The sequence below is a fragment of the Zingiber officinale genome, chromosome 8A (genome assembly GCF_018446385.1).
Source record: "Zingiber officinale cultivar Zhangliang chromosome 8A, Zo_v1.1, whole genome shotgun sequence".
In the NCBI taxonomy this organism is placed as follows: Eukaryota; Viridiplantae; Streptophyta; class Magnoliopsida; order Zingiberales; family Zingiberaceae; genus Zingiber; species Zingiber officinale.
In genome coordinates, this window is record NC_056000.1 from 45,585,815 (window position 1) to 45,657,903 (window position 72,089).

At 38.8% G+C, this 72,089-nt stretch overlaps 3 protein-coding genes, 1 long non-coding RNA gene and 1 pseudogene across 6 annotated transcripts; 3 read left to right on the forward strand and 2 right to left on the reverse strand.

The window, feature by feature from the left end:
- Positions 1–9,077: 9,077 nt before the first annotated feature.
- On the reverse strand, positions 9,078–16,029 carry LOC122008774. Of its 2 annotated transcripts, XR_006119371.1 has the most exons (3): positions 15,638–16,029; positions 15,032–15,134; positions 9,078–13,892 (listed from the first exon to the last, which is right to left on the reverse strand). It is a non-coding gene; the product is annotated as an uncharacterized LOC122008774 (long non-coding RNA). The 2 variants fall into 2 exon arrangements; XR_006119370.1 differs by lacking the exon at positions 9,078–13,892 and having other exon boundaries at positions 14,876–15,134.
- Positions 16,030–18,585: 2,556 nt separating this feature from the next.
- LOC122008775 (peter Pan-like protein) lies at positions 18,586–23,046 on the reverse strand. Its single transcript, XM_042564615.1, has 8 exons — positions 22,901–23,046; positions 22,267–22,307; positions 22,008–22,190; positions 20,999–21,229; positions 20,764–20,856; positions 20,426–20,613; positions 19,514–19,707; positions 18,586–19,050 (listed from the first exon to the last, which is right to left on the reverse strand). The coding sequence occupies exons 2-8, from the start codon at positions 22,282–22,284 to the stop codon at positions 19,007–19,009; spliced, it is 951 nt and encodes a 316-aa protein (XP_042420549.1). The 5' UTR covers positions 22,285–22,307; positions 22,901–23,046; the 3' UTR covers positions 18,586–19,006.
- Positions 23,047–28,244: 5,198 nt separating this feature from the next.
- LOC122008776 (dynein light chain 1, cytoplasmic-like) lies at positions 28,245–31,095 on the forward strand. Its single transcript, XM_042564616.1, has 3 exons — positions 28,245–28,489; positions 28,598–28,703; positions 30,701–31,095. The coding sequence occupies exons 1-3, from the start codon at positions 28,349–28,351 to the stop codon at positions 30,781–30,783; spliced, it is 330 nt and encodes a 109-aa protein (XP_042420550.1). The 5' UTR covers positions 28,245–28,348; the 3' UTR covers positions 30,784–31,095.
- Positions 31,096–31,230: 135 nt separating this feature from the next.
- LOC122008777 lies at positions 31,231–34,094 on the forward strand (annotated as a pseudogene).
- Positions 34,095–37,111: 3,017 nt separating this feature from the next.
- Positions 37,112–50,758, forward strand: LOC122008778 (metal tolerance protein 2-like). 2 transcript variants are annotated; one of them, XM_042564617.1, is made up of 12 exons: positions 37,112–37,488; positions 37,610–37,679; positions 41,521–41,618; positions 41,931–42,082; positions 42,549–42,664; positions 44,333–44,429; positions 46,597–46,681; positions 47,437–47,499; positions 48,107–48,212; positions 48,686–48,825; positions 50,129–50,220; positions 50,346–50,758. In XM_042564617.1, exons 1-12 carry the CDS (start codon positions 37,159–37,161, stop codon positions 50,533–50,535), a joined length of 1,539 nt encoding a protein of 512 aa, XP_042420551.1. In that variant the 5' UTR covers positions 37,112–37,158; the 3' UTR covers positions 50,536–50,758. The 2 variants fall into 2 exon arrangements, with proteins under 2 accessions (XP_042420551.1, XP_042420552.1); XM_042564618.1 differs by having other exon boundaries at positions 48,716–48,825.
- The last annotated feature ends 21,331 nt before the right edge of the window (positions 50,759–72,089 follow it).

Sequence of the window (72,089 nt, forward strand, 5' to 3'; positions counted from 1 at the left end):
CTCACTAGGTCTTTCACCTGTCTTCACTCACCAGGATTTTCTTTCTGCCTAACATCCCAGTTAGGACTTCCCAGTCAAGTATCTGGTCAACCTTGACCTACTTGACTCTTCTTCAACCAACCTGATCAGACCCTGATCAAAGGGGAATTGCACCAAGCAATCTCCCCAAATGAACAACTGCAACTGCACTTGTCCATATCATCGAAGTCTTGTTTTGTCAAACATTGAAACTCAAACCAAGATTCAAGCTTGGTCAACCAAGTCAACCTTGACCCTGAGGGATATAAACACTTCTGACGAGGCACTCGTGCGAGGCGCGAGGAAAGGAAAAGCGCCCCGGAGCGCCGCATCCCCTGAACGGATCAACAGACAGTTCTCAAAAGAGATATTACAAGACCCTCTGCCTCGGCACTACACCCCGTTGGCGATCGGGGCGTACAACAAGGCAACCGACCTAGATGATCATCTGGATCAGTTCGACAACGAGGCTACGCTGCACCAGTACACAGACGGAGTAAAGTGCAGAGTCTTTCTCACTACTCTCTCTGTATCTGCGCAGCGATAGTTCAGAAGGTTGTCAGACAGCTCAATACGAAGTTTCAAAGACTTCCAAGCCGTCTTCCAACACCACTTCGCCAGCAGTTGACGCTACCAGAAGACAAGCGTCAGCCTCTTCGCCCTAAAACAAGGGACCAAGGAAGCGCTCCGAGCGTACATCCAGGGCTTCAACCCAGTGGCCATGGATATCCCCTCGGTCTCGTCCGAGACCATGATGAATGCCTTCACCTAGGAACTCGCCGAAGGGAACTTCTTTCGCTCACTCATTCGGAAGCCGCCCCGGGACTTCGACCACATGTCGAAAAAAGTCAACGAATACATCAACATAGAAGAAGCCCAAGCAGTTAGAAGAAAGGAGGCGACGACCGAGCATTCGACGCCGACCGAGCATCGACCGACTAGCAGTCATATGCCGCCCAAAGGACCGAGGGCTGAGGGAGCACGGCTGCACCATGAGGCCAGGACACACGCTGTACAACATGCACATAGTGTCTGGTCAGCCTAAGGCACTCAAGGGCAAGGTATAGACGCCGATGTTTTGTCTGTTCCACCAGTTGGTGACGCACAACACGTGGGATTGTCGAGGATTTACGCCAATCGTCAGTCGACCAGCCCCCAGGGGATATCGTCGTCGCTCTCCATCTCCTGATCGATGAGATCGTCGCTGCTCGACCAAACGACGAGAAGAGAGATGGGAGCCCGAGCGCCATCACCATCGGCGGAGGGAGGAAACTGATTCCTCTAGGATCCTGGCCGAACAGAATAGGTCACCCGCCCGGGAAGAGGAAAATAGAAACAACGCTTCCCGAGGAGAGATAGGCATGATTGTCGGAGGGCCGACCGACGGAGATTCCAACCGAGCTCGGAAATCATACGCTCGGCAGTTGGAGATCCACGTCGTCGGGTGCAACAAGAAGAAGGTCGAAAAGCCTCAAATCAGCTTCTGCCCCGGCGATCTGGAAGGAGTCGAAATCCCTCATGATGATGTCTTGATCATCCGAGCGGTGATCGCCAACTACACCATTCACTGGACCTTCGTCGACACGAGAAGTTTGATGAACATCATTTTTAAGAAAGCATTCGACCAGCTGCAGATCGATCGCAGCGAGTTGCTGCTCATGGCAACCCCGCTTTACGGATTCACGGACAATGAAGTCCTGCCGATCGACCAGGTAAAATTGGTCATCTCACTGGGAGAAGAGCCGTTGAGGAGGACCCAAGCAACCAACTTCATAGTTGTAGATGCACCATCGGCCTACAACGTCATTTTGGGCCGACCGGCCCTCAACGAATTTCTGGTGATAGTATCCACTTACTGCCAAAAGATAAAATTCCCAGTAGACGACCAGGTGGGCGAGGTCAAGGGTGACCAGCTGGCCGCTCGACGATGCTACGTGAAGCTGGTCAGGGCAGAGGACAAAGAAGCACGGAAGGCTCCACGGCTAGAGGTGAACGCTATTACCGAGAAACCTCCCACCTTGGTATATGAAGAAAAGGAAGAGGTGCAGATCCACCCAAGCCGGTCGGAAGCCATGACTTTTGTGGCTGCCGGCCTAGAGGACGAACAGAAGGCGGAGCTGATCGCCTACCTCAAGGAAAACCACGATGTGTTCGCCTGGTCGACACATGAGTTACCCGGCATCTCCCCGAGTGTGGCCCAGCACGAGCTCCACGTCCGACCGGACGCTCGGCCGATCAAATAAAGAAAAAAGAACTTCAGCACCGAACAGAACGTGATCATCCAGGAAGAGGTAGAAAAGCTATTGGAGGTCGGTCACATTAGGAAAGTCTAGTTCCCGAGTTGACTCGCCAATGTGGTACTAGTCTCCAAGCCAGACAACAAATGGCAGGTCTGCATCGACTTTCGCAACATAAACAAAGTATGCCCAAAGGACTTCTATCCGCTGCCCCGAATAGATCAACTGGTGGACTCAACGACAGGCTGCGAGCTGATCTGCATGCTCAACGCATATCAAGGATACCATCAAGTGTCGCTCGCCCGAGAGGATCAAGAGAAGGTCAGCTTAATCACGGCCGACGGAACGTACTGCTACAACGTCATGTCGTTCAGGCTGAAAAACGCTGGAGCCATCTACCAAAGGCTAATGAACAAAGTATTCTGATGACAGATCGGTCGTAATATGGAGGTATACGTCGATGACATACTCATCAAATCCCTCCGAGCGGCTGACCTATGCGTAGATATCGACGAAACTTGCCGGGCGTTAAGAGCATACGGGGTAAAGCTGAACCCGGATAAGTGTATGTTCAGCCCAAAGAGTGGTCGCTTCCCATGTTACATTATCACTGAGCGGGGCATGGAAGCCAACCCCAATAAGGTCCACGCTTTGCAGAACATGCCTCCGCCTCGAAACTTAAAGGAAGCTCAGAGGCTGACCGGTCTGATCACGGCATTGTCCCGGTTCATGTCCAAGTCATCCGATCGGAGCCTGCCATTTTTCAAGATACTGCGTCGAGCAACAAAATTCCAATGGGACACCGAGTGCGACCGATCGCTGGAGGAGCTGAAGGCATATCTTAACTCACTACATGTTTTAGCCAAGCCAGTCGTGGGTGAGTCGCTCTGGATATATTTGTCATCCAACAAACATGTCGTTGGATCAGCTTTAGTTAGGCAGAGCGGCCAGGATCAGCAACCTGTATATTTTCTGAGTCATATATTGAAGGACGCTGAATCTAGCTACACCGATCTCAAAAAATTGACTTATGCACTATACTCGCCGCACAGAGGCTTCACCTGTATTTCCTAGCGCACTCGATAATAGTGATGACTAACAACGCTCTGGGAAGAGTCCTCCTTAATCCAGAAGCGTCCGGACGGCTAATCAAATGGATAACTGAGCTTAGCGAATTCGACATCCAATATCAACCCCGAGCGGCGATTAAGGCTCAGACCCTGGTGGATTTTATTATAGCAGTCTAGAGTAACAAACCACCAGCAATATGGAAGATATATGTGGATAGCTCGTCCGGTCAGGAGAGCAGCGGGATCGGCTTAATCCTCATCTCACCTCGGGAAGACCGGATGTAGCTGTCTGTCTGGCTGGACTATCGAGCTACCAACAATGAAGCAAAGTGTAAGGCATTGATAGCTGGCATGCAAGCAGCTTGGCACGTGGGAGATGATAAAGTCCTCATCCACTCGGACTCCCAGCTCGCTGCCCAGCAATCATCTGGAACCTTTGAAATATGTAGCACCCGACTAAGGCTCTATGCAGAGGCCTTCAAAAAGTTGAAGGTCAACTTCCAAAAAGTGGTTATACAGAAGATCCCCCGATTGGAGAACCAGACGACGGATGAGCTAGCAAAGCTGGCTAGCTCATTAACGTCAATCGTCATAGATCAACCGATCGAGCAAGTATCGTTGGTGACCCACATCGACCGTATGGAGGAAATCACCTTTCCAAATGACTAGAGGATGGGTCTAACAGAGTTCTTGCGCTCGGGGATTGTACCTACCGATCCAGAGGATGCTCGCCTGATAAAGAAGAAGGTCGGTCGATTCACGTTGATCGACGACCGGCTATATAAGAAAGCTTTCTCTCGACTCATACTCAAGTGTGTCGGCCAAGAAGACGTCGATTACATCCTGAATGAGGTGCACCAAGGCGCTTGTGGAGGTCATCCGGGCGGTCATGCATTAGCCCGAAAAATACTTCTGGCTAGATACTTCTGGCCAACCCTCCAATAGGATGCCGCTCAAACGGTAGTCACTTGTCTGTTCTGCCAGAAGTACCACAACTTGCTGCATCAACCGACCGAGGAGATGAAAGCGTCAATATCGTGCCTGTTCGACCAATGGGGCATGGACATTGTGGAGTCGTTCCCTATAATAACCGATCAGCGCAAGTTCCTGCTAGTGGCGGTAGACTACTTCTCAAAGTGGGTCGAGGTCGAGCTACTGGCTAGAATAACCGAACGGATGGTCATCAAATTTATCTGGCAGAACATCATCTGCCGATTCAGAATCCTGCGCCAACTCATGTCTAACAATGGGAGGCAGTTCACCGATCAAGAGCTTAGAGAATGGTGCAACGGCTATGGCATCCAACAATCCTTCACCTCGGTGGCCTACTCCCAAGGCAACAGGGCAAGCGAAAGTCACCAATCGAGAGATCCTTAGAGTATTGCGTGTTCGACTCAACCACATGAGTGCCAGCAGGGTCGATGAGCTCCCCAACGAGCTAAGGGCTCTCCGCACGACTCCGAAAGAGGCAACCGGTGAAACCTCATTTCAGTTGGTGTACGGCGACAAAGCAGTCGTCATAATAGAGGTTAGAGTAGAATCCGATCGAGTACAGCTCTACGATGAAGGGAACGTTGAATGGAGGCATATGGAGCTCAACTTGGTGGACGAAACGCGGGCAAAAGTCGTCATTCGGTTGACGGCCTACCGGCAACGTATAAAGCAGAATTATAATCGGTGGGTGATCCCGAGATCCTTCCAGGTCAGCGATCTCATCTAGAAGAAAGTGAAGCCGGTCGACGATGTTGCCAAGCTCGAGGCACCGTGGGCGGGGCCATTCAAGGTCGTGCAGAAGCTCCGTTCAGGCGTCTATTATTTGGAGGACGAAGAGGGGGGCAACTCGAGAGATCCTGGAGCACGAACCATCTACAACCCTACAGGGTTGGATGAGAGGTGCGCAAGTGAATCTTGTATTTTGTGGCTATTGTATGTTTGCCGAGTGCAGGGAAAAGTTTAAATAAAAAAGCAAAGGCATCTTTTAAAATGTGTCTCCACCAACGGTCGAGCGGCGACCTTAAACCCGGATGCAAATATATATAAATGGTTGAGCGGCGACCTTAAACCCTCGTCTCCACCAACGATCGAGCGGCGACCTTAAACCCTCGTCTCCACCAACAGCCGAGCGACGACCTTAAACTCTCGTCTTCACCAACAGTCGAGCGGCGACCTTAAACCCTCGTCTCCACCAATCATCGAGCGACGACGCTAAACTCGAGTCTTCACCAAATCGTCGAGCAGCGACGTTAAACGTAGGTCTGTTTCAAATCATCAAGCGGCGCCGATAAACTCGGGTCTTCGCCAAATCGTCGTGCGACGACTTAAGCGCAAGCATGCTTCGAATCGTCGAGCGGCGACGTCATGTCCAAAGCTTCGTCAATTAGGCAAGCGGCAACGACAGGCCCAAGAATACACAGGCAGTCGAACGGCTGACTGCAGATGAGGGTTGCACAAAAGCCCCCAAAAGGGCAAATTAAGGGCTCATTCGAGAGAACGCCCTAGCGACTTGAAAAGAAGGGTGAGTCAGGCAGACGCGCATATAAACCACGGCCGAACGGAAGAATTATGGGACTACAATACAACTAAAGGACCGAAATGCAAACGAGATAAGAAAAAGTCCCACTGAGCGACTGGGCATGCATTAATACTTCAAAAGCTTACAAAAGGGATTACAAGAGATCAAGCTCTCAGCCTCACTCTAAGTAGTCTAACACATCGACGGGGCAGAGCGGCTATAAGCTTATCCCGACTTATGACTTTGCTCGTCACAGCGGTCGGCAAGTGGCCCCCCTATTGAAGTTGGTCGATCGTCCCTTCCATCGCCAAGTCAAATAGGCGAAGGGCCCGATCGATGAATCTGTCGCAGAACGTATCCGAACGAAGGTAGGCTTACTTCATGGTTTCAAACCTACTCCCTTTGGCGTCCTGGTAGATACGTAGCGCCGCGCAGGAGCCCTCCAGCTCATCCTTAGCAGTAGCTATCTAATCCCGGAGGGACTTTTCTTCGGCTGAGCGACTGCTCCGCTCAGTCACCATAAAATCTTCAGCCTCCTTGAGCTTCTGGGCGAGCTTCCTGGCCTCCTGGTTCTTCAACTCGAGATCATTGATGGCCCGTTGCTACCAGGCAATGGCCGACTCTATCTTCTTATCGAAGGTGGTGATTTATTTTTTTACTGAGCCAGCATCACCTCCTGGTCGGCAAACTTTTTTCGTTCGGCCTCCAAAAACTTGTTACTTTTCTCCAGGTCGGCCTTCAGCTTCTCGACCTCGGAGATGGATGGCCCCTGGGAGTAAGAGGCGCCACTCAAGACCTTAAGTTTCCTGAACTCATCCTCCAAATGAGCCAACCTGTGGCACATGGCCAGGCTCTCCACCCAGTACTGCAGATAAACAAAAGGTCAGGGTCGAACAGAGGTAAGCCATGAATTTATAATAAAGAACTTACCCCGGTGGTCATTTGGGTATGACTGTTGGTCAAGGCACCTGGAGGGAGCATCGCCGCACGGGCTCGGGCGTCCTCCCAAACTTCGACGAGCTGCCCCGGATGAGGATATGGTGCTCGAGGGTCCGGGACTGGGCGCTCGGCTCGCTGTAGTCCTCCGTTGGTAGATGGAGGATCGTCGTGACAGATTGTCGGCTGCTCAGAGTCGAGTGGGAGGAGGTCGCTGGACCAGAAGCCGATAAGATCCCGAACTGTTGGACTGCTACAGGCTTTGGTGGTGGCGGCATGAAGAACACGAGTGATGCGGCCACGACCCCTGGCGGCAGCTCGTCCAAGGAGGGCGTCCGATCGGACGATGAGGCCTCCACAGTTTCTGGGAGCAGGGCCGAAGTCGAAGTTTTGACCCTCTCGACCGGTTGCGCACCCGAGGTAGCGGAGCGCAAAGACGGTTCCGCTCGGCGCCTCTTGCGCCTGGTCAAGGGCACATTGGAGGAGGTTGATCCCGAGGGTTCTTCGACAGGAATAAGAGGGTGTTGCTCCACCCGAGGCTGGGAGCTCGGGGTGGCCCCTCCGCTCGGCGCATGGTTGGTCGCGCCTTCGCCCACTCCTACGGGTGTCTCCTCGCTCGCCCCAAGTGGACCTTCGTGAGTGTCGACCGGCGGCAGACCGCGGCTCGCCAGTTCCTCAGTAGCAGTCACCTCGATGGCGCTATCTGAGAGCTTTGCCTTACCGGACATCCGCGCACGTATCATGATGTTGGCTGCAGAATAAAAGGAAAAATTAGTTAACATCAAAGGAGAACGTAAAGAAGTATCTTACCTAGGTTGGTAGGCAGTCGGGTGCGGATCGGACTCAGGCCGAAGATGTAAAGAACACCCTCAAGCAGCAACTTGTGGATGTTGTACTTCTGACCGGCCAACATTGTCGCAGTATCCAGGTAGTCTGATCGACTCTTGTAACTCTTCAGTGGGGGTTGAGACGCCACTTCGAGCTACCAACGGGTCAAGAATTCTAGCCGTTCGGGAAGGCAGAGGAAGAAAAAGTACTCCTTCCAATGTTTATTGGAGGTTGACATTTTTGTCAAAAAATACTAAGCCGACCCTAAATTGGAAAAAGAAGGTCCCTGGCTCGGATAGCTTTGGGTAATAGAAATAGTAGAAAATGCGAGAAATGAGAGGAATGTCGTGCAACCGAAATAATACGACTACGTCGCACAGAAGAAGGAAATAGTTCGGCACGAGTTGAGGGAGGGATATGCGGAAGTATTTACAGACAACAATGATGAATGGATGAATAGAGAACCGCAAACCGACAGTAAAATGATCCCTGAACAGACAAATACATCCGATCGACGGGTTGTTTGGCCGATCGGACAAGGAGGGCAAAATAATCTCGTGGTCGGGCGAAATTTCGAAGGCATTCCTAAGGCCCTCCGTGTCGCCCTCATCAAACTTGGACTCCATGGTGGTATACCAAGGTCCAGGGATGGCGATCAACGGCTGGGAGGAGCTGGTCATCGATAAAGTAGACGCAGAAAGGGAAAGGCAGCCAAAAAATGTACGAAAGGGTCGCCAGAAGATCACCGGCCCAGCGAAAAATAGAAGACTGAAAGAAAAGAGTCGTCGGAAGGTCACCGGACCAGCAAAAAACAGAACCAGAAGAAAAGAGGACGATGGGGAGAACTTACTGGGGAGAAGGGGGCGGAGGACCACCGGAGGACAAAACGCAAGGACAGGGAGTCGCCGGAGAGCACAACACGCAGGGATGGGTCGTCGGAGGCAGCAACGAGAGTGTGAAGAAGGCGGCGACACAGCGGACTCATATACCCCAGGCTCGGTCGACCGGAATCGTCCGATCTAGGTCACGGAAACCTAGGGCAAGATCTCGCCCAGGGGCATATTTACGTTAAGGCCCGAGGGGACCACGCCCATTTTTAAATAATATTATTTTTATATAGATTTTTTATTTTATTAATATATATATTATTTGACCTCACTAGATGTAGTTGTATATGATTGGTCTAATGGTAAGATTATGATTTCTTCAACATGCTTCTCAAGTTGAAATCCTTGTTGAATTGAATTTTAATTTTATTTTTCTCCTTTATATTCTACATTCTAACTAAATATATTTTTTTCCTTTATATTTCACATTCTAACTAAATATATAGTAAATTTGGAAAGAACATTATAATATAATATATTTAACTAAATATATAATATTCGTGGAAATTTGAAGAGATCATTATAATATAATATGTTCAATAATTATTTTAGTTATTTAATATTCGGCCTCGTCATTTAATATGCGGCCTCCCCAGATCTAAAATCCTGGATCCGCCCCTGATCTCACCGTTGAATTTAAACCACCAAACATCGTCATCAATGTCCATCACGTCAGGCGTGCGGCGACTACGAGCATGACACATGGCGTGCTACCACGGATCAGCAATTAAGGCTAGCATGGGAACCTGTTCTGCCTTAATGAAAAGGAATTTGCACGCTTTCCAAGAAATTGGGGTGACATCAGCCCAATCCGCGCTTGCCCGAGGAAAAAATTCTAGAATGTGTAAACCTTTGTCCGCCCGATCGGACCAAGGGAATATGTTTATGACCGAGCGGCAAACTTCAAAAGGACGATCGGCAAGGATCGGACCTATCCTACGGTCCACACAATGAGGAAAGCCGATCAAGATGGAAGTTATCCATACAATGGTCCAGTCAGTCGGACTATAACCTCCTTCGACTAGACTTGAAGGGGAAGCGTGTGATGCGATAATAAAAAGGAACCCACCTTGGGAAAGGTCTTCGCCACAGTGAAGGTCAAAGTCAAGGCAGTCAACGCCCCACTATCACTGGCCAGACGGACGAGTAGTTTGTCCGACCAAGATATGAAAGGTCCGACCCGACATCACTACTAGCTCAGCCACCAGCTAAGCTAAGACGCTCAAGACAGGAATGACTGCCAAGTGTTTGCAGAAGCGGGCCAAGCAGCTACCCCGCTCGACCTTACATTGATGCTCAGATCAGCGGAGTAGAGGCATGGCCGAGCGAACCACACGCGGGCAACACAACTACAGCCGAGCGGCTATTCCACTCGGTCAAGATACACGTGCGGCAACCAGACAGTGTAAGTATCGGCCGAGCGACTGCTCCGCTCGACAAGTAGTTGACTCATCAGCCAGATAACAAACTCTGGGCGAGCGGCCATCTCACTCGGCCCACAACAGGGGACACTACAAGGGACTCTTCGCCAAGCGGCCATCCCACTCGACCCACAACAGGCGACACTACAGGAGACTTTCAATCGAGCGGCCATGTCATTCGACTGAGCAACAGATATCACAGGATATCCTTCAACATCCTTTTAGGAGTTAGTACCGCCGACGGACGACATGGTCAGGCAGAAGATCGTACGACGGAAGCTTCCACTGTTACTTCAGAGATATGTTCGGCTCGTTAAGGTACTGTGTCAAGGACACTTTACTGACATGTCTCTTCAGGGAAAGCTTGAGATATTGTGCCCGCTTTAAGAAACGTGCACACACGCTGCAGGAGCCTTATATAAAGGGGGTCCAAGCATCGGCAGAGGTATGCTTTTTCTCACAATCTCTACAGTTGCGCTACAGCTCCCTTTGCTTCTTACTTCGCCGGAAACTGACTTGAACGTCGGAGAACCATCGCTGGGGATCCCTTCATTGGCTCCGCACTGACGTTGCTTGTGTTGTAGACGAGAGTGAAGTCCCTCGGAGGTCAGCAGGAGCGTCACGTCCCCAACATCAACCTACTCAACTTTCGGACAGGATCAATATCATTATACCAAGGGCATAATTTATTAAACTTATACCTTGTTGTTTGTGATTTATTGTTGCTTTTCTAGTGTTCTAACTCCCCTCACATCTTCTTGTACCTCAGCAGCAACTAGAGGTAGCAATAATAGACAGAATTGGGGGTGATGACGACGACAGAGTCTAGCTCGGGAAAGTCTAGGATGGTAGAGGAGTGTGATCTTCTCATACGAAGTATGAGAAAAACTTCAAGATATGTGGAGTCGCGACAAAACAAGGTATGCATGGGAGTTCTTTGTGAATAGAGAAAGAAGAGTTTGTGAATGCACTAATCCAGTTCTCCTATCTGAAGAACAAGTTGATGACCCTATGAAAACTTATGCTGGGAACTTTTTCATTAGTCGATAATGGCTCTGAATTCTTCGTAGTGAAGATGCATGTGACTTGTTTAAGGATGACAAAGGGTATTCGAGAAACTAAAACAAATGAATGATGGACTCACTTTGCGACCCATGTTGAGAACCATCTCATCTTTACACTTTAGTAGACGATATTTCACAAATTCAATAGGAGTGAACAGTTCAATAAGTTTAATTGCAAAATTAAAGAAAAATAGTCTGATCAAAATAAACAGAAATCTAATGGCAATGGCCACTCCCGCAATTTGATTTCCAAAATATCAAGTGGCAACAATATACGAACCCACAGGGAGCTTACAAAAGACAAAAATCCTTATTCTAATTTTGTGGAGAATAATTAAAATAAGAAATATAGTACCGGAATAAAAGAATATTTTTTTGGTAAGGTATACACTTCGAACTAGAGAGTTCCACCTGGTCAATATACAATAAACAAGGATGCTCTGTTCACAAATAAAAAGGAATGAGAATATTTCATCTTTAGATTTAACTTACCTGAAATATGTTTTTTTAAAACGAAAATTATTGAACTAAAAGAATACAGAAAAAATGAATCAAATTGGGGGATAAAACAGCTCTAAACAAGGATGAATATATTGTAGGTTATGTTCACTCACCAATGAATCGATTTGAAATTCTGATTGTGTTGCACATGTAGTTCATCATCTATATCCAACATATTCAAGGCACTTGCCAACAAGTTAGGCCCAATAAAGTTACAGAATAATGCATGATTGCCGCATCTAATTCCAAACTCAAATAAACAAACTTTTGTTCCAATCAATACTTCTACCATAATACTTATCCCAATAATTCTCTTTACCAACATCAGATGTATCATCATATGCTTTTCTTCTCTCTTATCTACCATAACCTCAATCAATTCAAATCATCACCTTAAATATTCCTTTCACACAATAATTTCAGGAAATTGGAAGAGCATCAATGCCAACAACTGATCAAAGAGGAATCCCAAGACCACCGAAAGGCAAAAAAAAAGCTGGACCTTGACTCCTAGTCAACTAAAGTGAATTCTCGATCGGATTGAATCGGTTCAAGACTAATTTAGTCTTCCATTATTGTTTTAGTTGGTTGGGCCAGGCAGGCCGGGGTTGGATCTCAAACATTGATCTAAACCTCGCTTATAAAAAGGATACCCGTACAGTTGTTTGGTGTTCAGCAAGAAAAAGCTAGTGGTCACCTTTAGTTCCATCTTCTCAAAGACCCATCCACTTATGGCACCACCTCAGAGAGACCTTGGTAAGGTGGGAAGAGAGGCTTTTGATATGTTAGAGGAGCACTTTGGGAGGAGGAGGTCAACAGCTGCACCCCCTCCTCCTAATGGGTACTTCCACTACAACACTCCTCCAAAGATAGAGGTGACGATTGATAGCACCCAAGTTGCTAGGGAATTCGGAGGACTTCTATTTGTGACCACCCGGCCCAGGTTTTACAGGACAAATTATGGTAGATTTGGTTGAGTTTAACAGTAGCTCGTCCTCTGTATCTTTGTCTTAATGACTAGTTGAGATCGGGGAGATGTACTAGTTGTTACCAGGTTAGTGTTCTATAAGTGTCCCAATGGTACTTCTATCATGGATATGTATCATATATATGTATAATAAAGTTACCATGAAATAAAATGTTTGTATGCAATAAAAATCTAAGGTATCCCATATTAGTGTCATTCTTATTCACGACATGCTCCTCATGTGGATCTTTGTTTATTACTTGTATTACTTTTCTTTGTTTCGTTTCCATCTCCTTTTTTTTACTTTTGAGGAAGCATGGTCATCTCATTCAAGAGGCTCAAAACACTAAGAACCATCATGAATCAACCTTAAAAATTTGTTCTTTGACAAATCGGTTGATCAAAGTGCCAGCTATTGCTCTGTCAATGGATCACCCTAAGGCCGGTTCAACCCAATTAAACACATGAATGATTTGCTAAATTTCAAATAAGAAATAAGCACAATGCCAAAGAAACAAAAACAACATGAAATGAAAACCCACCAAATTCTTCTTTGTATATTACATGTTTAAATTTGTTCAATTGTGTGCTTGGCTCATACTCTTATTTAGTTGTTTGATTGCATTAACAAAGAATATCGTCCCCTAGCCAGAGAGTTCACTGATAGGTCAACATCTGTTCTTGTAAGTATTTGTAGCTTTAGATAAAAGAAACTATATCAATATTGTGCCATACGTTTCACATTATTTTATCCAATTGTTCATTATGAAAATTGTATTAGGACATTGTCTTAAAGATATCTCCCATATCTAAGGTTATAAACTTTTATCTAGGGAACACAATAGATAGAGTACCTAAGAATTTTCAACTATCCATATTCATACTGACTTGGTATATTTTCCATACCTATCTCATTTGTACGATGAGTACTTAATAATCTACTCGTACTTGTTCTATCACCTTCTAAGGTAGTTGATCAAATTCAAATCCAACCACGTTTTATCCTTTCTTGATACCCCCAATAATCTCTATCCCCGTATTACACCCTGTCCGTCACATGCTTGCTCGGATGCTTCGATTTACCTCCCTCGTGATGGCCTTAGGTCGGGTACGACGGGGGCGCTGGGGGCGAGCGTTTCGCCTTTTTTTTGCCACAATTGATACCCCCAATAATAAAAGAAGAACAAATTGAACCTATAAAATAGATTAACTAAACTTTTGATAAATAAAAGGTGTTGAAGTTCAAAGTTTACTCTCAGTAGATTTGCTATGATATACCAATATATGGAATGTGCGATCTAAATGGATAACACATTATTCGAAGGTCAGTGTAATCTTTTCATCTTCCTCGGGGTGTGAAGTCATTCTTGATGTTGAATGGTTTGAGGGTTTTTTGGTGATCTTCCCCTTGCAAGTTCAACCCAGAAGCCCTTTCATGTTCAGATTGCAACCTAAAAAGAGACCATAGACCACTTCGACAAAGCAACCAAAGAGAAAATAGTCATAGGTATACATTCATTTCAAAGAACATACTAAGCTTGAAGAAATTCAAGGCTTGCTTGGGAACTGAATTGTTTTTCTTCTAATTTTCAGTTTATTATTTTTTGGAAAACAAAAATTAGTATGAAAATATGTTTAGCATAGCTGTGACTATTTTAAATTTTTCTATAATTTTTTTTGCAAAATTCTCTAATTTTTAAAAAGTGTTTATAAGCGTTTATAAAAAGAAAATTCCATTTTTTATAAAATACTAATGGGAAAGTAGTAATTATTATAAAGTGTATATCAGAATTAGATCTATTTTTTAAGTTATTGTTTTTCATCAATATTTTATAATTTTGTATTCATCTCTAAAATTTAATGATAAAATCAATTATTTTATCTAATTAATATAATTTATTAGGTTGATAATCAGGATAATTGGTTATATTTTATACATATATCTTCATAATACTAAATTAGTTAACATTCTCTATTACTAAGATCAATTTTACTATAAAAATATTTTATATCAAACAAATTTTTATTTTTTTGTTAGGTTATACCAATCAGATTTTCTTTTGGTTGAAAACTAAAATTTTTCATTCCAAAATTTTTTTATTTCATTGAAAAAGATTTTTTTAAATTTAAACTCTCAAACACAGTCTTATCCTTTGAAATGGGAGAAAAAATCACTTCAGTACTTCAAATTTTGTCTTAGGGTGTGGTTAAAAAATAAATTTTATGACTGATTACTTGGGAGTTGGGTGCATCAATAGGAGAGATGAGGATGACATGATCTTTTTGTTCTTTCCCTCCTCCCCTCCTTATTCTCCTATTTATCTATCCAATTAAACAAGCCATAAAACTCCAAACAGTAAGACGAGTGTGGATACACATGGATCCAGGAACTACATGAAGCAAGGGGTAGAACATAAATAAACATACAACAGAGTAACATACTGAGACATTTCATCTCATAATTCCATCTGGGGGAACTCTAATAGCAATTGCAAATAAGAGTTGACTGGTAGCAATGATTTAAACAAGTGCATATTTTCTTATCATTCAAATATTTTTTTTAAATCAAGTATAGCTAGCTAAATCTAACCTTGATTCGATTCTGTTCCATTTCATTCTAGAGCCAGCCTAACAATGATACCAAATGTCACCTTAAAGAGTTACCCATTGCTTCACGATTCACCAGTGAGCTTCTGTAAAGATTAAATCAGTTGAATGTTATATGCAGCTGCACCATTGGAACAGCAGAAGAGTGATGATATTGTGGAGATAAATGAAGTATATGTAGGGGAAATTAACAATCTGCTACAAGCCAACTATAGCAGACATATTTAATAGTTCTTTTAAAATCGAAAACAAGTTCACTAACTTACAATTCATAGAGTTAATTAGTGTCCTTCATACAATATTTCGATTCGATCAAAAGATTTTGGATTGCTCTGATCCTACCTTAATATTCTCTTTCACACGATTTAGCTAATACAGCAGTTACACCGATGGATAAGCATAACTAATCATGAGAAAGGTCAGGTATTTTGGACATAATTCATAGGATCAATAATATGCAAAGATGAAACGGATCTTAAATCTAATTTTGCGAAGTGAAAAACAACTAACAACAGATCAAACAAGTTATTTTCACTAGCCAATGAGAACTTAAACTAGAAAGGCTCAAAAGAAACTGGTAAGCAACTACCGGAACAAAACTTGGCGAAAACATGTCTCGGCAAATTGTAATCCTGAAAGAAACCCACCGCCTCGGCGCCATTGATATTCCTCCCATCCCGATCCAAAACCAGGACCAGATCCGGCAGCGCCGCCATTTTAACATGAAAAGGAAACGGAGAAGAAAACGAGTCTCGAATCGACCACCAGACAAGGCCAGAGCCGAGGCAAGCTTCAAAAATCGGAAGCGAAGTTACAACTCAGAGTCGCCTTCTCCCTCAAGATCGAGGAGGAGGAACCTGAGAGGAAGAAGATGGATCTACGTTCGTCTTCGCGGGATTCAGCTCCTCCGATCAAGGGGAAGAACCAAGCGTCGGGAGCGCGGAGCTCGGGTCGATCATCGATGCAGCGAGAACAAGACCGTCAAATATATTCTGTTATAAAATTAAATTAAATCCAATTTATGCAAAATTAGCCATATATATTGGTATGAAAATTAGCGCTGTGCAATTTTTATAACAATTTTTTCTATAAAAATTCAAAAAGTTGATAAACAATAAAAATTCACAGGACACCTAATATCATCCCTATCAATTTTATTATAATATTTTTAAAATTAAAATAAATCATTCTATATTAAATTTAGATAATTATTATTCACTTTATATTAGATAAATTTTATATTTAAGGAAGCTATATAGATGCTGTAATACACTTACCTTGTTTTAATCCCTGGAATTTTTAATCCCTGAAAATTGTTACGAAACCGGGCGATGGTTCATCCGGACAGTCAAAAGCAAAAGGAAGATTGATTTGATAGTTGGGCGAAATTTCATATGCAGCCCTCATACTCTCCGCATCGCCTGCATCGAACCTAGACTCAATGGAGGTGTACCAGAGTCCAGGGATGACGGTGGGAGGTTGAGATGAGCTTGCCATCGAAAGAACGAACGAACAAGATCGAAGATGAACAATCAACAAACACTAGACCGAATCGATCGAAAACCTACAAGGAAGGTCACGCAGAATCGATTAAAGAAGCGGGAGATTACCAAAGTTTAGAAGGATCATCAGCGAATAAGCGAAATCCCACAGCGGTGAAGGTCGAAGACGAAGGCATGAAGTGGAGAAGACGACGGCACACGCGAGGCTTATAAACCTCACGGTCGATCGCTCTCAACCATTCGATCCAAGGTTTCGAAAACCTAAAAGAAGATCTGACCGGGGAATTCAAAGAGGCGCTAGTCACGTCAACAAAGGATATCCTCCTGTCTTGTCAGACGTGCGGTGACAGAAAGAGGGGCACGTGACATGCGGTTATCGAGTAGCATTTAATGAATTTAATTAAAAGGGATGGTTGCGTGCTTGGCCATAATTGTCAAGGATTTATACGGGCTTCGAGAAATATGGGTGATGTGAGCGATGACCAAGACCACTCGAAGAAGCGTGTTTGGAGAATTCTCCAAATATCACCGCTCATTACCCCGTGCTGTATAGAGAACAGGTTGTCAGACACTCCGATCGTCCATTTGCCATGGTTAGACAACGATTGAGCGGTGTTGGTTGATGCGCCGATCAGACAGTAGGGACTGAACATTCCGATCGGATGTAAAAATTGCCAAGGATCAATTGTCCAGTCAATCGGACTTGTAGCCTCCTTCGACTAGATTTGAGGGGGAGGCTTGTGATACGGTAATAAGGGAGGGTCCACTTATCACGGGTCAATTGACACAGTGTCGGTCAAAGTCAAGGCAGTCAACACCGGGCTTACGGTTATCCCGGTCGGCAAAGGAGTGGTCGATCGGACATCACCCGGCCAGTCGGGGCATCATGGATCAGTCGGATGGAAAACGAGCTGCTCAGACCGCTCGTTCGGAGCAAGGAATGACATTACATAGGAGGAGACAAAAAGCAAAAGAGAACACGTCGTCTATGATTAAATATGAAGAAGTCAAGACAAAGAAGAACACTACATTTTTCATCAATGCACAGAAGTCAAGCTAAAGAAGTTTTTCTCTGACAATTAATATCATTAAATAAGGGCAGATAAATGATTACAAAAAAAATATATAAAAGGGTACGTCAGGTATGAAGAAGACAAGATTTATCATTTTCTTGATTACTCATTCTCTTCCTGATTTTGACTTGAGCGTCGGAGAGTCAACGTCAGGGACCCCTTCCCTAGTTTGATTTTATTTTGTAGGATTAAAATCTTCATCCTGTCAGCGATCACCCTATCTCCGACTTTCTAACTTCCTTTATTCGGATAGTATCAACCATGAAATCGAATCAATCATCTTGATCTAAGATTTTTTTTAAAAAAATTACTCTCATAAATCATTTATTTTAGCTAAAATAAATGAAAGCGAATATCATAAATTAAATTTAAATGTTTTTTAAAATATTTGTGGAATTTAACCACAAATTATTTAAAAATCATAGGAAAAAAAAATAGTTATATACCATTTAACCAACCTCATGTCATTTACTAGAAATAGATGCGTAAACGAATCGAGTCGCTTAAATTTAATTTTAAATTAATTATAGTTGAATTCATTCGAAATTAGAAAATTTTAACTCGAATTCAACTTAAATAAGACTTAAGTTTGAATTCAGCTCGAAAAATTTTAACATATTCATGAACTATTTAAAATATTATTAAAAAATAAATACTCAAAAAACTCAAAATTTATTTATTTAATATATAATTATATTATATTAATAAAATATTAAAATTCACAATTGACTCACAAACTATTGAACTAAATAATTTAAACTCGAATTCAGGTTTTAAAAAAATTTCAACATGTTAAAATTCAACTCAAATTCGATAAGTTTAAATTCAAATCAAATATTTCTCTAACCGACTTGAAAAACTCGCGAACCAGCTCAATTTATTTACATCCCTAACTCAAGAATAGAAGAACAAATCTCATCCTCTTCGATCAAATTTACATTTCTTTCAAGGTTAATCAATCATTTAAAAAATTCAAAAAGATCAAGTGAAAAATGTCAGCCAAAATGTACATTGCTCAAAATCATGAACTTTGTGTCTCAGGAGTCTCTACTACACAGTTCTAAGCATACCAAAACCGATTAAATAGGTCGGGTAGTTGTGAACAACTACAGAGAAGTTATAATCCTAACTTGATACTCTCGCTTCAACATTAGCATTCAGTTCATCATTAGATCATTGTCAGAGGATCCTTCCGAAGGTATATAAATATTTTGTTCGATAACAGAAAGGCAGCAACAAAACCTAAACCCCAAACCAATAGTAAATGACCAGAAACACACACAAGAACAGGCTTCAGTTTGGCTGATGGCATACTCCAGCATTTTTTTCAGCTTTGCTTTTCTTCCACCCCCACATCATTTTCCACTGGTCGGTCCAAGGAAATTACTCTTCCTGAGTTTCTGGATGTGCATTCTCGACTTCTTTCCCTTTAAATGGAAGAAGAAAATGAAATGAATTGCATCACAGACCATCACAAAGACAACTGGAAAAGTGTCAGTTCTGCAGATTGTTAGATGATAATAAAGCAACATGAAAACCCTTTGTAATGTGTCCATTAATACATCTTTCTGGGTGATTAGATATCGTCATAATAACTAGCAAGATGGAAACATATTTTAGTAAAAGTCCATCACATGGATGCTTCAAATAAGCACCAAGAAGTTCAAGTAACATCAACAATTTTTGTATCCATAATATTTAAATTAGACAACTAAACTAAGTGATAATTGTCAAAAAAAAAAAAACTAGAAAAAAAAGAGCAAATAAACACAAGAACTAGCATACTATATGTTACTAATTATTAACAGCAATTAAATATTTGTTTGTAATCATATTGGTCAAATTCAGCATGTAATGCAACTATATTATTGGAAAAATAAGTAAGCTTACCAAACTCGGTGAATATGACATTTCCGGAGCATAGCCCTTCTTCAATTTTGACCAAACGGAGAGTCATCCTGGGTCCAATTTCTTGAAGTCTAACAGCGCTTTTGTTAGATGCACGGTTTACTCTCCCGATATCACTTGCCAGATCTACAGTTGCTGATTCCTCATCAGCTTCACTCTCTGAGCCATAACCAACCCTTCAAAGGTAGCAAGAAGTTCATTAAACTGGTTTTCATGAAGGAAAAGCACCCACAAGTTAAAACATGCTGCAATATTATCTATTTTTTAAACATGTACAGGCAAATGTTAATTATGCTATTGAGTTGGGCAGAGACAGTAGTGTCTTCCAAACGAAGAGCATCACACTGGTACTGACATACAGAGCTAAGGAATGTCATGCAACAACACGGAAAGACTGTTGTCTGTATCTGAACCATGACCGGAAGCCACATACAGTATCAGAAACAAGTTCTCAAATCTCGAATATTTTTTAGCAAAAAGTGAATCGCATCAAACCTTTAATAACAAACAAAGACTTCATTGAAACATATGCAAAACATCTAAACAGTTTATGAACCTCATTTTCAAGGGGAAAAACTGATTGCTAGTCTCTTTCCATTTCAAAGAACTTTTTCAGAAGACTCTAATGTATACAATCATGTACTTTAGCAGGTCATGGCTAATGTCAGCACTGCAAGACAAACTACAGGCATGATTGCTGTTTTGATAATGTCAAAATTTCAAAAATCAAACATGATTAAATAATTGGGTCCCAACTGCATGCTGATATGTGCATAAATGAGGCTACGTTGCCAAGCAAAATGTGCCAAAAATAGGAACTAATTACATTGTGATTTGTTTTTGAGATTTCTAGCTGTTAAATGCACTAGTGCTAAAACATGTTTTAGCTATTACCTGGTCACAAATTCACTGACATCCTTAAGGTTCCTCAAATCTGGTATCTCATGCTTCTGAACAAACTTCCGAATCCTCCGTGTGACACCAACAGGTTGTAGGCGGATGGAATAATGTCTAAAGTCAATAAGCTTTGTTTCGGAATTGTAATTTAATAAAACAATCCTCCTACATGTCGACAGTTTTACCTACAGAGAAGTAGATAATATTAAGTTCATAGATTTTGATCATTCACCTAACTCAACTTCCAGTTAAGATAAAAACTCAGGAATGAGTTGAAACAGCCATTTCTTCAGGCAAGAATGATGAGTCGATGTGACTTTTGTTTCAGTAGTTACAGTATTTATATCTATGGCAGGAAAAATGTTCTGGAACATTATTGTTGTGAGCTTCAGGTGCTGATCTCCACCCCCAAAGCCAGAAAGCACTATCTGCAATAAAGCCACTTGCTCAGAACCAAAGAAAATGGATTAAAATTAAGGAATATAAAAAAATATATAATATAGTTATATATGATGTCAAAAATAACATGATAAAACAAAGTGCTATGTGGAAACAACAATGTGAACTTACCAAGGGTGAGTTATCACATAATTCCTTAGGATAACTTGGCCGAGATTGTGATCGTGCAATGTCAGCAGCCAAAGAATATTCTTGAACTTCAAAAGTAAGCGTTGGACCTTGAGGTGTCCTTGCAACACGCAAATGGGGACTACTCATTGGATATGATAACATTAGGAAATGGGTTACACCCATAGGCCCAGCAACATTTAGAAAGTCTTTCAGCTTATTCCGTTTTTTCTCCTGTAATCCGAGCAAACAAACTGATCAACATAGTAGATTTATTTACTGAAATAAAAAAAGAAAGTCAAATAAACAAACAAAAATGGAGTTCATGAAGGAATAAAGAGGCCTTTGTGTTATAGTGAGAAACAAGATGATTCCATCTTATAATCCTTCAAGTGACTGTCAGAATTCACCAAAAGTGATGCGGAAATATGTTTGGACATTACACAACTCTTGTCGTTGAAGTCAAATTTATGGACTTATAAGCCTCTTTAATTGCCTTAGAAGTCAGAACTATAATACCATGATGAGCTTTATCTAATGCAGTATTGAAAATAAAAACATAATTTTAAGACATGGATCTGAAAATTTGATTATCCAATGATATAAGCAGGTCAAATGAAATTTAAGACAATTCAATAGATCAAGTTTGCATCAATGCAGTATTAATTTGGCTCCAATGAGATGATCATGTAACTGGTAGCAACCACTATTTCTCTAACCTTGTAGTGATTATTTGAATCTGGCCAAGTATAATGGCAGGACACAATCCTGAATACAAACAAAAGAAAGTCATCTCTTACTTGAGACATATGGTGTTAGTTCCTCATTGTTACATCACTCCCATTTACTCATTAACAATTTAACCTCTTCTAATCATGGACCATTGTACTTTTTTCTTAATCGCTGTTGTAAAGGCAAATGCTTTATGAATCACAGACTAGTATAAATTTCAGAATTCAAATAAATCATATCAAACAAAACTCCAATAAATAGAATCAAGTTATAGAATAACCTTTAATTTTAGAGCTGTGTGAGGGAGCATAAGCTTTCGAAGATCCAGTTCCAATTGCCTGACTGGGCCTGGCAGCCTTCCTCTTGAAAAGACAAAGCTCTTGGGAATCTTTTGACCAGTAATCTGATCTACAGTAGGTTGATTCTTTACAACAGGTGGCTTTACAAGCCCCCGCCTTTTCTTCTGCATCCAAAAGAAAAGAAAAGAAAATCAATATGAAACAAGAAAAAAAAGGATAAAAGAAAGGATGGAAACTCACATGATTGAATCGAGCCATTGTTCTTGCTGCCTGAGGAGTTTCTACAAAAGAGAAAGTGTCTCGATAAGGATTTGATTGCTAGGTTCACCTAAATCTACCTGCTATTCTACGATAAAATTGAACACTATATCATAATATTATACTTTAATAATCTTAAACGATTGCTTATTTCCAGAACACTACTCAAAACACTTCTCAAACTCAATTTAACATTCTAATGCAAATTTTCTTAGCTATTACTTTAAACATATAGCAAAATCTCAACTTGATTAATGAACAAAAATCATCATAAAAAATAAAAACAATTGAACGATGGGCATAACAAGCTTTACTACTACGTTGTATCTCAATTAATATAGACAATACAACATATCCTAAAACGCATAAAATAGTTCATGTCATGTTTGTGTGTGTACGCGGCAACCCCGCGGAGGGAAACCAGTCCCAGTGACTGCAACTAGCGCAACACCATGCTCATGGTTCGTCGGAACCGACGAGGAACGGCCGAAACGGGCGTTCCGGCACGGGAACTCCTCACGCAATTCTAAAGTTCCGGTAAATAACGTGGCTTGCTCTGATGTTATAACGGTAAAAGAAAAGATCGGAACGGCCAGAACGGATCGAAAGTGATTACCTCCAGATGAATCGGACAACGGCGTCGGAGGCGCTCCGGCGTGGCCTGATCGGGCAGTCACAGCGAGAGCTGTCGAAGAAGAAGAAGGCGGCCGCGGCGGTTTAGGGTTTTGGCGCGTGAGAAGTGAGAGAAGCGAGAAGACGTAAGTTGGTAATAAAAATTTAGAACATAGATTTTGATAAATAAAATTTATTTTCTAAAAATATAATCATTTTAATATATAATATAATAAAATATAATAATTTTAAAAAATATATAAAAATACAATGTAATCATAAAAATTTACCTTCTTATTAACTATTATTTATTATTTTTAATAAATTTAATTAGATCTCTATACATTTATGGACGACTCCGGATAATTTTTTAACTATTGGTGGTAAAAAAGTGAATACGCTCACCCTCAGTGTCTCCGTTAATCCGTCTCATAATCAACACGGAAGAGGTAAATCATAGTTTTTTAACTATTGAAGATTACTTCGATCGTTCTGATGAATCATGATCATGCTAATTGTGTCAAACAATAGTTCTTCGCTGGGCCTCTATTCCAAAAGGAGTCAACGAAAACAATTAATCTCGAGAGCTACGACAGCAAGTTTAAGCAATACCTGATTCATTGACGATAGGAGTTAATCCGTGCGACAAAGAAGAAGGAAACAGTGAGAAGGGATTAGGGTTTTTAATTTTTAACAAGCAAGTTTCATCTTGCACCCAATTTAATAAAAATTCATTGAGTATCCAAGGGATTTTATTGTGCCAATTGATTCTCTAAAATTTTTAAATATTTTTTTTTATTTCACGATTCCAAAAATAGTAAGTTTTTTATTTTTTATTTTTTAAAAAAACAGGAGTTATATGTTAAAATTTTAATAACCTTTGGTGATTGTTGAAGCAAAAAATCCTCCAACCAACTTCAATACAAAGGTAAAAAAAATTCAAATTTTTATGATTTAATATATATCATATCGAAATATATTAAATTATACTAATTTTATGATATCTTATAAATTTTATCAAAATTTTAAATATTAGTTATCTTTGAATTTTCAGTATATTATACCAATATTGAAAATTTACCCTTGGTATAATTTTGTTGGATACTAAGTATTTCAGTACTATCTACAATATAAAATATAATTTTTAATAATTCTACTTAAATCTAGCTTATAGACACTAAAGGTAGGGTAAAAAATTGATAAGAGGACTCGAACTCGATACCTCAGTTAATATTATCCTAAATTGAGGACTTTTTAATAGATAAGAGTATGCACAGATAGGGGCTCGAACCTGACACCTCAGTCAATGAATAACAACATCATAACCAGAACACCCCTAATTCAATTGTTAAAGCACTAAGTCAAAATTGATTAACTAGGTTGGGTAACGTCGAGCCTGAGGTGACCGGCCCAGTTCGATCCCACGAAAATTTCCCACCGACCACCAAGGTAAATCAAGAAGCGCTCGTAGCGAGCAACCCAGAAGTCTAACATCCTTTAGTTGTGTGCCCCATTTAGAAGAAAAATTCCTACAAATTCGTCATAGCTGGAGCTCGAATCGCGGGTGCCTAGAGGACAACCTAGATGTCATGCAGCTGCACCATAGCCCCGAGGCTATGATGTCGTGGTAGGACATCCAGGTTGTCTCCCAGACCCCCGTGATTTGAATCCTAGCTACGACGTATTTATAAAAAATTTTCCTCCAAATGAAAAGTATAATCAAAGGATGCTGTACTTCTGGGTTGGCCGCCACTTAATTATTTTTTTTTATCGGTTATAAAAATTTAACAAGTAACTTTTTTCTATTTTTCTCGATTATGGTTCTTGAAATCGTCCAATCCGCGGTTTAGTTTGATTTTTTTATTTAGTGAATTATTTAGTAACTAATCTATAATTTTTTTAATATCATTATTCTTAATAATTTAAAGAACAAATAAGAGAGTAAAAAAATCTTTTAAATATATAATAGTTTGTAAATAATAATAATCTTAAATTATGACCAACAATCATAAATTAAATCATAAACTAATGATTTCGTATATGATTAAGATTAAATATTAACTTATAAGGATCATCAAATCAATAGTTTCAAAGTGACAAACTGTGAGTTCTTTATTATGATAGGGTCGCTCCCGGGGTTATGATGTAATGGTAGGATATTTAGATTATCATCTAGATATTTACGCTTCGAATTCCAACTATGATGAATTTGTATAATAATTTTTTCTCCAAATGAGACACGTAATTAAAGGATATTGGGCTCCTGGGCTATCCGCTACGAGCGCTTCCTAATTTATCCTTGTGACCGATGGGAAACTTTCGTGGAGCCGGACCGGTCATCCCAGGCTCGATGTTATCTAGCCTGATTAATTATTGTTGTCCCTAGGATCATAGTGTTGTGGTAGGATATCTAGGTTGTCTTTCAAATATTCATGGTTTGAATCCCAGTAACGACGTATTTGGAAGATTTTTTTCTTTAAATGAAAACGTAATCAAAAGATGCTGAATTTTTTTTTTTTTTTTCGACTGATCTACCTTACTCAGCCTCATTTTTCTATTATGATGGGATCTAGTTCGTTGAAATTTGAAGAAAAATGACATGAAACACATGAATTCCCATAGGATGAAATTGATGTTATAGATTTGATAAAGAGGATTAAAACATGGAGTCAAGACCATCTCAGCCATTTTGTATGCTGGCAACCCAAAAAAAAAAAAATCACAATAGAATTGAATATAAATATAGGTAATAATGATTGATAAAATTATGACAAAAAAAAAAAATGAATATGCTCGTCTTCAGTGTCTCCATCAATCCGTCCCAAGGTCAATACAGAGAAAGTAAATCATGGGTGACTATTATTTTTTGGAATAGTGACTAGCACATAAGAGGGGTATTTATCTCGCCTTTGTCGAGATTCGAACTCCATATCTTATTGTGACAATACCTCATGTGTTAGCCACTAGACCTATCCGAGAAGACAATAACGGTTGATTAAATGTGGAATAAGAAGCGGGTCTGTCGTATTGAGATTGAAGACCTAATGAAAGATGGATTCTTAAATAACGTAAATTTGGACAGCTAGAATATAACGAGCTATAAGTAGGGGTGAGCAAAAATTCGGTAAAACCGAATTAACCGAACCGAACCGACCGAATTTAGGAATTCGGTTCGGTTAATTCGGTTTTCGGTTTTGTTTTTAAAATTCGGTTCGGTTTTCGGTGAATTCGATTCGGTTTCGGTTTTGAGTTTTGTAATTCGGCTAAACCGAATAAACCGATTAAACCGAATAAAAATATTTATTAATTTATTTTTATTTAAAAATATAATAAATAAAATAAAATATTTTCTTTTTTTAATTAAAATCAAATAAAGTTTTAAAATTCGGTTTAATCGGTTTATTCGGTCAAAAACTGAATTAACCGATCTTTTATCGGTTCGGTCGGTTCGATTTTTGTAGAGAATTCGGTCAGTTCAGTTGGTTGAAAAAAAATCGATTTATTCGGTTTTCGGTCTATTCGATTCGATCGGTTCGATTTTGACCGAATGCTCAGTCCTAGTTATAAGAGATTGTATGACTTACTAGCTTTACAATTTTGGGTTAGATAGACTTAAAATTTTGTTCTTTTTTTTTCTTTATAACTTAAAATTTAATCATATAATCAAAACATGTGAGTATGGTAACATTCATATATATAAAAATTTATTTATTATCTATTACTTGAAATATGATACATGCTTGTCTAACTAAAGCATAAGAAGAAAAAATAACATGTATACGGCTCTCTAGAGCTCATGATCACTAACGATTGAGAGCTTTTGACAAGAAAAGCCTGATTTTTTTTTAATCATAGTCTAAGCATGAGTTAACCTTAAAAAATTGTGAAGGCATACAAGGTCTAATTCGGTTAAAATCAGAGTTCAAGTTGATCACTATTTATTCCAATAGATTGGGATGCTTAGTACCACTAGGTCAACTAGAATCTCGTATTGCAAAGACTTAGTTTCTATTTAATTTGAGTCGATCAGAGTACTAACTGAGTCGGCTCACTTTATAATTAAACAAAAAAAAAACTTGTTGGAGTTGATTGAGTCTTCATTGAGTTAACTATCATGATTTTCAATCGATTGAATACCTAATTAATTGGATGTATATCGAGTCAACTGCAAATTATTATGATTGAATGAAAGATTGGATCAATTGAATATTAATAGTTAACTCTAAATCCTAAACTTATTTTTTTTAAAAAAATATTAATTAAAATTATTTTAAAATAGTCAAAATTATTATAGCAGCTAATAGTTGTAATTAAAGAGTTTTTATATAAAAATACTATATAATTATATCATTTTAATCAATTTAAATTTAAAATAATTAATTTACTTCAATGTGCATCGCAGCAACTATTTCGTATTAAAGCATTTTAAAAATAAAAATATAATAAAACTTATTTTAATATATATATATATATATATTAATTTTAATAATCTAAGATATTTTTTAAAATTTTTACTTTTCGTGATTTTAAAATAGTTATCACGGTAGACGATAGATTCTATTTTATTTACTGGTGTGATCGTTGCGTCTATAATATAATACTATATAAATTATTTGGGTCTTTGAAAATTCAAATTATTTGTATTTTCTAGTGTCACCCTTACGAACCAAGAATTAGAGAATCCCGGCAACAAACTACAATAACGGGCTTCCTTATGAAAAAAATTATTTTAATTTAATATTATACTTATCTTAGTAAAAAAATTAAGAAAAGTATATTTTTTAACATCGTCAGCTTAAAATATTTATAGAAACTTTCATAGTTGTCAATTCTAAGATATAGGACTAAAGAGAACTATATTTTTTTATATAAAACAAACAGAGAAAATTAATGATGAGAAAAATTCATAATAATACGTTATATCTGAGTCTCGAATTCTAGATCACTGATTGTTTCACTTATAGAATTACTAATAAGATTTGAAATTATTTTCAGTATGAATAGAAAAAAAAGATATTAACATAAATATATTTTAGGCTTTATTAAAATTAATTAATAAAGAGGGAAGATTTTTAATAAAATAAGGAAGAAGCAGGATAATAAAATTTATTATGTGTCTGCATATAAACGGTCAGATATAAACACCTCATATAATTTACTTATTTATATTTTTGTGGAGGGCGACTACATTGGTCTGTCTGATGGGATCGTTATTCCCTGCTTTAATATATATAATCAAATTTAAATTTTTAAATTTACGATTTCACCCTCATTGTTATTATAATTTTTGTCTGCACCCGGCGGACACCGGCACATGCGGCTAAATCACGTCCAACCATCACAAGCCTGTAACGCAGCAATTCATCCACTGCCGTACGCCGCGCCTTTTAGCCTTTTAGGCTTTGTCTCCCGTTTTCCTACCTCATCACACACTCTCTCCATTCACAGCGCCATGGCGGAGGAGGGAGATAAGTTCGGTGGCGGAGCGGTAACGCCGGCGGCCGCGGCCCCGCAGGCCTCGCCCAAGATCATCTTGAAGAATATCGACATGAGCGAGAAGATGCGCAACGACGCGATCGACTGCGCCCGCGCCGTACGCCTCCGCCCCTCTTTTGTCTCGTCTGTAGCTTCGATTTTTGTCTACTTGATTCGACCGGGACTTCGTCTCCGGTGCTGATTTTTTCGGTTGATTTTGTGGTAGGCGTTCGAGAAGCACAGGTTGGAGAAGGACATCGCTGAGTATATCAAGAAGGAGTTCGATATGAAGTACGGACAGACTTGGCACTGCATTGTGGGTCGCAACTTCGGTAATCTTTTTTTTTTCCTCCCCTTTTCAAGTCTTTCTAGTTAAACAGTGCGATCTTATTTGGTTGGGGATTTACAGATTGCTATGTCTCCGGCCTTAATAGCTCACCAATATTCCATGCCTAACTGGAAGCAATTTGTTACAGATGTAGGAGATCCCTTTTTTCCCGTAGTGAGGAGAGGAAACGAAACAAACCCATAATTTACTTGAGAAAAAAGGAAAGTTTGGTGAATTTTCATTCTCAGAAGTGATTTTCCTTCTGATTCTAGACAATTATGGCCTGTTGTTATGCTGACAACGAAGTTACAGATTAAGTCATAGTGTGTTCAGTTGGACAATATTGATTGAACAATTATTTGGAACTAATCTTGTGACGTAAAGTTGGACATATTTAAGACATCAATAAATTTTATAGTTAGATTGAATCATTAAAGTGGAAACATACTGAGTAAGCTATAGAAAACTCTGATTTTAGTGGTTCAAATTAGAGAGGCATGATTTAATTTTAGCCTTTAGAGAGACACTAGATGTAAGTGGTGTTTTAAATAACCATACTAAGCTTCTAATATTCTACATCGTTCCATATATGGACTCAGTTGTCAATAAAGGTAACTAGCAGGAATTGTGTGTGCTATCATAGATCATGAAATCTTGTTTGTGAGACAGTAGATACGTGATTTTGAACTTTGGACAGCCATATGTGGTGGTTAGCATTGACCATAAGCAATGGTCGGTATTGATCATATGAATTGTTGTGTTGATTTAAGAGTAGTAAAGATTAAAGAGTAATGGTATTTGGAGCTGTATATGGCTTTCAAACTTGTTTGGTTATCTTATTGAGCTTGTTCAAGCTTATGTATTGAAAAGCATACGAAACTCAAACCAAACTTTGAGCTTGTCTTGGATCAACTAGTGATATCTTGCCCTTATAATCTAATTCAAACATTTATCCAATAAATAGATACTTTTATCATTACTCATTTTTAACCTATCATGGATATTTTAAAATGCTAAAATTTTTAAAATACCAAATAGATACAAATAGTCCTAAGAATATACTTGTTTAATATATTGTGTATATTTGAATTTAAAACCAAAGAAATAAGAACGAATTGAGCCTTAGAGTTAATAATTTTATTCATGAACCATTCGTGAGTTTTGTTCATGATCCTCAATGAGCCGGGCTAATTGGTGTTTAAGGTTGTTTATTTTATACATTTATTTAATATTGAACTGTTTTCGATCCGGGTATAGATCTTTAGTGCAAAGATTATGCTGTTTTGCATATTCATATTCATTGTGATGATTCAATCAATGGTGCTATAAGATTCCCTGTTTAAAATGTCTCACTTAAGGCTAAACTCCAAATCACTAACTATCGCTTACATGAATGATTTTCTAAACATTATCTATACCAGAGACCATCTAACCTTGTTTATTTACATGGTTCAACAGAGGCCTGTAATGTGCCAATTGGCCATAACACATTATACCTTGTCCTGTTGGTTACCCACATACTGCAATGCTTTTGACATTGAAAGTTAATAAATAAGTGAGATATTTATTAAATTTATAATTGAAAGATGATATGAATTTACAATCTCAACATCACAACATACACAAACACAGTTTGATGATGATGCCACAACATTCCTAATTCGTTTACACAACTGGTTCAACTGGTAAAACCAAATATACAAGATCGACAGAAACTATGCAAGAGGCTCCAGTGGACCAGTTGATATTCATTAAAGATAGAAGGCATTAATGCCTGGCTAGGCAAATTAGTTTTAGATGATCGTGTGTGTATTACCTTATTTATTTCTGTGCTCCTAAATATTTTGAGTTCTCTCATTGAATAGACTGAAAGATGTGTTTTTTGTCATAAGAATCTTTACTTGTCAAAGTTTGTTTTTGGATCCTTAACTAATATATATAAATATATTTTTTGATCTCATGAACCCAAGTGTTCCTTCTGATGTGGCTTTTGCTCGGCAGGGTCGTATGTAACACACGAGACCAATCATTTCCTTTATTTTTATGTGGATTCGAAGGCGGTTCTGCTATTCAAATCTGGTTGAACATAGCACTGATGCTTGCTGCTAATCGATACATTTAGTTCAACTAAGCATGTTCTCAGCTTATTATTGAAACCAGTCTTCTTTCCAATTATCTAAACTACCTCTACATCTCTCTTCCTTAAGCTGCCTAGTTGTGTACCTTTTAGCTTTAACCAGTTACAAATATGTATATTTGTCATGTGTACTACTGAAGTATCTCCTAAATTTTCATTCCAGGTATCGTCGAAGGTTAACAATATCTGTATCTCGATGAACTTCAGTAAAATCCTGTATCATGTGCTTATAGTTGTCATCATTATTAAGCCGTGTTAATGTATTAGTCAATAATCACTCAGATTATTATATGATAAAATCATATACCTATTTTATTTCTCAAATATTTCGACAGTGAATAATCATTCAGATAAACAGAATAGACGAGAAAAGACTTTGGATAACACTTCCAAAGTTTAGCTGTAAGCTTTTGGCATCAGCTATTTAACTTTTGGAACCGTCTAATTTTCAGGTGACCAAGTTTCTTATCAGTTAGAATAAATTAAGAAGTGATTATTTAGATGGCTAGTATTCTTAGGAAAATTTTTTCTGGAAAACACCCCAGCTAAGATCCGTTGCATCAACTAAAGGAAGCTGATAATAAGGGTACTTTAGGGTTAAAAAATATAATAAGATGTTATTTTATTTTTAAAAGCACGTTTTAACCCATTAAGAACACTCTTTTTTATTTTTTCTAAATTTTTTTTTTGTCTAATATTATCTCTCCCCTACTTTCCATATCTTTGTGAACTTTCTTTGCCCTCAGAATTACTTGCGGCGAAAGAATATCAAGTTATTCTATCCTTAATTATGATGTATTTGTAATTATAAGATATTAATGGTAAAAGAGGAATACGCAAGATATTGAACTTTTGAATCGTTGCTTTCTGATTTATAATTTACATAGAACGATCACCCTAAATTCGGTGTTCACTTGTCAGTGTTGTCGCTGCCCGTCAAGTAATTATTGATGGTTAATTCAAATTCTGAATAAAAAATTATTGAAATGGAAAACAATCCAATTTAATGTACTGTGAATTGGTGGTAAACAGATCAAAATTGAAAATGTGCCGGATGATAACCAGTCACCAGCGCCAAAACCCTAGAAGCCCCACCGCAGCCGTTGCCAATCCCGTAGGAAGGGCAGCACACCCGAGAGCAATGGTGCTCATATTCTCTATCCGCGAAGCCATAGATCAATCGCTATCTCCATCTCCACATGTTGCTTCAGATCTATCGATTAAGTGTTTTTCTCCAACTTTTTGTAGGGTGTCGATCTTGTTGCCCACCAACGGAGCAAAAAGGTTAGGCGTACTGCTTCAAAGTCCGACGATGCCTATCTAAAGCTCCTTGTGAGGGTGAGAACATTGTGGTCCTTATAATGTTCATCTTGAGTGTGGCGCTTATAAATTCAGCCGTTCTTCTTTTATTTGCTCTATAGGTTTTTGGTGCGGAGGACAGGGAGCAAGTTCAATGTAGTGATCCTAAAGAGCTCCCTCAGAAGACTGATAACTTTCATGACCGAAAATGTGAGTTATATTTATATCCTTTGTGTATGATGGTGTAGATGAATGGATTTTAATGCTTTTCAGCTTCTTTGAGGCCAGGCGAATAAGGTTGCAGTTATTGTTGGGACGGTGACCGATGACAAAAGAGTTTACGAGGTGCCCAGCTACCAAGGTGACGGCTTTGAGGTTTACAGAGACAGCAAGGGCGTGGATCCTCAAGGCAGGTGGGGAATGCTTGACATTTGACCAGCGTGCACTCCGAGCGCCTCTTGGGCAGAATATGGTATTGCGGTGAGCTTGAATTCTTCATATTTAAGACTAATGTTCTGCTGCCTATGGCTAATTATGTTATTTTCACTTTTCAATATGGCTGTGTTGATTTTGCTGTATGCTTGTGGTTTAAGAACTGATTAAATCCCCTTGGTATTGCAAAGTAAGGGTGACATGCAATTAATGTTCTCTCTTCCATAATCGTTTTTATTGTAGTAGTGATGATAACACTTTTGTCCCAGTTCAATATGACAGCTTCCTTTTAATGGAAGATCAAAGATCAAATGAGCATTGCTGTTCTTTGTTCTTTAGGCAGTCTTTGGATCTAAAGTAATATTTGAAGCAGGCTAAGCCAGTTCTTTCTCACTCCAACTTGGTTAACAAGTCAAACTAGCATTGCTTGATTTCTTATTGTTTAAGGGTGCATGTTCAATGTTCTAATTGAATTAGACTGCAAGTTGAGAGTTGTTTATCAGTTCTATGCTCTCATAGGTGGTTTGTCAGAAGTTTTATGATCCATCACTGGTATACTAGTCTCACTCTGTCAATGCTTCGTGTGCTCTAGATGGTTATCAAAATTCACTGTTTTTATTGTGATAAAAGATACTAAACATGGACAACTTTTGTATTCCCTTGGTGCCCAATGGAATAAAATTGCGAGTGTTCTTTTGTTACAAATTGTTTAAGCTGTGCTTGTTGTACTAGTCTCACTCATTCTGTCAATTGCTTTGTGTGCTCTGGATGGTTATCAGAATTCACTCTTTTTATTGTGATAAAAGATATGAAACATGGACTACTTGTGTATGCCCTTGGTGGCCAATGGAAGAAAATTACGAGTATTCTTTCGATACAAATTCCTTAAGCCGTGCTTGTTGTATATCCTCTTGCATGTTAAACCCATTTATCCTATAACTTATTCAGTTAATTTCTCTCTCTCTTTTTAATCCAATGATGCTCAATTAAACTAATGCTTTAAAATTTTAAAGATAGTGATGCTGCACATACAGTAAATAAGCTATCTGTTAATGCCCCTCCTTTAGTAATTTAAAGATCTTCTTGGTTCTTGTTTTCTTTATTCTTCTGGACTTTTGGTTTACTATGAAATTGCTTTAAATTGTAATTTCTTTGCTTTCTTTGAGTACATAAGAAGTTTTTATATGGACAACTGCTGTTTATATGGCACACAGATACTTTTAAGGGGTCCCAAGAATGCCCGAGAGGCAGTGAAGCACTTTGGCAAGGCACCTGGAGTTCCACACAGCCACACCAACCCTATGTCCGCTCGAAGGGAAGGAAGTTCGAGAAGGCTCGAGGAAGGAGAAACAGTAGCGGATTTAGGGTTTAAGTTCCTCCTGCTAGTTCTTCGTGGCCTGTTTAAATTTCATCAATTTCATTTATTGGTGTTTCAGAACATTGGTCATGGTTCTAAAATCATGTATTTATGCTCATAATTAAGATGTGGAATTATTTTATTATTATTTTATTAAAATTTAATTTGATTAAAATAATTTATAGTAGTTTTAGTTAAAGTTTGCTGTATGGTTTAGTAGTTTTGAACAAATATATTACATTTTCAGTTGTTATAATATTATTGAAGGGAAGTTGATGAAGTGATTTTTATAAGGTGAGGTAATTTTATATAATAATAATAATAATAATAATAATAATAATAATAATATATATATAGTAATTTTGATTAAGTAAAATCAAATTTATTTTATATTGTTGGCCAAACCTGGCTTGCAAGTTCGAGCTCGGCTCGTTTAAAGGGCTTGAGCTCGACTCATTTAAAGTGCTCGAGAACATGTTCGTTTATAGGTTCGTGAACTCGGGTTTGAGCTCGGCTCAATTAAAGGGCTCGCGAACATATTCAATGATGTGTTGAGTTTGGAAGTTTAATGTAGTAGTTTGGGATGTTCAATGATGAGTCGAGTTTATATTATTTTAGTTATTCGGTTTGTTGAATATTTATTCAAATGAGTTTTCAAGCTTGCTTAACAAACTTACAAAATGAGCTCAAAACGAGTCTTAAAACGAGTTTGAAAACGAGTCTGAGCTCGTTTAACGAGTTAGGTTCGTTAACTATGATAATCGAGCTAATAACAAATCGAGCTCGAACGGTTCGCGAGCTTAGTAATTCGAAAATTAGCTGAGCTTGATCCTTGTGATAAAAGTTGGATTTGAGCTCGAGCTAAGCTCAAGCTTGAATATAACTTAAATGAGCTAAGCTTGAGCTTGATACTGTTCGGCTCGGTTCGGCTTGTTTACATCCCTAATGGTGGTGCATAGAGCACAAGGAACTTGAGAACTTCTTGTGGGATATGGAGCAGTATTTCTTGGCTGCTCGTGTGCTTGAAACAGAGAAGGTGATAATTTCCAGCATGTACCTTGGTGGCGATGTGAAGTTATGGTGCAGAACACGCATGGTGGATGATGCCAATGTTGATCGGGAAAAAAATTGACACTTGAGCTCGGTTGAAGAAGGAATTGAAGACACAATTTCTCCCAAGCAATGTCTCGTGGATGACATGAGATGGGCTGAAACATCTCAAACAAAAGGGCTCTGTGAGGGGCTATGTCAAGAATTTACTTCTTTGATGTTGGATATTTCCAACACGTCAGAGGAGGACAAATTATATAACTTTCTGTACAGATTGCAACCGTGGATACAAATTGAACTTTGAAGGCAGAATGTGAGGGATCTTCTTGATGCTATTGTTGTTGTTGATGTCTTGTCCAATTTTCACTCCAACAAAGAGAGTTTGGATGTTTCTTCACCTCCCAAATTCATGAAGAATCGAAAAGAGGAGACGGAATTGAAGAAAGATTCAGCTAACAATCGGTGGAATGACAGGAAGGATCATTCTGCAGCTCAAGGAAACAACTTGAAAAACCAAGGCTGTTTCCTATGCAATGAATCTCACTTGGTGAGGGATTGTCCCAAGCAAGAGAAGTTGAATGTTCTCTTGGCAAAAGAAGATGATGAACACCACATACAGGAAGTTGTTTCTCTTATTAATCCTTTACCATTGTTGACTTCAATTGTTGGTATTGATGCTAACGGGAATAAAGGAAACGTGGAGGTTTATGAAGAGTCTATTAGCAAGGTCGTGGGGGACTATGCTGGAGCAGGAGGCTTGCATACGGAAGTGTTCGATGAGGGCATTGAAATCTTCTAGTGGGGGTGGTTTGTTAGCCCCTAACTTGGTGGCTCGGCTGGACATGAGGATTGGGTGTTGCTTCTTTGATCCAGCCTATTGGGCATGTGCGCAAGACACGCGACATGTTAAGTAGCGAAGACTTTGGACAGTGCACGGGGGTTGTCTAAGCCCAAGTCTTGCAGGAGGCAGACTTGACAAATGTTTGAGGCATGACATGCACGCAAGGCATGCCAAGTGGAGTGACAGCGTGGGGCTGTCCAAGCCCAAGTCTACAGGAGGCAAACTTGACAATCAGTGACCGTGACATGTGTGCAAGACATGCTAAGCAACGGTACAACGACGTGAAGCGTTGCCCAAGGACCAAGTGTGTAGGAAGCATACTTGGCATACATTTGAGCTGGACATGCGCAAGCATGCTAAGCAATGACAAAGGATTTTGACAATGCGTAAGGCACTGCCCAAGCCCAAGTCCATAGGAGGTAGATTTGGCAATCTAGCAGGTTTGGTATGTGTGCAAGGCATGCCAAGCAACAAAGCAACATCGTGGGACTGTCCAAGCCCAAGCCATGCAGAAGAAAGACTCAACAATGATCTAGACGTGGCTTGTGCACGAGGCACACTAAAGTAGGGATACAGTAGTGTGTGGGGTGCTGCCCAAGCCCAAGTCATGCACAAGGCAGATTTGACAATCTTCCGATCATGGCATGTGCGCAAGGCATGCCAAACAATGGAGACTTGTGACAGTATGTGAGTTGCTATTCAAGGCACTAGACATGTAGGGGCAGAATTGTTAATCATGCGAGAAAGGCATGCGTGCTGGGCATGTCAAGCAGCAACAAAGGTGTGACAACATGCAGGGCTACCTAACACCAAGTCAAGCAGAAGCAAAGACTTGGATTATGGCGAACACTAGGCAGGCAAATGAACTTATTCGTGGTGCCAAAGAAGCAGAGTCATTGTAGTGAACACTGGGCGGGCAGATGAACTTGTCCATGGTGTTAAAGAAGTGGAGCCATTGGGCGACACTGGGTAGACAGACGGACTTGTTCGTGGTGCCAAAGAATCCGAATCATGGTCAAACACAAGACGTGCAGATTGACACATAGTGTGGACTAATTCAGTAGAGCCATGGGGTAAAATACAAGCGGTGCATGTTGACACTTGATATGAGCCAATTCAACATGATGGGGCAACCACCATGTAACCAACATTTTGGCCTATTATAAAGCGCTGTTTTTGATTTTTTTTCAAATAAGGATGCTTTTTGTTGATGCTAAAAATCAGGAGCGTTCTTTATTTTTACCAATTTACAGGGATGTAAATGCAATTAAGCCAATTTGTCAGCGAGAAGCAGAAGCCAAGGCCCTTGGAAGGCAAGTAGAACTCCAAAAAACAAAAAAAGTATGGGTTTCCGGTGGTCTAATCTGGCCACCATCCGCCGGTCTCACCGCCTGTATCGCCACCGGTTCCCACGGAGCGATCAGCCTTCGGAAATTCTATCCGCATCCTCTCCATCGGCAGTGGAGAAAGGGAACCACTTGTTCACCGCCCTAAGGTGGCATGGCGCAGGCCACTCTCACCACCACCATCATAGCGATCGTAAGGGCTCCGAGGGAACATTCCGTCTGGGACTCGCGTCTGACGTCGCCCTCTCCGTCGGAAAAGGCCTCACCGGTTACCTAACTGGCAGCACCGCCATCGTCGCCGACGCTGCCCATTCCGTTTCCGACATTGTACTTTGATAGTTCTCGGAATTCTCTACTTTTCCTGTCTTATTTGAGTGGAATCGGTTGGTTTTGCTCAATTGTTTACGAAACTCTATGCGTAGATTGAAGCTTTAGTGGGATGTTGTAGGTCCTTAGTGGTGTAGCTTGGTGGTCGTATAGAGCAGCAATGGCCCCCAAGGACGATGACCACCCTTATGGTTAGTCTTTTTTTCTCCGTATAGGCGTTGTTTGATATGCACTTCTATTCGTTTGGGCTTTGAAAATCTGTTTCATTTTAATTTTTCCAAGTTGACTTCGTTCATCCATATAATTTATCTTCAGAGGTCTTGTCTCTTCATTTTTTGTTATGATTTTGAGTTGCATGTATTAGTATCCTAACCTGCTTCATCTGACATTTTATATGGGTTTTCAAGGAATTTAGTAAAAGTATTTGAGGTTAACTAAGAGACGTGGACATGCAAGCTATTAGTAGATTTAGTTTCCAAAAAGGTAACCGTTGGATTTTTTTTCTTGAAAAGTCAAACAATTACCTACTTGAAAATTGCGTTTACCCTTGTTTATGACCATACATGTAGTGTACATACTATTGAAGAATCATCTTAAATTTGGTAGAAGCTATAACAAATGGATTCTTATTTCTCCTCCATATCTGTGTTAGATAATGACACTCTGCTATGCCTGAGTCAACACCTGACATTCGTATTGATCACATGCACATTTCTAAAACTGCCATGTTGTGCACTTGGTTCATACTCACATCACATACTCATACCAAGTTCAAGTAACATAAGGTGGAAGTTCTAGCATTGTGATTAGCTACTACAATGAAATATTGGTTTTGTTTTAGAGAACACTGATGTAACTGTTATCTAAAAGTTTCTTGAAATAATTCTAACATGACTATCTCTTCTTCTAAAAAGAATCAAATTTGGATCATGCTCTGATGCTAGCATTTATCTTGGTTAACTCATCATTCTTTTAGCCATGAATCTATTGTCTAACCTCTTCAATGTGATTTTACAATTTTGTGAGGAGCATTGATAAAGCCAGACATTTTTGGACCTTTGGTTGAAGGTGATTCTACAAAGCATGTAGCTACCAACAATATCTCGTTCATCATGAAAAAAATTGAATCCTCTATTTTTTGTAAACCATTTCTTTCTGCTACATGTTCTTTTGACTCTTCTGTTTATTCTTTATGCCTTTCACTTTCCTCTCTATTTTATGTTTTTTCCTTCTTTTATCTCCTTGTTGTACCCATATGCTTCCTCCTCTCTCATATACCAATATCAACTCATACTATGTGTTTGTGTGTCTAAGATACTAGTTCATTACCCTTTAAATCATCAAATTTAGCATAGCTCTGCACCATGTGACTGGCTCAAGTTTTCAACTTCAAGTATAATAAATTATTGTCTTTAGCTCATGAACATGTTTCTAGAGCTGTCTATTTTCATTACATTCATTATTTTTACAGAAGGGGATACCTTCATACTTTACTACTCGAGCTTGAGGTTAGAATTTCCACACTGCACTATTTATCACCTCTTAGAAAGGCTAAGTTATTAACACACATTAACTACTATAAGATACATCTTAGTAGGAAAATGCGTCTTGGCAAAAATGAAGATGAGGAAATCCATTTCCAGTGAGGATAAAAGGCAGCAGGAAAGGGCATTTTCATTTACACTAAGTTGTCAAACCATTCTCACCTTTGTTTTGGTGCATAGACTCAAGCTCATGAGCTAGTCCAAGTATGAAAAAAATGTGATTACTAGGCACTAGAAATAGGGTTATGATCTGGTCCAAGATCAAATAATATTGCAATGTAGAAATCTTGCCACGTTGCCACGGCGGCAGAAATCCACAAGGCAACCAAGAACGATGACATCGAAGCTTTCTTCTTATGGCGTGGCAAAGCATAGTTGAATCCGCGGATAGTAACAAACATCAAAGGGCTCGCCAAGAGTTACCCATCGAAACCACTTCGATGTCTAAGTCATGGTGTTTTGATAAAAAGAAACAAAGTAAATATGAGAGGTAGAGGTAGAGTGAGAGAGAGAACCCCCCTCTGCGGAGCATGTACCAGACCCTTTATAAAGGTGATGTACCCATAGAGATCATGGAGAGGTGGAGAATAGATCATGGGGGAGTGGGGATTATGCCCCATGTCTTCTTGTGCCCGGTTGAATCAACTCGATGGCTCGACAAGTCGGATCGGCTTGGAAGTCGGACTGACTTAGAAGGGCGAATACTGCCACATAACCCCTGTGTTGACCAAGTTATGGAGCATACCACTCGGACTCTCTATTGACTAGTCAAGGGCTCATCACATGGACCTTATTTACCTCTGCATCAAGTCATAAATGAGCCATTTTGAGTCAAGCTAGACCATGTTCAAGCTTGTATATTAAAAAGTTGGCCCGTGCTGACTTAGTTGGTAAGTGTATGAGATAATAACTATAGTGGTCGGGGGGTCGAAACTCAACAGGGGATTTCATCACCTCTACGGACCCCGTCCATGCATTTGCCAATTTGGGTTCTGTTGAACTCCTCTCAATGGTGTGGGGTAGTCATGAGGGGGCCGCTAACATGGGAGTACCACATTATTTTGTATATTAAAATGTTCACCTTGCTGAGTTCAAGTTCAACCAGGCTTAATGATGTGTTTATGCTTGCTTATAAAAAAAAACTAGTTCTAATTTGACGAACATTCAACCACAACCATTAGGCATAAAATTAACTCAAGCCAAAAAATGGTATTCACTTTTATTCATAATTTGACATGCTAGACACTACCTGTAAGTTTGGATACTACTATTATTTACATTATCAAAATTTGAAATTCTTTACTAGGCATCACATATTTTCCATGTTTTTAAGTATCAAAAACTCAAGGAAACAATCTCTTGCAAAGCAGGATAAGACTGTGTACAATAGACCTTCTTCGGGACCTCACATTGGCGGGAGCTTCATACATCTAGCTGCCTTTTTTTTTTTTAAAGTATCAAAAACCTAGTTTGTTTATTCATTTTAGGTTTATTTTTCTCTATAAGTGTTAACAATAATTTGATTTATATTTCCACTGGTGCAAGGAAAGTTAGTAATTTCTTAATAATGATTGGGTATGCAGCTGTATATCCTTTTGCTTGTTGTTAAGCTTAATGGAAAATCCAAAAAAACAAGTTACATAAATTTGTAAAGATATTGTTTTCATTTGATGTCCTGTATATAAGGACACTCTAATCTAAGTGGCCAATAAAGTATGGGGTATATATTTTATCTGCATAACATGTGTATTTAATTTTAAGAAGTTCTTTATCAATTGACAAACTGAATGTAAAAATTCAATATATTGGATTTAATAAAGAACTTCGTATATGTAGTATATTGTATTACATAAGTCAAACATAGCCTACAAGTCATAAGCTTTGTTCATGAACATGTACAGCTCAAGAGCATCAGTCATGAAAATTAATGAGAAGTTAGTTATTTCCAGATTTCATTTGATTAATAACCCCATCCAAAAATATGTTTATCTTAGGGTTTTCACATTGTCATGTGGTGATGTATAGTTGCTTCATTATTTTTGCCATTTCTTAACTAGCTAAGGTTCTATCCTATGTTTATTTGGTTTGATGTATTTGAAGAAGTTGAATTTCTTGGCAAGAATGCGATGCATGTATGTGCGTGCGTGTAATATTACAAGATTGATTTTAATCAAATATAATATAAGCTCAAAATACATAAGTTCTCTAATTATGTTTTGACTTGTGATCAAGATCAATAGAAAATTAATAGGCACTCAAAATGAAAGTAACAAATAGAAGAATGAATCGTTGGCCCTCATGATTTTTCAAACAAACTTTTCAAACAAGAAACTAATCTTTTTTTTTTTTTTTTTTTTTTTTTTGAGAAAACTACTTGGGCTAGATGAAAGGAAGCTTTATGTCCGGTTTTAAAGGGACAAATCCACTTACAACTTTTTATTTTATTTTGCCATTTGTCTTATCTTTTAATTTTTTTCCTTTTCCCTAGGACATGGAAAGTTTGAGACTCTGGGAGCTCTTGGTATTTCCAGTATGTTATTGGTTACTGCAGGGGGGATTGCTTGGCATTCCCTTGATGTTCTGCTGGTATCTTCTATTTACCTTTCCATCATTCTCACGTATACAAGTTCATATGCATCATCAATGAGAATAAAACAGTTTGATGATGGCATGCCTGCTAAGCTTTTATGAATACTAGCTTTTGATTTTCTTTATTTGGTCTGTGTTTCTGTAACTGAGAAATCACATTTACTTTTCATCCTCATTCAATGGAGGGACAAAATCTGTGTAGTTGAGTTCAAATAGTTCTGGTTAACATGACATGTTGCTGTTATTGTATTCTAGATCCAGTCACTTGCCACATTGTTTGCTCATATAGTTTTTGCCTTGCATTTTCAGGGTCTTCTGACATCAACTCCAGATATAACCTCTTTCTCTCCGAATGTTGACCATCATAATCATGGTAGAGGGGGCCATTATCATGGAGTAGACTTGGATCACCCAGTCTTAGCTTTGAGTATGACAAGTATATCTATCTTTGTCAAGGAAGGGTATGTCCTGTAACTTAAGGAATATAGTTGTTTAGAGATAAATAGGAAGGCATAGCAATAAATAATTAACTGGTACTTGGGATTTGAGAGGATGAACGCGTTCATTTAATACTTTGCTGTTATTGATGGCTTAATAAACCATTTATCTGCTGGAGTATGGCTTATATTGGGCCCTAGGAATATAATTACCTATTCTTGGTATTATTTAGCAATTATTTGTGAATTTTTGTTGATTACTGATGAATAATATGTCTTTGAAGGAGACAAACTGAAAGTTCTATTGGTCTTATGTTCAGTCTTTTGTATATTTTTCTTAGCCACCAGTAACTAGGAATAACTTGACCTGGACGTGTATTTCATAGTGGTTTTGTGAAAATATGGATTCCTGCAATGTGTAAAATCTGTAAAATTTATATAAGTTTCAAGCATATTCTTACCAGAAACCCTGTTCTCTTGGCAACAATAGACTATATTGGGTGACTAAAAGAGCTGGGGAAAAGGAAGGAAGTGAATTGTTAAAGGCAAACGCATGGCACCACCGTTCTGATGCTGTGTCATCGATTGTTGCACTTATTGGTGTTGGTGAGATTTTTCTGGCATTGTTTTTATATAGAAAATGTGTGAATCCAATTGAAACAGGACCAAAATTGTTCTTCCTTTGGTCCTTATTAATCAATTACTTTGTTTCTATATTCTGATAAATGTAAGTTTCATTAGCAGTAATTTTTTTTAGAGATACAGTCAATGTTACTGCATACGTTGTGCTTGTTGCCAGTTTGAACAAATCTCAGATGTAGTTCTGTAAGATGTGGAGAAATATCTAGCATGTTCCTGTACTGTTGATTAAACCATATAGAAATATCTAAACCTTATTTTTTTTTTACTTTGATAGCTTAAACTTTTGTGATAGTTGCTCAACCTTTTAAGATGATATTAGAACTCTAGTCATGACATCGATTTTTGGCTTGTTCAGTTATTCTTCGTCTATTCTATGTTAGTTCTTTTTAATGTCTTGCAATTACGTTTTTGACTGATTTTGTCTAGGCAAGTTGATTTATCTGATGCAATCTCTCAATTGGCCAATTCAATTTTTGACGTAATCTTCACAACTTATTTTTGGTTGAGGCCAGTCATGAGAATGTAGAAGAATATATGAACATTATAGAGGAAGAGTATTGTTCATTTTTAATCTGTACTGACCATCGGGAGCCAACTAACTGATACTGATTCTCTAAGTAGCCATTGATAGTTGAAAGTGGCCTTATTTCTTTCAGAGTTGAGCCTAATCTGCATGTGAGTGGTGAGACCAGTTTGTGTTATCTAGCTTGATCAATATGTTGCAGAACTTGACTACCTGATGTTATGAACTTTTGTTTTGCTTGTATTCCCCACTATGTGGGTAAGGCTTGGTTGTTGTTGTTGTTTTTGCTGGTATACATATTTTTTGTTTTCTCTGTTTGGGCAAATTAAATGACTTTTATCATCATGTGTTGTTTGTAATGTGTTAGTTTAGTTGCTTGAGCATGTAGAAAGTTGACATTAACTTGTATTGAAACACAATTTTGTCTTAGCAAGCAAAGATATTAGAGGACTGAAAGCTGCAGGACATTCAATGATGATTTACAATTCAACTCCTATTAGATGGATTAATTTCATTTATATACTTTACTCTGATGTATAGGTTCAAACTTCCACGATGTTCTGTTTAAGTTTCAAATTGACTAACAAAACTGAAGAAAAGCTGTTGTAAAAAACTGAACTATATAGCCAGGAGAAAGAGCTTATAATAAAACAACTCTGCAGTTGCAAAAGATGGTAAGTTGAGAGTATGCAATCCTTGAAATTTTCTTGCATTTGCATGTGGTTGTTTGTGTCAATGCAACTGTTTGAAACTCTAGGTTCTCTAAATCTCCTTGCACTTGTGAAAAATGAGCTATTCTGTTTTCTACGTGGAAAATGGGACATTGAGCTAAGTAACTTTGTTCATTTTAGTCTGAAGTATAATGATTGAGAATTGAGAAAATTTCATCACAAGACTTGATATTTACAAGTTGAAGGTGAACTTGGATTTCCTTCTTCACGTTCATAATATACTTGTTAAAACATGGTTCATATGGTTCAGTTGAACATGTCTAACACTAAAGTAATGATGAATCCCTTGGCTAATTCATATGACTTGCTTTTGAAATTGGGATACTTGATGCTTTTTCATACTAACGCATCTCAAACTTGGTGTGGTCTTCTGTACAGGTGGTACTATATTGGGGCTACCTTTCCTAGATCCAGCAGCTGGCCTTCTTGTATCTGGCATGATATTGAAAGTTGGATTTAATACCGGTTACCAAAGGTAATCAATATTTTGTCTTTCTTTCATGCTAATATAAGGGGGTGTTTGGTTGATGGATTTGGGAATGAGGGAATGGAATGATAGTAAAAGATGGTGTTTGGATTGTGGGTTTGGGAATGACAATTTGGGAATGATTTCTAGATTTATGGGAATCAACCAAACCCATATAACTAGGTGGGTTTCATTTCCATTCCCATTCCCATTACATCTTACTATCAAACCCATACCCATAGTCATTCCCATCATTTAACCAAACGCCCCCTAAGTATTTATATTATCAAATATTTGTCTTTGCATTGTCTCCTTTTTTTAGGTGCATAACATTTTGATTTTAGCAATTGATGGTGTTTGATTATACTCTCTCTTTCCTAAAATATAATTCATATGATTTTGGTTGTCCCCTCCTATTCATTGTTCATTGCTGTTTTCAGCTTCATTTTAGAATATTTGTTTAACCTTCAAAAAATAATGAAAGAACTCAATTAGAAAACCTTTGTAGATGATTAAAGTTGGACGAAGATAGTAGGATTTGGAGACATAGCCAGAGCTATCTAAGTTGGTAAGAGAAGAAAAAAAAATTAGGAGAGCTTTGGAGAATGTTGAAATTGGCTTCAGCCTGCAACTAGTGGGAATAGAATCCGAAGTTAGTTTCAGACTTAGCTGCCTTTACGGTTAATTTGACATGAACATTGCAACAGATATGTGATCACGATAGGAGTGTGAAATGGTTAGTTTAGGCAATGGTATTAGAAATTTGTGTGATTATATAATTTATTAATATTATACTATTATATACACTTGCACGCAGTGGGTGAAATTGTCCTCATTGGGCTCAAAACTTTGATCTCTTCCCTCTCTCACTAACACCTTAGGCGCGAAAGCATTACCTGATTCCTATTAACCTTTACCTGGAGACTCCAAAATATAACAGGCATCTTCATCTTCAAGAAACCTCATTGTGCATCCCGTTCCAAGCTTTGTAGTGAGGGCCAGCCAACTCTCAAGCTTCACTGTGGTACACCTCTACCATGGAATATGCTGATATGTGCTGTCGTAATGAGTTCTGCCCCTCATTTTCATGGAACTGTCATGCTAAATTGGGCTCCATACATCGATGCCCTTTGCACTCTTACTCCTTGTCAGCCTAACTCGAGTGAGCCTTAATGAAAGCTTGTATCTCTTTGTGCGAGCGATACATTTTTTTTTTTTTTATATACTAGGCATCCAGATCTTACAACCCGACTAATCCTAGGGTAGATGGTCCGGCCCCACATTCCGTCCACCAAGTAAATTCTGGAAACAAGTCGGCCCATAGTCCGGCGGCCCAACACATCAGGTTTTCGAGCATCGCAGGTGTCCGAAAGTGCGCTTCTAGAGAATTGAACCCTCAACGCCTAGTGTATCCGCTGTGCCTCTTGCCAATTCGCTGTGCCCTGGGGGGCACTTCTGGATTGGTATCAAATGGTGCTATTGGAATGATTAACTTTTGATAGTGCAGTTCTGGATTCCATTTCACACCACAGGTGGAATGTTAAGTTTTGCTCATGCTGAGTGAATCAGAACAAAATTTTGCATCCAGGGGTCTATGATAATCAGACCTTATTTTGTCACAACGGAGAGACTTTTCTCTTGCATAATTCCCTATGGTGATTTTGACTTCCTAGATTGATTGAGATTTGGTATGCAAAAGAATAGTACATTACTAACTCTTTGATCATGCACAGGAAAAGAGAATTGTTAGAACTTAGAAGATGTGCCCAAATTAGAGCCTTGCCCTTCTTTGTGATAAAATTGCACTATATCTGGATTTCTGTTCAACTATCTTGCATTGATCGTACAACATAATATTAGGAACTAAAAAACCAGAAATGATGCTCGACAGTGAATTATTTTCCAAGGCTTCTGATTCAAGGAATTACTTTAAAATATTTATTTTGAATTTTTGCAGTCAAACTATAGTTTGAGATTGTTAAAAATCTGTGAGATGTTTTGCATAGAATTAATACTTATTTTAGTGAACTCTGAGCTAGTATTCAAATATATAGGATAAGATTGCTCTATTCTCATTCTTTAAAAAATTTCAAGGAAAATAAATGTTATTTAGTTGCACAATATATTTTTGTTACTACTCTGCTTGACTTCCTGGGATTCTTGTTTTTGTATTTAGTTTCATGGAATTAGTTGACGCTGCTGTAGATCAGTCTGTTTTGGTGCCCATCAAGCAGACAATCACTCAAGTTGAAGGAGTTAAGGTACACTAGTGTTTTTTACTCGAACTTTCAGAAATTGAACACTAGACTCTCTCTTATATCTTGGAATACTCATTGTTATCTTCATTGTGTTGCACTTACATAGATTTCACTTGATGATCTAATTAAGCAGCTTCACACAGGTCATATCTTGTTATATGACCCATCCTGACTCCTTTACGATAAAACATCAATAACATCAACAAACCTATTAGTTCCACTATAACATTCTCTTGTTGCTACTGTTATATGCATATAAGGTAGATTACCCTTCCCTGCATCTTGAAAGTATGCGTAAACATGTTCTTTTTCAGAGAAAGAAACTCAACAAACAACTTAGTATGTAGATAAAAACATTGAAGTACATGATTCATCTACAAATTTGATCCGTGCTAAGGTAAAATTTTGTATCAATTGGTCAAACCAAGTTCACATAACCTCTAAAACGATAAAGTCAAAAGTTCCAAACTCTATTGAACATTAAAGAATTGTTATTGTTCAAAGATGAACAGAAGATGTGTTGAACAACTACATTGACACTTTGCAAAACTTTTGCTGCATACTTGAATAAAGGCATCTAATCCTAGACATCATCATCATCATCTGGAAGGGTTCATGTATGAATTTATGTTAAATGCTTTGTTGGGATTTCATTTGAAGCTACAGATTGCAAGTTTGTGTATAGGCCTAAGATATGGATCTCTTGCTATTTGTTATGCATTTTATGTTTATATGAAATGCTTTTGCTAACATTGTAGGGATGCCATCGCTTAAGGGGAAGAAGGGCTGGGTCATTCTTATATCTTGATGTACATATTGAGGTATTTTTCACCACTATACTTGTTTTGCATGTACTTGTAGATAAGCTACACAAGTTTCAATTTTGTGGATATCTGGTGCTTTTATAGATATCTCCTGTTATGAATTTTTGGGCCTTTCTCATGCCATAGATCTCAGTTCCACCATATTTTTTTTCCTCTTTTGCTAATCACCATACTGAATGTCAATTAATTATCCAATTGTTGTATCTGGAGTTAAATGGAAACTTATTTTCAAGAGCTATACAAGAAAATCATGAATAAATACAACACGTTATTTAAGTTTCAGGACTGCATTCATAATTTACCCATTCATCTGACACTTGATAGTGAAATTACATCTTGTAATGTGATTGCCAAGTTTTATGGTCTATATATTTGACTTGTGAAGCTATTTAGTTTATGAGATTTTGTGCACTGTAGCATGGCAAGTCATTTTTTGGTTTTTTATTTTTCTTATAATTTATAGGATTACACTCACTTCAAGAATCATGGTTAATTTTTTTCTTTATTATTTATTTGGAAAGTCATTTTAGACTAATTTCCTCCATTGATTATACAAAGTTTTTTTTTAAACCCAGAGATGGTGATATTCATAGATGTTTAACAGGTTGATCCTTTCTGTAGTGTTAGTGCTGCTCATGACATTGGTGAGAGTGTTCGTCATCAGATACACAAAAATCATAGTCAAGTTGCTGAAGTTTTCATTCACATTGGTGAGCGTTGTGGACTTAATTGTGATTTTGTTGTATAAAAGCTATGACTGTAAGCCTAAGAAAATTCTTTAAACTTCAAAAAGTTGCTAACCAAAGAAAAGTTTAAAAAACTTTTAAGATTAAGGAGGATCAACCTAAGAAAAGTTCAAAAATTGCTTCAGTTTTCAATGTTATTTTTCCAACCAAAGGTTAAGCTCTTTCAATTTGATAACCAGAAGCTAATGAACTTTTATCTCATATGATCACTGCTTCCCATTGCCTCCGTGAAACATCCAATTAACTGAAGCGGTTTTAATCATTTGATAAATTGACCTTTATGAAACATTCAGTGTTAGTATAGTGGAGTTTTGTGAAAAGTAATTTCTCATGTTGACTTATTTTATCGCATACCTTGCTTTATTATTATTTGCACCTTTGTTACTATTTGTTTATTGTTTTGTTAGACTGCTGATATTTTAAGCTTAAAATTCCAGATCCATCATATTCTTACTGCTCGATTTCAGAAGAAAGAAAGAATTTGAAGGACTTAGAAGGCAGAGACTCCAACAGTCTTTCCAGGCATCAAGAAGCTGAAACCATTATTTCTGACATTTTGTCAAAGCAATTCTCTAAGGTATTTATTTATTCCTTGAAGAGTTATCTGATAACGCATGCAAAGAGTTGGTTTGATATGTAACTGTTTGTGACCACGTTTGGTCCAATACTTGGATAGAAGATGCCATCGAGAGAGAAAATGTTCACAAGGTTACCATCATCTGTGTACATTTTTTTTTATTACTTTTCCTTCTCTCTCTTTTATCTTCCATCCAACTAATTTGACTATTAATGTGGCAATGCAAGCAACACTTATGGTATATGTTTTATGTTTATGTATGTTTCAACTGCTTACAGAATTATTTATTTATTTATTTATTTTTATTTTTATCACGTATATGAAGTTTCAGAAATGTATAATCTTGGGTGCTCTATCTGTAATGACAGAGATGGATGGTTAACTGACTGGATGCCCACACTAGCATATTTTAACTCAATGCTTTTAGCTATTTTCTCATATCTATCCATCTTGTTTTTATCCTCCCTCTTTCTTTCCGCATTCTTCTTACTTCCTCATTCATCTTTCTTAGCTGATAGTTGTCAACACAAGATTTGCATAATTGTACATGATGTTTTAAAACTTTTGCATATGTATGTCATCGCTCTATGGTTGTTGAGCATTATGACCTTTGATTGGTGTGCAAGACATTGAAAAAAAAGATAAAATCATCACAAGTCTCATTATGATCATGTGTAAGCCAATCTTTCACTTGTGGGAGCTTTCCACAGGTGTGGAAGATGATTACTGTCTCTGTGTTTATAGCCCTTGTCGTAGAACTCTGAACCTAGTGTTAATATCCTCAGATTTTAATCCTGCTGAATAAAAATAGCAAACACTGACATCTTGCGCATGAAAGGGTAAAAATTCAAATAGTTTTGGTTCTAATTGACAAAGGAAGTTGGAAATACTGACAAAGAGATGATCCCATCCGATATTTCAGGAGGTTCAATATTTAACAATGTGAATATAGGCTGTGAGTTAATTCTCCATTTTGTGATGCATTACTGTTGTTTATTTAGAGCATTATTTTGTTGATTTCTGAATGTAGATCCTATGACACATTGATACTGTGTGTCTTGTTTCTTTCAGATGATGATTAGGGTTCTTTTCCAAATGATTCTTTAAGGGTTCTATTCCTCAATCCAGACCGTTAATATCTTTTTGAGCAATAAATCATTTAACTCATTTATTTTTTATCGTTGGCACTGAATATTATGTAGCAGCACATGTAGTGCAGAATCGAAACTTCCTTTGTTCTCACTTTTTAAATTTGCTCTTATTTGCGACTTACGACACATAACACTGATATATTTTTTTTCAGCAAATGTCCCTAGAACACATCACACTCCACTCATTGCAAGGGAAGATATTGGTTCAAGCTCTAGTCTCAATGCCTTCTGAGATGCTTATTAGGTACTCCCATCTTTCTGTCACCTTACAGTAGGCGACACCTCTCTTGATTTATTTTAGATGACACGAACATTCTCACTTATTTACATCAAACCACGTCTTAGTTTTCTATATTTTTTCACTTGAAGTGAGGCGATGGATATAGCCAAGAGAGCGGAAAAGGAGATCCTGGCAGCTACATCTAGTATCAACCAAGTCAGCATCCAATTACGACTAGGCAGGCCAATATCAAAGCATCATGAACCAGTGGTCACGGAAAAAGAAACAGAAGACCCCCAAAGATCAAACTGTCCAAGGTCAAATGTAAGTGTATCATAATAAGGTACTGGTGACTGAGGCTACGATCGCTCCCTCGCTAACAAACAACTCAATGATTAAGAATAAAGATGTATACGCACATTTTCTTTCCAAGTTTATGTCTATATACACCATTTCAATTTTATCAGAGCATCTGTGAGGGGTTGTGCATTTATCAGGTCTATCAATTCTCTGCTGAAGCTCTGTTTGTGTAGAACTTATAGGCACCGCAAACTTGTATCGTGCAAGTTGACCAAAAAGACAGTGATACACTTTTACATTGATTACAGAATAAACATATTGTATTTTCTGAAGTCATACTGCTAGTTGTTGAATTGTTTACTGATGATTCTGCCCATCTCATCCATGTGAAACATTTGGAAGAATGTTTACTCGATAAAGTTTTGGGCTGTGGCATTCTTCCACGTCTCAAACATGGCAGCATCACCACAACATGCCAATATGAATGTTACTTGTTAGGATTGAGGTGACTATCGAAGTTGTGTCAAATATGCGTGAGTCTAAGAATTTCGATTCTACGGACATAGTGAAAACATACGAGAATTCAACTTAGTATTTACTACCGAAAATGAAGAGGCTTTGGAGAATCAATTCAACCAATTGACCTAATTTAATTGCTCAAATCAAGTCTCATTTGAACACAAGGAAACATCCAACAAGTTGACACAAGTCCAACTCAATTCGTCAAACTAAATGGACCTAGCTGATGTTGGCCAACCAAACCAATTCGACTAACTGAATAAAAAGATAGTTAAGCATGTGAGACCCATAATAGGGCAGCAGTAGGTATTCCTTTTGTCTGCCATAATAAGGGGCACTTGCTTCACCTATGCAAGTCATTCTCTCCACCTCTTCATCACCATGTCTACTTAAAAAAAAAACTCTACACTCTTCTCTCTCTCTCTAGTCTTGTCTCCTATTCCTCCATCCAAATTCCTTTTCCCTCACAATTGAATTGAAAGAATTTCTTGGTTGTGTCTTTAAATCAGGGACCAACAAACCAGCTGCCATCCATCCGCTTTCAAAACTTTTTATAGTAATCAAATGACATTAATGAAGCTCATTAAAGGTATAGCTAGGGTTACCTTTTCAACAGACTGAAGGTGGTTTGTCAAGTGTATTTTGATTACGTTTAGACCATAATTCACACATATAGTTGGATGACTATGAGTCGAGTTCAATCGAGGTTGAACCAGGACTTGCCTGGTTAGCTCAATTAACAAGCTTGAAAATGGATAATAAATTTGTATTATCAAACTCAACAATTAATCAAACAAGTTTGAAAAATCTAAAAATTTCAAATAATAAAACAAATTTGAATTAAGAACTCAATAATATCTAAATAAATCACGCTCGAGCCAATCTTAAATCAAGTTTAAACTTATTTTAGGATTGCCTTGACTCAGTTATCTTATCAAAAAAAATTTGAACACCATAAAACTTAGTTCAACTTAACTCATTTATAGCCCTATTTACAAAGATAGTTTACTAGGCTTGGAAACACAATTTCATATTACCTACACTGTCATTGTTTTCTTGCAATACACATAACGACCATCGACGATTATTAAGGCCGCCAAAGGATTTTACCCTCATCAAAGGCTAGTCGGGATGATTAGAGCCTATCTAAAGTATATAATACTTATTAGAGTAAAGAATTATGATGAAAAGTATGTGTGTTCCATAATGAGTTCTTAATTCTTTGCTTGCACAATAAAACTCTTCATGAACTCCTCTTCTCGTACAACCCCCAAAAGTTGCAATCTCAAAAACAAAGATGCAGAGAAATCAAACTCTTAAATGATATCTTCTTTCTTTCTTTCTTTCTTTCTTTCTTTCTTTCTTTCTTTCTTTCTTCTTCTTCTTCTTCTAGTTCTTATCATTGTTCATGTTTGTTTACATTTGCAGACCGATTTCTCATGTACCTACCGATCTCACGATCGAAGTCAGCACATCGAGTTATGCACTTCACAAGGTGAGTACGATCCATGAACACTCATCAAGAACTCGTGAATGGTGGCCATTAATCGATTCTTGTAGTTTCCTCTAGTTTCGTGGAGAGGAAAGATCTAGAAGCTTTTGCTCGAGGCCAAAGACTTGACGTTGACACACATGAACCTCGAGAGCATACCGGGCGATTGAAGGAGTTCAAGCTCGCCACCAAGTTCAGCTACAGCGCGCACATATACCTTGATCTGTCCAACGTCACTGTTCCGACCTAAAAATCTCACAACGATGATGCGGCGACAGAAGTCCACCCTGACACAAAAAAAGATGACATTGAGGTCTTCTCTTAGATTTTTCCCGCAGTGCGATGATTCTCGCGAAAAGTAACAAACATCAAATGGTCGTTGAGAGTTGCCCCGGTGAAGCCACTCCGATGCCTAAGTTATCATGGTCTTTTGATAGTAGCAGAAAGAAAGTATGTATGAAAGGTATAGTTAGAGAATGAGAGAGAGAGAGCCCCTCCTACCATCACCTTATGTAAGGAGAGAAGACCTCATTAATACCTCTTTAATACCACATTAAAGAGTATCGTTTGTAATCGCCGCATGCCTGCAGGAGCTCAAGAGGTTCGAAGGTCGGCAACTTAGTGAGTTGGTAACTCAGGAGATTGGAAACTTGGTCGGATTGGCTCGGGTCAACCAATCGGAGATTGTTGATATACCACGTGGAGGCTATGTTGACCAAGTCCTAGAGTGTGCCACATGGTTCGTGTATTGATCGAACCTTAACATTGCCGATTGTCTTTTATATTGACCCAGTCAAGGGCTCACCATGTGGACCCTCATTAAAGGGTGTCATTTGTAATCACTATATCCTTTAATGTTAGTAACCACTGCATGACATGAGCTCAGGAGGTTCAGAGCTTAGCAGCTCGACAAGTTGGTAAGCCGGGGAGTCGATGAGTTGGCAACTCGGGAGATCAGGAACTTGGTCGGATTAGCTCAGCTCGACCAGTCAGAGATTGTTGATACGCCATGAGGAGGCTATGTTGACCAAGTCCTGGAGCGTGTCAGGGTCCATGTGGCTGAGTACCTTCATGTAGAGCTAGTGTGAAGATAATGAATCGAACCCTGTCGAGGATTAAGAGAAAAATCAATCCATGACTAAGTCTAGGTCAAGAGAATAAGTGAACTCCATCCCTAACAGAGGAAATACTAAATCCACTACTTTGTCCAAGTTAGGAGAGAATAATAAGCTCAATTTCATAACTTATGAGTACTCATGGAGTTGAAGAGAGAATAACTAGATCTGTGACTATGTTTGAGTCAAGAGAGCATAGTGAGCTCGATCTCATGACTACCAAATACTTGTGGAGTCGGAGAAAGAATAGCTCAATCCGTAACTATGTTCAAGTCAGGAGAAGATAATGAGCTTGATCTCATGACTCTTGAGTACTCATGCAGTTAGAGAGAGAATAACTCGATCCGTGAGTATGTCCGAGTCGGGAGAAAAAGTGAGCTTGATCTGTTACTATGTCCAAGTCAGGAGAAGATAGCGAGCTCGACTTGTGACTATGTCCAAGTCGAGAGAAGATAGTGAGCTCAATCTCACAACTCTCGAGTATTCATAGAGTCAGGGAGAGAATATCTCGATATGCGATTATGTTTGAGTCAGGAGAGGATAATAAAGTCAATCTCATGACTCTCGAATACCCGTAGACTTGGAGAGAGAATAGCTTGATCCGTAACTATGTCTGAGTCAGAAGAACATAATAAGGTCGATTTCACAACCCTTGAATATTCATGGAGTCGGATAGAGAATAGCTTGATCTGCAACTATGTTTGAGTTTGGAGAAGATAATAAGGTCAATCTCATGATCCTCGAATACTTATGGAGTTGGAGAGAGAATAGCTCGATCTGTGACTATGTTTGAGTCTAGGGAGGATAGTGAGTTCGTTCTCATGACTCTTGAGTACTCGTAGAGTCAGAGAGAGAATAACTTGATCTACGACTATGTCCGAGTCGGGAGAGGATAGTGAGCTCGATCTCACAACTCCTAAATACCAGTAGAGTCAGAGAAAGAATAGCTTGATCTGTGACTATATCTGAGTCGAGAGAAGATACTAAGGTCAATCTCATGACTCTCTAATACCCTTAGAGTTGGAGAGAGAATAACTTAATCTACGACTATGTTTGAATTGAGAGAGGATAAAAAAGTTGATCTAATGACTCCTGAGTACCCGTAGAGTCGAAGAGAGAATAATTTGATCCGCAACTATATCCAAGTCGGGAGAGGATAATAAAGTCAATTTCATGGCTCCCGAATACTCGTAGAGTTGGAGAGAGAAAATTTGATCCGCAACTATGTTCGAGTCAAGAGAGGATTAAAAGGTCAATTTCATTACTCCTGAGTACCTGTGGAGTCAAAAAGAGAATAACTTGATCCTTGACTATGTTCAAGTCAGGAGAGGATAATAAGGTTGATCTCACGATTCCCGAATACGTACCCATGGAGTCGAAGAGAGAATAATTCGATTTGCAATTATGTCTAAGTCGAGAGAGGATAATAAATTCAATTTCATGACTCCGGCCCGAATACTGGTGGAGTTGAAGAGAGAATAGCTCGATCCATAACTATGTCCGAATCGGGATAGGATAGTGAGCTTGATCTTATGAATCCTGAATACCCGTGGAGTTAGAGAAAGAATAGCTTGAACCATAACTATGCCCAAGTTTAGAGAAGATAATAAGGTCAATTTCACAACTCTCGAATACTCATAGAGTCAGAGAGAGAATAACTCGATTCGCGACTATGTCCGAGTTTAATCAATTAAATAATTTCTTAGTCAACTGAAAAGAAGTTTAATTTTTTAAAATAAAAAAAAACAAAACGAGAAAAACAGAAGCGTGAAGAAAATCAAACGAAAGAAAGAAAAAAAAAGAATCAGGTTCATTTGAACTAGACCAGTTTGTTTCAACCAAACAGGTTGGTCCTTTTAGACTCTAATTTGGTTTAAATTATTGATTGGTTTAACCATATCAGTTTGATTAATTAGACTAGATAGAATCATATTGGTTAGGTTTAATTAAATGGGCTAAATTTGTTCTAGTGGGCTACATTTTGAGCCAGATTATCTAATAGACCAAAATTGATCAAATAAGCTTTGGTTTGATCAATAAGTCTGAGTTAGAATTAAATGAGCTTTAGGTTAAATAGAAACAACTGAACATCCTAATTAGGTCAATTCTAATGAGGATAAGGAACTAAGCTAATGCTTAAGATCTGATTTCTAAATTAATCAATTCAGTGTGTCAGTCAATTGGAGCTTCTCAAATAAAGAAAAATTATTTTTCTTATTTTCTTATGGATTATGTGTGTTTGTTTTATGCATATGTGTAAATTGAATTGAACTTATTTTGTTCTTGGTTTATCACTTTTGTACTAATATTATTATTTTCAATTCTAGATGCCACGAATGATACAAACGATGACTCGTTGCGACATGCGACAGAATAAGCTACAGGAGGAGATTTAGGAGATCGAGTATAGCTTAATTTACGGAGTTGGAGGACATATTGGATGGCTCGACCAACTATTATGGAAATTCGAGCATGTAGAGTTTCCAATCCTGGATAATTATAGAATTTGGGCATTGATTTGATAATTGTCAAAATATCCCAAGGTAGTAACACACCATAATGGGGGGTCTCTTAAGGGCGTACCTCATATACATAGTTGTGTGTGAAACTACTTCACCATGTGGAGCAAGAGGATCCTGAAGAGTTTGAGGATAATCTTGAAGAGTTTGAGGAGAATCTAGAAGAGCATCTGAATATGGACCAAATGGAGAATTCTGGAGCTGACTCACCTTAGAATTGTTAGAGTGTATACTTAAAGCCTAGTTTTTTGTAAACATTTATTTTGAAATAAAGAATCATATTGGTCAAATGTCTACATTTATACTAAGTGTAGTTGTTTAATTAATTTATATTGTAGATAACATGGTGTGTGGTGTCACACAAAAAAAAATAATGTTATCAGTTCTTTATAAATTATAAACAGTTGCTCACGACTAAGATGGATAGGAACAAACCATTGGAATAGTCGTAGTGTAATTTGGTATTAGTTTATCTTGACTATAAAATTACACTAGTACACTCAGAGTGTATTGAGTTGGACCATTTAAGGTAAGTTCTTTTTATAATGACTGAATAAAAGAACAAGACCTTTGTTATTGTGGAAGTGTATGCTCTTAATCCTGATATAATAACAAGCACATATATCTAGTATTTATTTCTTTGACTTATCAATGGGTGAGATTTAGTTCGATAAATCAAGAGGTCCGATAAGTTGGGAAATGATATTATTTATAGTGTGTGTTGTTGATTATAGAAGGAAAGTGTGTCCTAGTAATCTAGGTTGATAATGCCCACAAGAGGAGCTCATAAGGATTGTCATGTAAACACTGCAGGTGGATTTGGTCCGACATGACGTTAAGGATGAGTGGTACTACTCTTGGACTAAGATATTAATTAAAGTGAGTTGTCAGTAACTCATTTAATTAGTGGACATTCGACATCTTAAACACAGGGAGATTAACACACTCATGATAAGAAGGAGCCCAAAATGTAATTTGGGATTGGTGCGGTAGTTCAATAATAATTCTTTAGTGGTATGAATTATTATTGATGAAATTAAGTTGGTTGTTCAGGACGAACACGAGAAGCTTAATTTCATCGGGAGACCAAAACCAATTCCTCCTCTTGGTCCCTATCGTAGCCTCTTATTTATAAAGTATTATACCCACCTATAAGGTGGCCGGCCAAGCCTAGCTTGGAGCCCAAGCTAGGGCCGACTAAACCAAGGTGAGTTGGTTTGCTTAGGTGGTCGGCCCTAGCTTGAACCCAAGCTAAGGTGGTGGCCGGCCACAATAAAAAATAAAAGGATTTTTTTTAAAAATATTTTCTTATGTGGAAGTATGTTTTAAAAGAGAGTTTAAAATTTAAATATTTCCTTTTATAATTTTCTACAAAGGATTAAGAGAAAGGTTTGATATCTTTCCTTATTTGTAGTTAAAAGGAATATTTTAATTTTTGATAAAACTTTCCTTTTTTAACCATGCTCCTGATTTAAAAGAGAGTTTTAAAAATTATAAATTTTTTCCTTTTATAGCTTTCTACAAAAGATTAAGAGAAAGATTTGATATCTTTCCTTATTTGTAGATTGAAAGAAAGATTTTAATTTTGGAGAAAACTTTCCTTTTTGTAATCATCCACATGTTTTAATAAAGAGCTTTTAATTTATAAAAGTTTCCTTTTATAACCAACCATGAAGGGAATTTTTAAAAAGAAATTTTATTTTAAAAATTTCAGGAAACAAATTAGGAAGTTTTAATTTTGTATTTAAAACTTTCCTTGTTTGGAGCTCAAGGTGGTGGCCGACCATTGAAGTTTTAAAAGAAAATTGTTGTTTAAAATTTTCTTTTGTTGGCAAAGAGAATAAGAAAGTTTTTATTAAAACTTTCCTTATATGCCAAGACCAAGGAACATAAAAGAGAGGGTAGAGGTGTCTCACCTCATAACCTAACATCTATTATTCCCTCTCTTCTCTTCCTTGGTGTGGCTGGCCCCTAGTCTCCTTTTCTCTTCTTCTTTAGTGTTTGGTGGCACCCTCTCTTGGAGCTCTTGTGGTGGCCGGATTTTTCTTGGAAAAGAAGGAGAGAAAGGAGGTTTTATTCTAGCATCCCTTGGAGCTTGAAGGTTGGTGGCTGAAACTTGCAAGGAGGAAGGTGGTGGTGGTTCTCGTCTTGGTAGATCGTCGTCCACACGACGTCCAAGATAAGAAAAGGAATACGATAGAAGATGAAGAGGTTGTTGCTTACAAAGAAAGGTATTGTTGGTTGGTCCTAGGAAGATCGTACCAGTTCCACTGTACAAAAATTTTGTACAAGTCTCAAACCTTTCCTAAACAACCTATTGTGTTCTTTAGAAATTAAATTAGGAATCGCAAACAGAACTTAACATTATTGATTCCAAATTTAACTTATCTGTTCTTAATGATTTAGATTTGGATCGCAAGTGGAACTTAACACTATTGATCCAAATCCACCTATGTTATAAAGTTGATTAAATATTTATTTCTAAAATCGGCTCCCAGGTCAAACATGGAGAGGCACTAGGCCTTCTTGGGTATGAGATCATCCACCGCTGCCTCGACAAAGCCTTTAATATAAATTCAATATTTAATTTCCTAAAATAACATTAGGTTTAACCGAAAAGAACAATCAAATTACAAATTCGAAAAACAAAACAAAAGAAACACAACTTCGAAACAAATCCGAAACTCTAGAATCATATGCCTCTTGTGTTTGGAATTCATACAAAGAAGAACTAGCATGATATGGAAAATAATTACTAGTTATACCTTTCTTTGTATACAACGACCTCATGATCTTCTACCGTATTCCTCTTCTTATCTCAGACGTCGTGTGGGCGACGATCTACTGAGACGAGAACCACCCAAGCTCCTTCTTCTCCAAGCTAGTTTCGGCCACCACAAAAAACTCCAAGAGATGTGAGGTTCGACCACCACCACCAAGCTCCAAGGGATGCTAGAAACAAAACCTCCTTTCTCTCATTCTCCTAGCTAGAACTGGCCACCAAGGACTCCTCTTGTGTTGATGCCACTGGCCACAAAGGAGAAGAGCTAGAAGCAATAGGGTCGGCCACCACCAAGGAAGAGAGGGAGGGAAATAGAATAGAGTTGTTCGCCATGAAGGCACCCCTACCATCTCTTTTATAATCCTTGGTCTTGGCAAATAAGGAAATTTAAATAAAAATTTCCTTAATTCCTTTTTCCATGAAAAGGAAAATTTAATCGATTAAAAATCAATTTCCTTTTCTTTATCTACATGGCCAGCCACCTATAAGCTCCAAACAAGGAAAGTTTTAATACAACACAAGAATTAAAACTTCCTAATTTGTTTCCAAAAATTTAATAAAAATTTCTCTAATAATTTTTCCCTTCATGGTTGGTTATAAAAGGAAATTTTATAAATTAAAAACTTTCTTTTAAACATGTGGTTGATTTCCAAAAAGGAAAGTTATCTCTAAAATTAAAATCTCCTTTCAATCTACAAATAAGGAAAGATATCTAATCTTTTTTTAATCTTTTGTAGAAACTTATAAAAGCAAATATTTAATTTTAAAGCTCTCTTTTTAAATCATGAACATGGTTACAAAAAAGGAAAGTTTTATCAAAATTAAAATATTCCTATCAATCTACAAATAAGGAAAGATATCGAATCTCTTCTTAATCTTTTGTAGAAAGCTATAAAAGGAAAATTTTAAATTTTAAACTTTCTTTTAAAACCATGGAATCCACATAAGAAAAATTTTAAAATAAAAATCCTTTTATTTTGTTTAGGGCCGGCCACACCATGCTTGGGCTCCAAGCATTGGCCGACCCCTCTATTTGGCTCATCCTTTTTTCTTTGGCCGACCCAAGCTTGGGTTCCAAGCTTGCTTGGCCGACCCCATTAGGATGGGTAAGAAGGTGGGTAAGGGTGGGTATAATACTTTATAAATAAGAGGCTACGATAGGAACCGAGAGGAGGAATTGATTTTGGTTTCCCGATGAATTAAGCTTCCCGTGTTCGCCCCGAACACTCAACTTAATTTCATCAATAATAATTCATACCACTAAAGAATTATTATTGAACTACCGCACTAATCCCAAATTACATTTTGGGCTCCTTCTTATTATGAGTGTGTTAGTCTCCCTGTGTTTAAGATGTCGGGTGTCCACTAATTAATTGAGTTATTGACAACTCATTTTAATTAATATCTTAGTCCAAGAGTAGTACCACTCAAGCTTATCGTCATGTCGGACTAAGTCCACTTACAGGGTTTAACATGACAATCCTTATGAGCTCCTCTTGGGGACATTATCAACTTAGATTACTAGGACACAGTTTCCTTCTATAATCAACAACACACACTATAAGTAATATCATTTCCCAACTTATTGGGCCTTTTGATTTATCGAGCTAAATCTCACCCTTTGACAAGTCAAAGAAATAAATACTAAATATATGTGCTTGTTATTATATTAGGATTAAGAGCACACATTTCCATAATAACTAAGGTCTTGTTCTTTTATTAAGTCAGTATAAAAAGAACTTACCTTAAATAGTTCTACTCAATACACTTAGAGTGTACTAGTGTAATTTATTAGTTAAGATAAACTAATACCTAATTACACTACGACTATTCCAACGGTTTGTTTCTTTCCATCTTAGTCGTGAGCAACTGTTTATAATTTATAAAGAACTGATAACATGATCTTCTGTGAGTGACACCACTCACCATGTTATCTACAATATAAATTAATTGAACAACTACACTTAGCAAATAAATGTAGACATATGACCAATGTGATTCTTTTATTCCAAAATAGATGTTTACAAAAAGCTAGGCTTTTAGTATACACTCTAACAGGTATAATTAATAATTCTATTCCGCATCATACTAGTTTTCTTTGTATAGATTTTGAAATACCAAACACAAGAGGCATATGATTCTAGGTTTTGAATTTGTAATCTGAGTTTGTGTTTTTTTTGTTTTTTTTTCGAACTTGTGATTCAATTGTTCTTTTTGGTTAAACCTAGGGTTACTATAAGGAAATTAAATATTAAATTTCATTGAAATACTTTGTCTAGGAAGTGGTGGATGCTCCCATACCCAAGAAGGCCTAGTGCCTCGCCATGTTTAACTTGGAAGCCAATCTCTGAAATTAATATTTAATTGAATTCGTAACATGGGTGGTTTTGGATCAATAATGTTAAGTATCGTTTGTGATCCAAGTCTAAACCTCTAAGAATAGATAAGTTAAATTTGGAATCAATAATGTTAAGCTCCGCTTACGATTCATAATTGAATTTCTAAAAAACACAATAGGTTGTTAGGAATAGTTCAGGACTTGAACAAAATTTTTGTACAGGGGAACCGGTACGATATTCCGAGTATCAACCAACAAGAATGCCCCAACCAAGTCCAGGATAAAAAGGGTAGTGTTGACCACTACACTAGTATTTGTCCTAGTAGTACTGTTAGCTTATCTAGCTTATTAGAGTTTTGTTGTTGCTACTGTCATTATGTCTGAACAAAATTATCTCATTTAGTTTATGAAAATAATATAATAAAAACTGTTATTGTGTACGAATATTACTATATTTTATGGAAAAAGGAATGTTATGTGTTAGCAGAATTAAAAGAATAATTAGTTCATTTAAATGATGTGTTCATTGTTGATACAGTCTGACCTGGCTGTTGTTTTGATGTTGACACTGATTTAAGTTTGTATCAGATATTAATTAAACTCAGACTGATTGATGATCATGAGGAGAGGAAAAGTCTAAGTACGGATACTTGGCACGCAAAGTCAGAGAGGGCTCGGTAGCTCGTTCTCTGGACCGGACGAAGTCGGAGAGGGCTCGGCAGCTCGTTCTCCGGACTAGGTCAGAGAGGGCTCGGTAGCTCGTTCTCTGGACCGGACGAAGTCGGAGAGGGCTCGGCAGCTCGTTCTCCGGACTAGGTCAGAGAGGGCTCGGTAGCTCGTTCTCTGGACCGGACGAAGTCGGAGAGGGCTCGGCAGCTCGTTCTCCGGACTAGGTCAGAGAGGGCTCGGTAGCTCGTTCTCTGAACCAGACAAAGTCGGAGAGGGCTCGGTAGCTCGTTCTCTGAACCGGACAAAGTCGGAGAGGGCTCGACAGCTCGTTCTCCGGACTAGGTCAGAGAGGGCTTGGTAGCTCATTCTCTGGACCAAGAAGACGTTAGGGTTTAGGGCTGGGAGGCTCTAAAACTAACACAAGGACATTGGATCGGTCAACAGACCGATCCAGTGATACTCTGGTTGTCTGGATCGGTCGGCAGACCGATCCAGTGAAACATGAGTCACCTGATCGGTCTCGTGACCGATCAGTGACCATACAGAAAGTCTCTATGGGTTATCTGATCGGTCTGGGGACCGATCAGTAACCACACAGAAGCATTCTGTGGGTTATCTGATCGGTCTGCAGACCGATCAGAAGAAGCGATCAGAAATGTTGAGACTCAAAGCGAGAGGGGGGATCGGTCTGTGGACCGATCCACCCATAGGCTGATCGGTCCATAGACCGTCCAGACTCTTCCCAGACCGATCAGGATGAGTCCTGATCGGTCCAGAGAGCTATGGATCGGTCTGTTGACCGATCCACAACATGTCGTTTGTTTCTGCTGCTTCTCTGATATTTCTGATTCACTTCTGATTCACCTGCTCAAATCATCTGCTGTGAGATTTTTAAGTTACAGGTTGCAGGTATCGTGTCATTGGTTAATTTCAAATGAAGCTCCATCAGAAGAATAAGAACAAGTGCCCTTTATGCTGTATTTTACTGCAAGTGATGCAATCCGGGCTTCAACGTTCACTGGCCGTGATCAGTTGGACTCTTGCTCATTGGTTCGAGCTCAGAGACACCAGTGAAGACCATGGATGGTATTGATGTGAGTTCAGAGAACCAGATGAGAAGGAAGAGTGATTGACGACGCCTGAGTTGGTTGCAGCGATTCGACACAGGTGACAGTGATTCGGGACAGTGAGAAAGCAGAATAAGAAGAAGGAAGAAGAGAGGTTTGCTAAGATTCTGGAAAAACTCTCTGTCGATCAAGAGGCTGTGTTGTTGAGCTCTTAACAAAAGACTTCCTTCTGTCTTTACATGTGTTTTGCTTCGTGGCTGTAAGTTTCATTTGTTCATTCCGTTAGCCACAAAACTCTGTAAGTCATTGTGCTTTGTTTTCAAATCTATTCTGTGACTTTTGTGGAGAGGTTACTCCACCGAGAAGGAGAAACACTTAGCCGAATTTTATCCGGGGTGTGATCTACCGAAAGATCAAGGGATCGTACACCTTAAGGACACGCCGAGGAGTAGGGGCAAGTTACCCCGAACCTCGTACATCGTTTTGTTAGTGGTGGTTTGTTCTTTTCCTTGCATCAGTTTTCATTTTACTTATTTCCGCTGTGCTAACAAACTCTTGTGAGGAAATTGATTGGATTTTTTAAAGGAGGCTATTCACACCCCCTCTCTAGCCATCCGAAGGTCCTAACAAGTGGTATCAGAGCAAGACGCTCTTCATCCGGATTAACACCCTAAAGAACAAGAAGATGGCTATGAAGGAAGGTTTTAGTACCAATCACCCACCCTACTTCGATGGAGCGGATTTCCAATATTGGAAGAGTCGTATGGAGTATTATCTCAAGACCGACATCTCCATGTGGTTCTCGGTCAAGGAAGGTTTCACACCTCCGAAGGATGAAGAAGGTAAGGAACTAGAGTCGTCGAGGTGGTCCGCCGAGCAAACTCGCAAAGGACAAGCCGATGCCAAGGCGGTGGTCACACTACAATGTGGAATAGCCAAAGATCAGCTTGTCAAGGTAGGTCCATTCGTGAGTGCAAAGGATTTGTGGAACAAGCTCATCGAGCTCCAAGAAGGAACTCAGACTCTCGGATCGCCAAGAGAGACTTATTCCTAAACCAACTACAAAATCTCATCATGAAGGAGAACGAAACGGTAAGTGAACTATACGAAAGGTTCAAAGAGATCATCAATGGTCTTCATTCCGTAGATGAACGTGTAGAGAATCGCGATCTTGTAAGGTACGCTCTCAAAGCTTTTCCGAGGAATGCCTTGTGGTCATCTATGGTAGATGCCTACAAGGTCTCCAAGGATCTTTCAATTGTTAAGTTAGATGAATTCTTTTGTGAAATGGAACTTCATGAACTTACTAACAAGGGTCAAAAGGAGAAAGGTATTGCTTTAGTTGCAGGAGAAAAGAGCAAGGATGGAAGAAGGAAGAAAGAAAAGAAGAAGGAGAAAGAAATTCCTACCTCCTCATCCTCCTCCGAGTCCGATGATGAAGGTGAATCATCATCAAGCGAGATGGCCAACTTCGTGAGAAGAATCATGAGAAGGAGCCGGAGATACAAAGGGAAAGGTAAGTCTATTGATCAAAATATTGATAAAACTAACGTTACGTGTTATGAGTGTAGCAAGAAAGGACACTATCGGAGCGAGTGTCCAAAATTCAAGAAGAAGGAAGAAAGGGCCAAGAAGAAGAAAGCTCTCAAAGCTTCTTGGGATGAATCCTCCTCAAGCTCATCGGAGGAAGAGAAGGAGAAAAGTACTCGTCAATTAGCGCTCATGGCAAGGGAGGAATCAGACTCCGGAAGTGATACATCAACCACGGCTTCATCATCTTCGGATGATGAAGAGGTAACTTCTCCACATTTAGAAAAATTCTATAAAACTATTGCACATTTATCAACTTTGCTTAAGAAATCAAAAACTGAAATCAAATTATTAAAAGAAGAAGTAGAACACTTGAAGACTCTTAGGGAAGATGAGGTTGATGACCTTCATCAAGAGCTTCTTGAGGATGAAAACAAAGCCTTAAAGAGTGAAGTTGAGAAACTCAAGAAAATGCTTGAGAAATTCTCAACTAGCTCTAAGACCTTAGATATGATTCTAAATGCCCAAAGGGCGGTCTACAACAAGGCTGGATTAGGATATCAACCTAAGGAGTTTAGTTTCATTTCCTTAGTATCTAGAACCCAATTTCATAAATCACATGCTTCTAGGGTTCATGAGACTAGGAAGGGTGTGACCAAGGCATGGGTTCCTAGGTCTTTCATTGTAGATGCATTAGGTCCCAAGATTTGGGTACCTAAAACATCTATCTTTCGTCTCTTGTAGGCATTTGTCAAGGGGGAGCATCTATCAACTTGGTTTGTTGATAGTGGATGCTCCAAACACATGACCGGGGACAAGTCACTCTTTACTACCCTTCAAAACAAAAATAGAGGTAATGTGTCCTTTGGTAATAATGGTAGTCTTAAGGTTATAGGAGTTGGAGATATTCAAATATCTGAATGTCTCCAAATCAAAAATGTCCTAGTCAAGGGGATGACCTTTAATCTCCTAAGTGTCAGCCAATTGTGTGATACGGGTTACACAATTGAGTTTCATTCAAGTCAATCTCTGGTCAAACACATTGACACACTTGACACGGTACTAGTAGGCACAAGGGTAGATAACATTTACCAAGTATCCTTTAAAAGTGCTGCTAATGCCTCTGCTAAGTGTTTCATGTCAAAAGAAGAAGAATCATGGCTGTGGCATAGAAGGTTGGCCCACGTAAACATGAAGAATATTCGAAAGTTGGCCAACAAAGGATTAGTGCGAGACTTACCAAGCATCAAGTATCAAAAGACAAAACTATGTGATGCATGTCAAAAGAGTAAGCAAACAAAAGCGGCTCATAAAGGTAAAAGCGCTGTAAGTACATCTACTGCTTTAGATTTATTGCATATGGATTTGTTTGATTGCAGTAATGTTATTTCATTGAATGAGAGTAGATACTGTTTAGTGATCATTGATGATTTTACTAGATATACATGGACCTTCTTTTTGAAAAATATGGATCAAACCATAGATGTTTTTGTTTCTTTTTGTAGAAGAACTGAAAATGAAAAATCGATAACAATTAAAACAATTAGAAGTGATCATGGTGGAGAATTTCAAAACCATAGATTTTTAGAATTTTGTCAAGAAAAAGGATATAGGCATGAGTTCTCTACTCCAAGGACCCCACAACAAAATGGGGTTGTGGAGAGAAAGAACCGAGTCTTGCAAGAGGCTGCACGAAGCATGCTCAATGAGTACTCATTACCGAGCTACTTATGGGCTGAAGCGGTAAATACCGCTTGCTATGTGCAAAACCGAGTCTTGATACATAGGTTTTTAGGAAAAACTCCCCATGAACTTTGGTTTGAGAAACCCCCTACAATTAAACATCTTAGGGTGTTTGGTTGTAAGGTGTTTATCCTGAACACCAAGGATCATCTTGGAAAGTTCACGGCTAAGGCTGACGAAGGGATACTAGTTGGGTATTCTCTCACCAGCAAAGCCTATCGAGTCTACAACAATAGGACTAAGTTGATTGAAAAGTCCTCGGATGTAGCATTTGAAGAAATCCCTAAATCAAATGATCAATTAAGGGATGTAGAAGAAATTCAATTTGAACTTAGAAATCTAAGTTTAAATGATCAAAACATAGAAAGAGTCGAGGCTGACTCCGATGACGATGAGCAAAGGCAAGAGAGGGCTCAGTCTGATCCTTTACCTGATACTGAGCCCTTGCCTGTGTCTAGTGAGATCACTCATGAGGCACCGTCAACACCAAGGTAATCTAGGATAGCCTCTAGTCATCCCCAAGACCAGATTGTGGGAGACATTCAACAAGGGGTTAGGACTAGATCATTCTTTAGAAATGAGTCTAATGAGGTCGCCTTGATCTCAGAAATCGAACCAAAATTAGTTGATGAGGCATTGCACGATCCTGATTGGATCATAGCTATGCGAGATGAGTTAGGTCAATTTGAAAGGAGCCAAGTGTGGGACTTAGTTCCTAGACCTAAGAAGACCACCATTATTGGAACCAAATGGGTCTTCAAAAATAAGTTAAACCAAAAGGGAGAAGTAGTAAGAAACAAGGCAAGACTTGTAGCCAAGGGCTATAGTCAAGTCGAAGGTCTCGATTATGATGAGACTTATGCTCCCGTGGCTCGATTAGAATCCATCCGCTTAATGTTAGCTTTTGCTGCACATAGAGGCTTCAAGCTCTATCAAATAGACGTCAAATCAGCCTTCTTAAATGGTTTCATTAAAGAAGAGGTCTATGTTGAACAACCACCGGGGTTTGTGAATACCGAAGCTCCAAACCACGTGTAAAAGCTCAAGAAAGCTCTTTATGGGCTTAAACAAGTACCTCGAGCATGGTACGAAAGGTTGTCAACTTACCTATTAGAAAAGGGTTTTGTGAGAGGTCAAATAGACCCAATACTATTTCTGCGTAGAGATGGTGAAAACATATTTGTAGCCCAGGTGTATGTCGATGACATAATTTGTGGCTTAAATAATAAGGGTTATTTGAATAAATTTATCACTCACATAGAAAGTGAGTTTGAAATGAGTCTGGTGGGAGAATTGACATTCTTCCTTGGACTTGAAATCAAACAAACTCGAGATGACATTTATGTCCATCAAACAAAATATACTCAAGAGATGCTCAAGAAATTCAAAATGAGTGACTCTAAGGAAGTATCCACTCCAATGGCGACAAACACTCGCCTTGACAATGATGAGAGTGGAAAACCAGTTGATCTAACGTAATATAGAAGCATGATTGGTAGTCTTCTATATCTCACAGCTAGTAGGCCGGACATACTTTTTGCTGTGGGCATGTGCGCTAGATATCAAGTCCGTGCCAAGGAATCTCATTTAATTGCAGTTAAGAGAATTCTGAGATACCTTAAGGGCACAATTCGAGTAAGTCTATGGTACCCTCGCACGGAGTCTTTTGACTTGATAGGTTATACCGACTCCGATTACGTTGGGTGCAAATTGGATCGGAAAAGCACTAGTGGGGGTTGCCAATTTTTAGGTTCATCATTAGTTAGTTGGTCAAGTCGGAAGCAACATTGTGTTGCTCTCTCCACGACCGAGGCTGAATACATTGCCATGGGAGAGAGTGTATCACAATTGTTGTGGATGATCCACACTCTAGAAGATTATGGACTTTCGTATAAGGGAGTGCAAGTGTTGTGTGACAACATCAGCACAATAAACCTAACAAAAAACCCAGTCCATCATTCAAGGACCAAACATATTGAAGTGCGTCACCACTTTATTAGAGATCACGTAGCTAGGGGAGACATTGCACTCACCTATGTTGAGTCAAAGTTAAACCTAGCCGATATTTTCACTAAACCTCTTCCGGAAAATGAATTTAGTCATTTGAGGAGAGAATTGGGAATGTGCTTGGCTCAATAGGCCATTAGGACTTCATCATGATCAATAAGGACAATTAAAACAATAAGAGAAATAGGGAAATTAATTTGGGCAACTTGGGAACATCTCACACAAACTATAAGGTTTAACAAGTGATTTTTGTTTGCTAGAAATGGGGTGAGATGCTAGGATCAACCGAATTATTCAAAATGTATCATGCATCCCTTGAATAATTAGGTTGAAAAGACATAAATTGAGTATGGGGAAGACCATTACATAATTCATGTGTATTTGGTTCCTAGATCTTACTCATATATTCCAACCAAGGAAACTTGGTTGGACGTTTACCTAGAAATTATGAAACTTTGGTTGATGGACTGTTTGATACACTTGAACGATGCTTTTCATGATTTTGATTGATACTAGAACAAGTCCTTGAAAGAATGATAGCAAGTTGGTTATATTTTGACAAACTTGAAACTGAACATAACAAAGGTAAAAAATTTCAGTTTTCAGGCCTTAAGTTGTTTGTTTTCTAAATGTCTACAACTTTAGGGCTATAAACAAGTTCAGACCATAATTTTTAGGTAATCGTTATGCTTGTAGATCCTCCAGGTTCTAAGTTCTGAACTTGGAAGTTTTCCTAGAGAAACTTCCACGAACTATCGAACATCTCTATGAATTTCAGTTACTGAAATTACTAATTTCAGTTACTGAAATTACTGGAGAAATCTAAGTATCAGACACTGATCGGTCTATGGACCGATCAGGTCAGCCTGGCACGCAGAGCCCGCTACTGATCACTTTCTGATCGATCTACAGACCGATCAGGGAGTTCCCTGATCGGTCCGGAGACCGATCAGATCAATCCGGTACGCAAGGCCACTGATCATTCTCTGATCGGTCTACCGACCGATCAGGAAGTTCCCTGATCGGTCCAGGGACCGATCAGCGAGTACTGATCGGTCCAGGGACCGATCAGCGAGTGCTGATCGTCTCCTGATCGGTCTACAGACCGATCAGGATGTTCCTGGATCGGTCCATGGACCGATCAGGAGGCTCCTGATACCTCCTGATCGGACAGCCGTCCGATCATTTCATCAACTGTACACCCATCAGAAAACCCTTAAAACTTCCCGATCCTTTCTTTTCCCTCTTCACGCGGAAGCCCTACACGACTCTTCCCTACACCTCACCTCTTCTCTTCTCTTTGCACGCCGGAACCCTAGCCAAAGCTCTAGCCAAAACTTCAATGGCACCAAGGTAACTCCTTACTTCTCTAGAACTTGGCATTTCAGTCTCATTTCTCACCATATATGTGGTTTTTGTTTCGGGTGGCTCCGGTGCTCACTTACTTGCCCCATTATATCACTTTGTTAACTCTTAGAAAGAAACCAGTGGGTGAGGGGACCTCTAAGTCACCTGAGAAGTCGAAGTCTAAGGCTCCTTCCCGACCTCAACCATCTATTTCCGGGAGATTCCTGAACCACAATTTTGAGGAAGCCTTTAGACAAAGAACCTTTAAATTACTCCCTTGTAGGTCTGTAGATCGTAAATTCATGGACGAATTTTGTCCAACTGTGTCTGAAATCAATGCCTACTACAAACTTGACTCACTTGTCTACTTAGAACGGGATATCAACTATGACTTGGTCTCTGAGTTTTATAACAACCTTCATCAGACTAATGATGTAAGTTATAAAACAAGAGTTGCTAAGCGGACTCTTGATTTCAGTTTCTCATCCTTCTTTGACTATCTCGGTTGTCGAAGGTGTTCCGGTAATGTCTTTTCGATATTTCCTGATTTACCAGATCCTTACCTCCACCCTTTGATATCTCATCTGATGATATTTATGAGTACTTCTTCAGACATCCTAGACCGGGTGGCCTTGATGAGCTAGATGTTGACTTTCCTACTTTTGCAGCCTTGAGATTATCTCCTCAAGACTATATTCTTTTTAAAATTGTCACAAACTGCCTTCTGCCTATCACATCTAAACCATTGTCTGAGATCCGACCATATCATTGCCTGATGCTTTATGGATTGCGTCGGCGTCTCGACTTTGACATCATATCTAGCATCTACTCTTCGATCATCTCCTATAGTGAGCAGAGTGGCTACACTATTTATATGCCTTATGGGCATATAATTACAGATTAGCTCAAGACCCTTCAGATTGATGTCTCTAAGGGTAGAATAGTCAAGATGGTCAGACAGGATTGCAGACTTGGGAAGCGGACATTTTCCAAGTCTGGCATCATAGGACAAAATGGGGATGTTTGGTGGAAGGATGGGAGGGCTCTAGGTGAGTTACCACGGGGACCTCCACGACAGGTTGCAGCTGCTCCTCCTGCTGCTGATGATGGAGAGGCCGATCCTGATCTGCGCTGGCAGATCACCGAGCTGGAGAGTCGCTTTGATCGACACGATGAGCTGCTGGTTGCTGAGCTTCACGGGCTGCGCGTCCGGATTGACCAGCGCTACGATGATTTACACAGTCAGCAGCTGGCGACACATCAGGCGATTATGGGATGGATGGCCAGATACCCACCTCCGCAGGATTTCCCGGGCTATCCATCCTCGAGCAGCGGCATGCCACCTCAGGGACCCTTTCCTCCCATTGATGATGCTGATGCTCCTCATGATGAGGAGGCTGATTGATATACATTGTTCTATGATGTCATTTTGACTGTCTATGTTTTGGATGTTGGTTGTTGGATATGTATGTCTGTCCTGGATACTTACTGATTTCTTCTATTTATGCTGTTTATTTTCTTTCTTTATGTTTCACTCCTTATTGGTTTTTAATATGCTGTTCATATGTCATGTCTTGTATGTCTCTTATTTCTTTATCACTGTCTTATAATACATTTAGAGGGTGTTATAGGTGAATTAAGAAAAAGACAGTATGGGTTAAGGGGGAGTTTTTTTTTTTTTTAAAGTTTTCTTACGTAATTCACACCTTTTCGGTGTTTGACAAAGGGGGAGAGAATAACTAAGTTTAGAGATAAATGAAAGTTTGGCTTTAGGGGGAGGACCTTGATTCCCCTATCCTTACATGGTGTTGTATCTGTCTTAGGGGGAGGATCTTGATTCCCCTAAAATTAGGGAAATATGGAAATATGAACATTTCTTATCTAAACTTAAATCGTGTTGTCAAACAACAAAATGGGGGAGATTGTTGATACAGTCTGACCTGGCTGTTGTTTTGATGTTGACACTGATTTAAGTTTGTATCAGATATTAATTAAACTCAGACTGATTGATGATCATGAGGAGAGGAAAAGTCCAAGTACGGATACTTGGCACGCAAAGTCAGAGAGGGCCCGGTAGCTCGTTCTCTGGACCAGACGAAGTCGGAGAGGGCTCGGCAGCTCGTTCTCCGGACTAGGTCAGAGAGGGCTCGGTAGCTCGTTCTCTGGACCGGACGAAGTTGGAGAGGGCTCGGCAGCTCGTTCTCCGGACTAGGTCAGAGAGGGCTCGGTAGCTCGTTCTCTGGACCGGACGAAGTCGGAGAGGGCTCGGTAGCTCGTTCTCCGGACTAGGTCAGAGAGGGCTCGGTAGCTCGTTCTCTGAACCGGACAAAGTCGGAGAGGGCTCGGTAGCTCGTTCTCTGAACCGAACAAAGTCGGAGAGGGCTCGGCAGCTCGTTCTCCGGACTAGGTCAGAGAGGGCTTGGTAGCTCGTTCTCTGGACCAGGAAGACGTTAGGGTTTAGGGCT

Bases quoted from the DNA above. Each gene is read 5' to 3' on its own strand.
- LOC122008775 (XM_042564615.1), bottom strand. The intron at 20,857-20,998 runs GTAAGTTCACAT...GCTTTATTGCAG, and splicing joins TATGTGATAACTCACCCTTG to ATAGTGCTTTCTGGCTTTGG. The intron at 19,051-19,513 runs GTAAGCTTACTT...TTCCATTTAAAG, and splicing joins TGTCATATTCACCGAGTTTG to GGAAAGAAGTCGAGAATGCA.
- LOC122008776 (XM_042564616.1), top strand. From the start codon at position 28,349: ATGGCGGAGGAGGGAGATAAGTTCGGTGGCGGAGCGGTAACGCCGGCG. The intron at 28,490-28,597 runs GTACGCCTCCGC...ATTTTGTGGTAG, and splicing joins CGATCGACTGCGCCCGCGCC to GCGTTCGAGAAGCACAGGTT. The intron at 28,704-30,700 runs GTAATCTTTTTT...TTTGCTCGGCAG, and splicing joins CATTGTGGGTCGCAACTTCG to GGTCGTATGTAACACACGAG.
- LOC122008778 (XM_042564617.1), top strand. From the start codon at position 37,159: ATGGGTTTCCGGTGGTCTAATCTGGCCACCATCCGCCGGTCTCACCGC. The intron at 44,430-46,596 runs GTAATCAATATT...TTTTGTATTTAG, and splicing joins TTTAATACCGGTTACCAAAG to TTTCATGGAATTAGTTGACG. The intron at 47,500-48,106 runs GTATTTTTCACC...GATGTTTAACAG, and splicing joins ATCTTGATGTACATATTGAG to GTTGATCCTTTCTGTAGTGT.